At 40.8% G+C, this 60,508-nt stretch overlaps 2 protein-coding genes across 4 annotated transcripts; both read right to left on the minus strand.

The window, feature by feature from the left end:
* Positions 1 to 5,946: 5,946 nt before the first annotated feature.
* Positions 5,947 to 22,322, minus strand: LOC139479946 (leukocyte surface antigen CD53-like). Of its 3 annotated transcripts, none has more exons than XM_071262884.1 (9): positions 22,106 to 22,322; positions 17,192 to 17,263; positions 14,326 to 14,553; positions 13,794 to 13,880; positions 10,582 to 10,701; positions 10,029 to 10,125; positions 7,959 to 8,131; positions 6,919 to 7,005; positions 5,947 to 6,446 (listed from the first exon to the last, which is right to left on the minus strand). In XM_071262884.1, exons 1-9 carry the CDS (start codon positions 22,181 to 22,183, stop codon positions 6,354 to 6,356), a joined length of 1,035 nt encoding a protein of 344 aa, XP_071118985.1. In that variant the 5' UTR covers positions 22,184 to 22,322; the 3' UTR covers positions 5,947 to 6,353. The 3 variants fall into 3 exon arrangements, with proteins under 3 accessions (XP_071118985.1, XP_071118987.1, XP_071118986.1); XM_071262885.1 differs by having other exon boundaries at positions 5,950 to 6,446; positions 7,959 to 8,107; XM_071262886.1 differs by lacking the exon at positions 6,919 to 7,005 and having other exon boundaries at positions 5,948 to 6,446.
* A 13,242-nt stretch (positions 22,323 to 35,564) lies between these two features.
* LOC139479272 (tetraspanin-18-like) lies at positions 35,565 to 54,619 on the minus strand. Its single transcript, XM_071262136.1, has 9 exons — positions 53,984 to 54,619; positions 52,493 to 52,591; positions 47,426 to 47,614; positions 46,446 to 46,520; positions 42,825 to 42,944; positions 42,145 to 42,247; positions 40,158 to 40,309; positions 37,821 to 37,892; positions 35,565 to 36,674 (listed from the first exon to the last, which is right to left on the minus strand). The coding sequence occupies exons 1-9, from the start codon at positions 54,107 to 54,109 to the stop codon at positions 36,594 to 36,596; spliced, it is 1,017 nt and encodes a 338-aa protein (XP_071118237.1). The 5' UTR covers positions 54,110 to 54,619; the 3' UTR covers positions 35,565 to 36,593.
* Between the last annotated feature and the right edge of the window lie 5,889 nt (positions 54,620 to 60,508).

The raw sequence follows: 60,508 nt of genomic DNA on the forward strand, positions 1-60,508 counted from the left end.
TTCTGTATCAGCCCAAAGCTTCTGTATCAGTCCCAGGCGTCTGTATCAGCCCAAGGCTTCTGTATCATTCCCAGACGTCTGTATCAGCCCAAGGCTTCTGTATCAGTCCCAGACTTCTGTATCAGCCCAAGGCTTCTGTATCAGTCCCAGACTTCTGTATCAGCCCAAGGCTTCTGTATGAGTCCCAGGCGTCTGTATCAGCCCAAGGCTTCTGTATAAGTTCCAGATGTCTGTATCAGCCCCGGTTTCTGTATCAGCCCAAAGCTTCTGTATCAGTCCCAGACGTCTATATCAGCCCAAGGCTTCTGTATCAGTCCCAGACTTCTGTATCAGCCCAAGGCTTCTGTATCAGTCCCAGGCGTCTGTATCAGCCCAATGCTTCTGTATCAGTCCCAGACTTCTGTATCAGCCCAAGGCTTCTGTTTCAGTCCCAGACGTCTGTATCAGCCCAAGGCTTCTGTATCAGTCCCAGACTTCTGTATCAGCCCAAAGCTTCTGTATCAGTCCCAGGCGTCTGTATCAGCCCAAGGCTTCTGTATAAGTTCCAGATGTCTGTATCAGCCCCGGTTTCTGTATCAGCCCAAAGCTTCTGTATCAGTCCCAGACGTCTATATCAGCCCAAGGCTTCTGTATCAGTCCCAGACTTCTGTATCAGCCCAAGGCTTCTGTATCAGTCCCAGGCGTCTGTATCAGCCCAAGGCTTCTGTATCAGTCCCAGACTTCTGTATCAGCCCAAGGCTTCTGTATCAGTCCCAGGCTTCTGTATCAGCCCAAGGCTTCTGTATAAGTTCCAGATGTCTGTATCAGCCCAAGGCTTCTGTATCATTCCCAGACTTCTATATCAACCGAAGATATCTATATCATCCCCAGACTTCTGTATCAGTCCCAGACTTCTGTATCAGTCTAAGGCGTCTGCATCAGTCAAAGACTTCTGTATCAGTCAAAGACTTCTGCATCAGCCCAAGGCTTCCGAATCAGTCCAAGTCGACAAAGGTAGTCTGTATTCACAATTTATATATACTTACTGATGGTTATATTATTAGTATAAGAAGTAATATTATTAACACTAGCTGTAGTATCACAGTAAGTTATTGAGCAACTTTCTTTCCTATAGATTTGTGTATATTTCAAATTTCATTGGAGATGTGACGTTAGTCTAGAAACACAATTAGAGCGAATAAGTGTGAAATGAAACTATGCAGAAACATTAATTTGGGACTGGTGTCGGGTACCTTTTAAGCTTAAAGGGAATACATTCATCACACGCTTTCATGGAATGCTATAGTGCCATAAAATCAATGAAATTCAGTGGTCCAAACGAAATGTTTCTGCCCAAACTGAATCAGATATGTACTATGCTATCAAATCCAACACAATCTATTCGAAACTATAAAAAAGGTGTCAATACATTTTTCTCGAATAAAGGAGTTGACATAATAGAAAAAGTGTTTAAATTGTTCAAAGCTATGATAAGGATTGCTGCCAGCTCTAAAGTTGACATGTTTTTGACGAGCTATATCTGCAATGTCAAAATCTATACGTTAATGTTGAAGGACCTTAAGTTCAACTTTTAAATTTGAGGAATTTTGATCAAACAAGCCAAATATGGACATGAAAAAATATATGGCAATATAGAGGCATGTTGAGATGTGAGTGAGTGAGTTTAACGCCGCTTTTAACAGTATTCCAGGTATATCACGGCGTCTCAGCTTAATGTCGGAGGAAAGCCCGAAGCGATGCAGGTCTCAGACGTTTACCACTTTAAACACAAAGGGCACGGATATGGTGCTGACAAACCTAGAAACAATCGGGGCGAACCGGGATTCGAACCCACAATCATAGGTGTATGTCGTGCCCAAGGGACGGGACTGCACAGCGAATCGCGGCGCCTTAGACGACTGAATCATCCGTGCCCCTGTTGAGATGTGTGAAAAAATTATATAATGACAGTAAATGTAATTTGTCCACTGAAACCGTTATGTTTAGTCTTTTTGGCTGAATAAGAAAACAGCTGTATACATCGATCTAAGTGTAAAACAGAAAAGGCGGTCTCACTGGTCTTCTCTGTTCAGGGGCCGCCTCCGTGGTATAGTGGTAGAGCGTCCGCCCGGAGAGCGGAAGGTCCGGGGTTCGATCCCCGGCCGCGTAATACCAAAAGACGTTAAAAGATGGTACTTGTTGCTACCCTGTCTGGCGCTGTAAGGGCTAAAAAAAGGACTGGTCGGCTCGGAGTCAGTATAGTGTGTCTGAGTGGGGTATTCATGTTAAACTGCGGCATGGTATCTCAGTGAGCTAGCATTATAAATTGGCATCAGTCCGAACTAGTACAAGCAGCCACACACACACACACACACACACACACACGTACGTGCACGTCGCTATATAAGTGCAATAATCTTGGACGCGACGTTAAACCCCATTTCACCTCACCTCACCTCTGTTCAGGTGTCTTAATCAGTGTAAGGGAATGGTAATTTGTTGGTTAAGGAACGATATCACATCATCGACATATTTGAAGCTTGAGTAAAGTTCTTGGACGAATAATCTTGTGTTGACTTTGCCAATCAGAGCAGAAATTACGGTAACATTTACACAATGAAACAGATCAGTAAGCAGGGGAGCATAATGGGTTTGTGTGTTTGTTGTTTTACGCCTCACTCATCGATACTTCAGCTATATGACGGCGGTCTATAAATAATCGAGTCTGGACCAGACAATCCAGAGATTGAGATGACCCGTGAAGATCCGGGTAGAATATGTCTTCAGCTACCCATGCTTGCCGTAACAGGCGACAATGCTTGTCGTAAGAGGCGACTAACGGGGGTTGCTGAAGCCATATTCTACCCCGTATCTTAATGTGTCCCATGTGTCAGAAGGCCACTGTCAAAGCATAGGATCTTTGAAACCTTTGTGAAAAGCAGGCCCTTTTACCCAACCTTTGCTGCCCGCTCCAGGTAGAAGTCTCTAAATGAGAGGCTGTGGATGGTGACCTATGAACAGGAGAAAGCACCCACCACGAGTGGGGGATGCTTGGGAAGACTCACATACTGACATGTGGAGGGTTACAAAATCAAGTATTTCTGTGGGTGAAGGAGTTATGGGTGTTGTTTGGGACAAGGTATCACCACAAGCTCCAATTAAACTCCTCAGGGCTGGATGCAGACGCAACCAATTAGTGCAGCCTTGAACTACATCCACTACTGCAAACTCTCTCTAGAGGGAGTTAGGTATGGACAACCAGCCTTGAAAGAACAGAGAGACATGTAGGTTTCTTGGGTTTGTTCAAGCAAGTGTATTCACCAATCAATCATCAACAATCATTAAAAACGTAAACAATTTACATTTTATCATACATAATCAATGTAAACCATGAACATAAACATAACGGTAGTTATATTCTAATACAAACAACATAATGTACAAAAGATTATACTCTCTGGTGAGATTACGTAAGACAATCTATGGTAAGAAGAGGTCATTCTCCAAGGAATGTAATGTCTTACTTGGACAGGTTTGGTATAGATTATAACTGTAGCATATATGAATAAAGATAACAATATTGAGTCATATGATGGTACAAATGCACTCAGTCACATGAGATAAATATTACATAAAAGCACATGCATTTGTAAACTGTAAAATACTAATGCATTACCTTTGTAACTATGAGTATAAATGCACGAGCTAGTAATAGTACTTGTTATAGTTCGACGATCACCTTGTACAACTGGACGAAGACCTAGACTATGCATAAATCTTACATGCTTAAATCGGTCATAAAAGGTACAGAATGGGACGGGAATCATACACTCGACTCTACTTATTCCAGGCATGCTGATGACCACCGTTGTGGTCAAGACGTCGCTTTCTGCCTTAGAAATTTCGGCCTCTGTGGGACTCATGTGAGCGCGTAAGGTACACATATCTAATGTGATTTTTAATTTTAATAATATGTCTTTCTTTTTTACATTGATAACATTCTATTTTCATATTGGTATGATTTGATTGTTTTAAATTAATAAAATCTCTTTGGCTGTTCTGTTTATATACGTTTGAGAAGCCGACCATCCTTCTGAAATAGAGTTAGTTTTGCCTTCGATAGTGCATCTGTTAGCCTTAGGAGATCTACGACAATAGACAAATAGACAATTCACAAGCTTTCTAAAATATCCACTAAGTGCAATTTGTGATAGTCCCATTTAGATATGGGTATTGACATCAATTCCTGTTACATTGTCTGACCGATGGGGCATCTGATTAATTTGGCGTAAACCGTGCTTGTGTATCATTAACAACTGGCTCTGATGATGTAATTTGAAAATATTTGCCTCATGCTTTTAATAGTGACTTTACAAAGTGGGAGGTCAGGACGAATTTCCCAGTCAAAGTTTATTTTAATTACTGCTGAACGAGCAGTCAAACATGCACTGGCTTATAGGAAACATTTATTAGTGCTGATGATGGAATTATGGGACAAGAAAGGCTGGTACCGATATGATGTATGTAACACTTAAATGTATGAAATCTAACTGCTCGTGGTTTGATAAGTAGCTAGAGCTGCTGTTGTATACTGTTGATACTACATAATAGATAAAAAATAATATCAAACAGTTTAGAGTGATGGAGTGAATTTAGTTTTACCAGATTCTGGCAATATTCCAGCAAACATCACGACTGGGCAGACCAGAAGTTGGCCTCAAAACATTGTACAGCATAGCCACATGTGGAATCGAACTCGTGCCTACAGGGTGACCAGCGAACTCATTAACGACTAGGCTACACCCCCGCCTCTAGAAAGGTTAAGTAGGTTGGTCGGTTGGTTTGTTGTTTAACGCCGCACTCAGCAATAGTCCAGCTATATGACGGCTGTCTGTAAATAATCGAGTCTGGACCAGACAATCCAGTGATTAATATCATGAGCATCGATCCACGTAATTGGGATCGATGACATGAATCCACCAAGTCAGCGAGCTTGACCATCCGATCTCGTTAGTCGCCTCTTACGACAAGCATAGTCACCTTTTACGACAAGCATGGGTTGCTGAAGACCTATTCTACCCCGGAATCTTCATGGGTTAGAAATGTTAAGAGATTTACATGCACCGTTATGGTATCATCAACACGCGTCTTCCTGTATTCTTGCAATGACGAAACGAAGAAAATACTAATTAGTTAACTGTAAACATGTTTGTTTGGTCTGATGTTTTACGCTGCACTCAGCAATATTCCAGCTATATGACGGCGGTCTGTAAATAATCGAGTCTGGAGCAACACAATCCAGTGATTGAAATCATGAGCCTCTTACGGCAAGCACAGTCGCCTTTTTACGGCAAGCTTTGGTTGTTCTGAAGACCTGTTCTACCCCGGATCTCTGTAAACATGTAAGTAACCAGCTCTACAGCTGCAGCAAGTCTTTGTATTATCACACATTACACAAAGTATCGCTTAGGTCAAATCTCAGGGCGGTCGGTTAGCCTAGTGGTTAAACCGTTCGCTCGTCACGCCAAAGACTCGGGTACGATTCCCGACATGGGTACAATGTGTGGAGCCCATTTCTGGTGTCCCCCGTCATAATATTGCTGGAATATCAATCAGTTTATTCATCTATAACTGTAAGGCCACAGGCCCATAGTACAGAATACATGACAATGTGGAAGCGGTTAGGAATGTTACAAGGATTCATTTCTTAATAACATGGCATGATATATAAAGAGAGAGAGATTTTGTATAGCCGTTTTGCTCACATGTGAAATTAAAGAGATAAACTTGTATTTATTTGGATGTACATAGTACATCTGTTCAATATATTTTTTCCTTAAATTATCATATTTACTACATACAAGTAGAAAATGAAATTCATCTTCGACAACATTTAAAGAACATTGTTTACATAATCTTAAACATTTGGGTATTTTGTTGTGCCTGCCAAATTTCATTTTCTACTTGTATGTTGTAAATATGATAATTTAAGGAAAAAATATATTGAACAGAAATACTATGTACATCCAAATACGTCATACGTTGTTGCAGAGCACAGTGAGTCGGGAACTAGCTGGAAGCTACGGATAGGACCGTTGCTTTTATCATTTCAAAACGAAATGTAAACTGTCGCCATTAATTTCGCTATACTTATGGTGAGCGTCTGTCACGTTAACTCACAACTTACATATACATAGTCCCGTCCAGAACGGTGGGTGTAGCCCAGTGGTTTAAGCGTTCGCTCGTCACACTGAAGACCCGAGTTCGATTCCCCACATGGGTACAATGTGTGGAGCCCATTTCTGGCGTCCCCCGCCGTGATCTTGCTGGGATATTGCTAAAAGGGGGGTCAAACTATACTCACTAATTCACTCTTATCCAGAAACGTCTTTACACATCACAACACCTGGTGATGACGTACCACCAACCCTTGCACGGAGACAGAAGGCTGTTATGATGCCAAAAACCTGAAAAAAAGGGAAACTATATTAATCAAAATAGTCTGGTTTGGTAAGGTCGTTCTAATTTGTCTCCACTGTGGCTTTGGGCACACACAAAAAGACAGACCATATATCAGTCACAGGTTTTGTCGAAGACAAACTACATCGACCACGTACACAACACAATCTCAGTACTGGTCAGGCTCGCTGACTTGGTTGATGCATGTTATCGGTTCCAATTGTTTGGATCGATGCTGATGATGTCAATCACTGGATTATCTGGTCCAGACTCGATTATTTACAGACCGGTGCAAAACAACAAACAAGCCAACCAATTATTACTATTGTCCAGAGCTAAGCATAGACTTAGCATAGTTAAGCATAGACTTACATTTGTCTTATCGCTGCATGAAATGGGCACGGCTCCAAAGGTATTTTTTGCATTTGAAGGCCCTTATTTCAAAACACATTCAGAAAGACACATTAACATTACACTTACTAAGAATAGCAGAATGATTGCAGATACTATGCCAATAGTGGTGTTGTACGTCTTCAACGTATGCGACACAAGCTTGTCATAACAGCCCTGAAAAAAAAACAAATAAGTGCACATGTAAGAAAAAATAATGTTTCGAGTGCATCATTTTATGCACGGCATTATGATTATGGCAAAAAACTGTCGCTGAACTTTCATCAACAACTTATCACCAAATATATCTGCTTCAGATAATACGGTATCAAGCTTGTTTGTTGTTTAACGCCACAATCCAATGACTGACATCATGAGCATCAATCCACGCAATTGAGAGACGTGTCAGCTTAATGTGGGAGGAAAGCCCGAAGTGATGCAGGTCTTAGACGTTTACCTGTTCGGTGAAACCCACGAGCACGGGTATGGTGCTGACAAACCTAGAAACATAATCGGGGCGAACCGGGATTCGAACCGGGTTTCTGGCGTTCTAAGGGACGCAACTCTGCACAGCGAATCGCGGCGCCTTAGACGACTGGGCCACCCGTGCCCCCAGAACCTACACAGGGGAATAAAACATGTAATGGGAAAACTAAATCAAAATAAACAAGAAAACAGCATTATCACTATCCCTCGCCATGGGGAACTTTAGAATTTTGTTTATCCATATAGCAGTGAAAAGAAACTATTAAAAAAACCTATAAAACTTTAAAAAACGTTGGCTGCTTTATGTCATCAAAAAAAAGAAGATTAAATGACAAATTAATACAAGCAAGCTCCGACGTTGATACAGTTTGGTCCTCAATCTATGAAGGTTCATACTCCAATGAACTCACACAAAGTGAAGGTCAATTCTTAAGTAAAATCTGAATGTACGACACCAATTTTCGAACTCATTTAAGATCGTGACCAGTAACATCAGTGTGTTCAATTTCATTTCGTTAACTTGAATAGCGTTTCTGAAAATTTGTCCACATTGAGAAGCGGATGGACGGACGGACGAACTCTGTTCCTATATCTCCCCCGCCCCCTCTCCCCTCCCACCCAATGTGGGGTCGGCAAGTACTCACATTGGTGTATAAATAAGGGTTGGTCTTATTAAACCTTTCCGTGTGTGGATTGAGATGGTTAGGTGGCCCGGGGAAGTAGGTTTGTCCGGTACAGACGGCCAAGTCTCCTCCATGACAGCAGCTGTCGGGGACCTTCTGCACCGTGTTACCTTTTGATGGAAATCGTGCCTTGTCTGATGACGGCGCATTCGGTTACACATGGATATTGCATTGAAACAACTCAATAAAGACATACAGAAAGAGCAGAAAAGTTCATATAAACAATAGGCAAAGTGATCAGAACTAGCACTGGTGCCGTGTGTTTAACACCCTGGATTTGGAGTGAATGAATCATGTCCACAAGTATTTTTTATTACGATGTATAAACTTGAGGGCAGACTATTGAGCTGGATCGACGATATGTTTTACCATTATTACAATCACATGGCGTGGATTTGAACCAATGTCTCATATGGTGAATCATGTACTGTTATATAATTTTGGGGACAATAGATTTGCACTAAAATAGGATTACAACATTGCAACAAATACACATTCCATCCAAAATGTGAACAAGAAATTCATCAACAAGTGGCAATGAGGCTAAGAGAAACATGAACAAAAATGTCTAAAAGAAAGCAAAAGACTTTCACTGAGTGTGTGTGTCTGTTTGTCTGAGTGGCCATGTATTCGTGTGTGTGACCCTCTCTGTGTATGTGTATGTGTGTCCTTGTCTCTGTTTGTGTTTGTGTGTGTGTGTGTGTGTGTCTGTGAATGTCCCTGTCTGTGTATATCTGTGTGTGTCCCTGTCTATGTGTGTGTCCTGTCTGTGTGTGTACCTGTCTGTATATGTTTTTGTGTGTCCTGTCTGTGTATGTCCGTGTGTGTGCACATGTGTGTATGTGTCACTGTATGTGGGTCACTGTGTGTGTGTATGTTTGTCTGTCTGAGTGGCCATGTATTCGTGTCCTTGTCCCTGTCTGTGTATGTCTATGTGTGTCCTTGTCCCTGTTTGTGTATGTGTATGTGTGTCCTTGTCTCTGTGTGTGTTTGTGTGTGTATATCTGTGAATGTCCCTGTTTGTGTATGTGTATGCGTGTCCTTGTCTCTGTGTGTGTTTGTGTGTGTATATCTGTGAATGTCCCTGTTTGTGTATGTCTATGTGTGTCCTTGTCTCTGTGTGTGTTTGTGTGTGTATATCTGTGAATGTCCCTCTTTGTGTATGTGTATGCGTGTCCTTGTCTCTGTGTGTGTTTGTGTGTGTATATCTGTGAATGTCCCTGTTTGTGTATGTGTATGTGTGTCTTTGTCTCTGTGTGTGTTTGTGTGTGTGTGTCTGTGAATGTCCCTGTCTGTGTATGTCTATGTGTGTCCTTGTCTCTGTGTGTGTTTGTGTGTGTATATCTGTGAATGTCCCTGTTTGTGTATGTGTATGTGTGTCTTTGTCTCTGTGTGTGTTTGTGTGTGTGTGTCTGTGAATGTCCCTGTCTGTGTAAGTCTGTGTGTGTCCCTGTCTGTGTGTGTGTCCTGTATGTGTGTGTCCCTGTCTGTGTATGTCCGTGTGTGTGCACATGTGTGTATGTGCCTTTCTGTGTGTGTCCTGCCTCTGTGTGTATGTATGTGTGTGCATGTGCCTGTGTATCTCTTGTCTGGTGGTAGAGCATCCGCCCGGAGAGCGGAAGGTCCGGGGTTCGATCCCCTGCCGCGTAATACAAAAAGACGTTAAAAGATGGTACTTGTTGTTACCCTGTCTGGCGCTCGGCATTAAGGGGCTAAAACAAGGACTGGTCGGCTCGGAGTCTGTATACTGTGTCTGAGTGGCATATTCATGTTAAACTATGGCATGGTATCTCAGTGAGTTAGCACTATAAATCGGCAACAGTCCGGAGTAGTACAAGCAGCCACACAAACACACACACGTACATGCACGTCGCTATATAAGTGCAATAATCTTGGACGCGACGTTAAACCCCACTTCACCTCACCTTGTCTGTGTGTGTCCCTGTCTGTGTGTCTGAGTGTCCCTGTATGTGTGCATCCCTGTCTGTGTATGTCCGTGTCTGCACTCTTATACATACAAGGAATAGTCACCTTCTTCATACTGTTGCAGGTACCAAAGCGTTCTCGTGGAATAGTACGGCCAGGAGTCTGCTGAAGAGACGTTGCCAGAAATGCCACAGCAGCCCAGCTGAAGACAGAATAAGGCCATACAGGTTCTTGTCAAAGCAGTGAAACCCCGTTATGTCAGGAAACACCGTTACGTCAGGAAATACCTTTATGTCAGGAAACACCGTTATATGTCCTGCAACACCGTTATGTCAGGAAAACCCTATAAGTCTGGTAATCCCTCTTCCCGGAGGACTTCACACTTCCAAAAGGGTTGTTGTTTCTCCCTTGGGAACGCCAGAAATCTATGGTCGTGGGTTCGAATCCCGGTTCGCCCCGATTATGTTTCTAGGTTTGTCAGCACCATACCCGTGCTCGTGGGTTTCACCGAACAGGTAAACGTCTGAGACCTGCATCACTTCGGGCGTTCCTCCAACATCAAGCTGACACGCCGCGATATAACTGGAATACTGTTAAAAGCGGCGTTAAACCCAACTCACTCACTCACTCACTCACACTGTCAGAGTGCGAGCCCTACCTGTCGCTGCATGGAGTCCCACGCCTCTGTGATTAGCTTATTCTCCGGTATGGTCTGTGTGTCCCTTCCATAGAGCTCCGATAACGAATCACGCATAACGCTCTTAATGCGTGAGGCAAGCTAAACGAAATGGGTTGTAGTTAACATTTGAACAATAGTTACATCAATGTAAGATGATACTTCATTCACAGCTTCAGTGATCACTTAAAGGAAGGAAATTAAATGTACACTTTAAAGCTTTCGTAACACCATGCCGCAATATTACTTACTCTCTTATTCAAAATATAAAAATAACAAGTGATGTGGATCGACCCCCACTCCCAACAGCATTTTAAGCTTTAAAGTGGTTTTATCACGACGTGTAAGCTTAAAGTGGTTTTATCATGGCGTGTAAGCTTAAAATGGTTTTATCATGGCGTGTAAGCTTAAAGTGGTTTTATCACGGCGTGTAAGCTTAAAGTGGTTTTATCACGGCGTGTAAACTTAAAGTGGTTTTATCACGGCATGTAACCTTAATGTGGTTTTATCACGGCGTGTAAGCTTAAAGTGGTTTTATCACGGCGTGTAAGCTTAAAGTGGTTTTATCACGGCGTGTAAGCTCAAAGTGGTTTAATCACGGGGTGTAAGCTTAAAGTGGTTTTATCATGGCGTGTAAGCTTAAAGTGGTTTTATCACTGCAGGAAAGCTTAAAGTGGTTTTATCACGGCATGTAAGCTCAAAGTGGTTTTATCACGGTGTGTAAGCTTAAACTGGTTTTATCATGGCGGATCAGCTTAAAGTGGTTTTATCATGGCGTGTCAGCTTAAAGTGGTTTTATCATGGCATGTAAACTGATCGTGGTTTTATCACGGTGTGTAAGCTTAAAGTGGTTTTATCACGGCGTGTAAGCTTAAAATGGTTTTATCATGGCAAGTAAACTTATAGTGGTTTTATCACGGCGTGTAAGCTTAAAGTGGTTTTATTACCGATAATCAAATTATTCTACTGTTATCTGGTCTCCTTACCGATATAAATTTGAGTCTGGCCGTTCTGTTCTGTTTCAACTGAATTATTACATAAAGCGTGTGTTAATATTTGAATTAAAGTACAGTTTGAGCTGCAATTTTGAAAAGAATATTTCCCCCAAAATGATATTTACTTTACTGTACCAAATTAATCATGTCATGAAATGAACAAAAACCCAACTAATTAATGGCCAGTAAATGTTCAATCTACATGTGATCTTTATAAAATTTACAGAAACAGATAACTCTTTAACAGTTTGTATTTAAATATTTCAAATGCATAAATTGATATTGACATTACTATAAACTTAAAGTATAAACAGAATTATTTTTAATTTCCTTGCGTAATGCAATCATAACTCATTTATTCCCTTTGTTTAATTGTGAAACCCATCTGGTTTTATGCCCACAAACATGTTTTGAAACTTTTAAAACAAAAAGATTTCTTTTGTGCAAGCAATTGCCATGTATTATTGATTATTAATCATATCAATTTATATGTAAGAATATTGTTGTGCTTACTGTGTCATTTTGCAATAGTTATATTGTTATGATGTAATATTTTACTATTGTTAACACTCTGGTGAGGTGACGGATATCTGGGGGAGCTTCCTGCTGACAGTAACACACTTGTTACAATGTGCGTCCTGTCAAAGGACGAGGAAGTGAAAAGCCATATTCATTCAATCAACAAATGTGCTTCCTGTCACATTTTACTTAAATAGGACGAGGAAGTGAAAAGCCTTATTCACTCACAAAACAACATGGCCAATATTTATCAGACACTAAAAAAGCACATTGTACCATTTGTCCACATGCAAGAAAATTATTTTCTCCGGGAATTTAATTAGGTGCTTTTGACTGACCAAGACACCCAGTCCATGTTAAGTTTTGAAAACTTATATTGTGTTTGTTTTTCTTTGTTAAATATGAGAAATGCAGATTGTTCCATCAACATAATTTGTACCGATACATATATTTTATCTTGGCTTGATTACCAATTGAAGTTGATTCCCTTTTATCTTTTGTTATTTTATCTGTACTCATATCTGATCAAGACATTTTCAAACTATTCATGATAAATGTATTGGTAGCTTCCTTTTGATATACAATTACCTATCATCATACAGGATTAGGTGAGGGTGTTCAAGAAGTTGGTGGTTGTATCAATTCTTATATTTCTTCAATTTTATGCATTATTTATATTTATAAATTTTTAGTTTCCTTTTAACTTATTTTAAACAGTTCACACATTATTAATTTTGTCGTGCACAGCGCAATTTCAATCAGCAATAATCAGTTAAGTAAGTGATGTTTGAAGAACAAGTAAAGTATCATCTGTCATTGTACACACTGAACAGAGTTATCGCCCCTTCTGAATATTTATTTTGACACACGAATTATTTTGTGAACTATATTCATTTACATCGTAATATGTTAAGATGAAAATCATAGCAGAAAAGGTGTCTTTAGTCAACTGGACTCATGGCAAAACGATAGTGCGTTGTGCAGCAAACACCACTATGAAACGTGAAATAAACATGATCGACGATCTCGAGTTCGCCAAGCCACGCATTGACTGAGCACACTGACTTGTTTCATGTTATGCGGTTCATATACGATACAAAACTTCTGTCATTGAATGTATTGTCACATTGTACCTATATGCCGACGAGGATATGATAAAACAATCTATTTCTGAAATACATATCTCGAAATGAACCTTTCGATTCACTCCCGGGATCCTGACAGCAAAGTGCTAATTCCAGTTTATTACAAGCATATTTTAGTTGGACCTTATGATTATATGTGACATATCTTCTGTATTAGATACAGAGGATACCATTGTTTGCTTGTTTGAAATGTCCATCAGTGAAATGCACAACATGCTGTCTGTTCCATATGAGCTAATGCGACTCAGACTGCATGGAGCATTGCTCTCCAAGCCTCGTTTTCGATCCAAAATGACGAAAGTGTGAAAAATGTCAATAGTCCATGCTTGTCGTAAGAGGCGACGAACGGGATCGGGTGGTCAGGCACGCTGACTTGGTTGATGCATGTCATTGTATCCCAATTGCATATATCGATGCTTATGATGTCAATCACTGGATTGCCTGGCCCAGAATAGTTTATTTACACACCCCGTCATATAGCTGGAATATTGCTGAGTGCGGGTTTAACAACAAACGAACAAATAAACAAACTTACAGAGTCTGAAAGAGAAGTCTTGAAGGAGAACGAAAATCCTGCCATCACGCACAGTATTATTAATACTAGTATTAATATTGAGCCGTACTGAAACACAAGCAGATACACATGGTCACAATAAACACAGCTACTTTACATAGTTGATACAAAATGATTCCCAATAAATGTGAAACCATGTTCATTCAGAGAGTGCCATTTTCCAATCGTTTGGGTTACGGAATTCCCAGACATCTCCGACAATAAGTGTCCGGAATGTGGAATTTCTGGACTGAGAGGGTTTAGCTGTACTTGGTTGTAAATTGTAATAGCAATTAATGTGACATACAGCTTGTGTTTACATCGTGTTAAGTGATATCATGATGTGTCTGACACAAAATTATGTATGTACATTTCATTTCAGAATATGAAAAAGATCACACATTTTGTAATTTTTAAAATCACATTTACGACTAAGCTGATCTTGCTACAAGGAAATACATTGTACACAAACAAACATACTCAAATCTTTAGTTGATAATTATTGTATACTTACATAAGCTAAGATACATTTATTTTCTCGTATCGAACCGTAGAACCCTAAGATAGCAAGGGGGACCACAACCACGCCCACTACGACAAGGAGGTATGTGGATACATGGTGAAGTTGATAATCCAGTTCATTTGCGTCCAAAAACAGCCCAAATTCCCCCTTGATGTTGATGGCATTCGACTCAGTTACCAGAGACAACACACCCCAAACAACTGCTGCACACCCAAGTACCTGGAAACAGAAGCAATCAGAGTCAGCTTGACAGCAGAGTCATAGTTTGGATGTCATATCTGACTATTTGACATATTTTTGGAATGACACAGTATGATGTCAAGAGTGAGTGAGTGAGTCTAAATCACAGTTGGGATGCCATATTTGTTACATTTATCTTGATGGAGTACCACAGAAGGATATTAGAGTGAATGAGTCTGAGTCAGCGTGTTCATGTCATATATATCTGATTATATTTATCTGACATATTTATCTTCAGTATGTTATCAGAGAGAGTGCGTGAAGGAGAGTCATATTCTAGAGGTCATATCTGTCTATTCAACATATGTATCTTCATGGAATGCCACAGTGTGGGAGAGTGAGTGAATGAGAGTCATATTCTAGAGGTCATATCTGACTATTCAACATATGTATCTTCATGGAATGCCACAGTGTGGGAGAGTGGGTGAATGAAAGTCCTATTCTAGAGGTCATATCTGACTAGTCGACATATGTATCTTCATGGAATGCCACAGTGTGGGAGAGTGAGTGAATGAGAGTCCTATTCTAGAGGTCATATCTGACTATTCGACATATGTATCTTCATGGAATGCCACACTGTCGGAGAGTGAGTGAATGAGAGTCATATTCTAGAGGTCATATCTGACTATTCGATATATGTATCTTCATGGAATGCCACAGTGTCGGAGAGTGGGTGAATGAGAGTCCTATTCTAGAGGTCATATCTGACTATTCGATATATGTATCTTCATGGAATGCCACAGTGTGGGAGAGTGTGTGACTCTTGACATATGAAGACTAAGACATGAATATCTGCATTGCTAATATTCGGTTTTAGATAATGACAACAAAAGTAGCTTCATACCCACCTTTTCCAGAATGCCCCCAAAACCTCCCACAGAATCATGACAGCTATGGTGACAGCTATCCTCACCAATGCCTATCTATATTCATTTTGATACCTAACGGGGTCAAATGCAGCACACTTTAGTCCTACGCATCAAACAATCCAAAAATGGAAACTTCCGGTTTAATGACATAAAAAATATGCCCAATCCAAGACAACTTTAAAACAGAAAATTACATGTTTCTAGAAGTTATATGTACTTCGGGTTTAATTACCTTGGCCCTCAATTTCAGCCAATCAAGTGATTGATAATGTGCCTGTTGAAAACAGGGGTATAAGCTCTATGTTCAGGCTTTGCTTTGAGGATGACTTTGACCCTTGGCATACTACATCAATGTGTCAAAAGTATTGCATGATATGATACCCCTAAGATGTCCAAGCTCTAAGATGTCATAAACTCAGAACATGCCCATTTACATGGAGCTACTTAAATATATACTACTCAAAGTATGCTAAGGATCACCACTTTAACAGGTAATACGTCAAATGTGTGCGTATGTTGAAATAGCAAAAGAACAATATTGCGTGAAGACATGTTTAATAAACAAAAGTCTGTCAAACAACATAAAACCAATAATCAGTCAGATAACCCATCTGTCCACAACTGAAACGTCACAAAAATCACCAAAACAATTTCAATTGTCCAAACAAATAACTCCCAGTAGCGCATATGTGATCCAAGTGAAGCTATCACATGCTCCCAAAAAGTGTCTGGATGATTGCCAAGGGAAGATTGTTCCACTCTGCAGTAAGAGCATTATCGAGTTTCTGTAGAGTTGTCGGAAGGACAGGGCGTTGTGAGAGGGCAAACTGCAGCTCGTTCCACATGTGATCGATAGGGTTGAGATCTGGTGACCGGAAAGCCACCCCATGCGGACAATGATCTCCTTCTCTGAGTGGACAACGTGCCATCGTGCCGCGCTGTAAGACAAGGGAATCGGTTCTTTCAGCTCCACTGAACCCCTTCCAAATCCGGACGAAGCGCAATCAGGAAAGCCTGTCTTCGCGCTGTGTGGTTGAACGCTGTCGACCATCCGCATGTCGCTGGGTAGCTGATCGAAGCGTCTGGTGTCGATTCCGTCCGTTGTGTAGACCCAGTTCAAAGCATGCCTATGCATCTGCCTAATTCTTTGGTCGTCAAACGACGTCTTGGACGCTGAGGGGGCATAAGTGCAATCAGCTCTTGCGATCCTCAGTCCAACAATTCTTTCACGATACATGCAAATACAGGATTCAAAGCATCCCGTTCCCATGACCGTATGGCTCTCTTCATCCATCATAGAACTGAGTTCCCAAAGTGGTTACCCAATCATTGTGTTCTGGGATATTTCAATCTTCATTTGTTGGATGATTTTTTTTTATATCATCAAAACTTGATCCTCAGGAAAACTTTGAGTAGTATCATATAATTAATTATGATTTTCGTGTTACCGATTCTGTGGATATTGTACTCGTCGTCTCATGGCTAAGTTACCTCCGTAAGTCTGAGCATCTCCATGGTGTCAGTAAATTCAAGCAAACAATAATTGACTTGCCTTTGCATGTGTTTGTGACAGGTGGCACCGGTAGGGCAGGATATGCTCACCGTTTCACGAACACCCGGTGTCATCACTATGTGATAGTGATTCATTATCACATGCTTATGATACAATCGGAATCGTACTATCGACTCTGCTGTATGCAGAAATTTCTATTAGATGTGGGAAGGGTTTTGTCACTTTTTTTACTTACAAAAAAACAGATATTGTACAGGAACAGAATCCCTCGGAGACAAGGGTTACTTCTGCCCTTGTCGCGTGATGGCTGAAAAGAAAAGCGAAGACTTTAACGAGTATAACATATAATTCAAGCCAAAACTGAAAACACAATATTCATGTTAATGTTAACGCAGCAACGGCTTTATCAAAGCACGTGCCATACCAACTAGTCTCTCCAGGGGTAGCAAAAAAACTCTCCCAACCATTGCCTTGTAAACTGGATTGGTAAATTCAGGTACTGAGTTTAAGGATTATTTCGTAGAAGTATCTTACTTGTGTTTCATATTGTAATTATGTTTTTTTGGTGTCGGGGAGGGGCGGGGATGTGGGGCTTCTAGTACTTTGATCCGGTTTCTAGCATAAGGCAATAAAACTGCCCGGATGTAATCTGGATTGGTAAATTCATCATCAGGTACTGCGTTTAATTTCGTAGGGGTATTTTACTTGTGTTTCAAGTTCCTAGTACTTTGATCCGGTTTCTAGCTGAAGGCAATATAACGGCCTGGATGATTGTGGGGTTTCCGTGCCAGCTGCGGTGAGGGCTTTGGTAAGAAGAGCTGCGGTTTTTGTGGTCACTGCGGTTATGTGAGGACATTTGTGAGCATTATTAATTAGAATTATCACAATGTTTTTGCTTCAATTATATCATTTTGTCATAAAATCGTAAAAATGTAAATTCGCGAGTTGACGCGGAAAAGCACATGGCGATGCGTCACCTAATTTCGTGCTAAGCATGTTTACCAGTTGCAAACTTTCGTAAGCTTTCTTTTGCATTAATTGCAGTAAATTGTTGTACTTTTGTGTCGCTACTGACACAAGATCTTCAGATGAACATGGGAAGTTTGGACTAAACAAATTTCTATATTTTTTGTGCACCTTGAACCTATATCGTCTATATACATCTGTATAAGTATACAACTGTACATCTATATACAGTATACAACTGTACTTTACTGTACTTTTGGTACACAAGGGTAGAGAAAAACTCCAGTGCACTGATGTGTCAGAAGAAGAAGAACGTATTGAGTTCAAGATTAGTTGGCCTGAATTAATCCCACATTGTGTACATGATTTATCAATCCACGTCCAGTTCACAAATACCTTATCACACCATAACAGGAATGACAATTACCATAATTACTCTAGCATGTAAATGTCAGATGCAGTCATAACAGTTTATAACATTATCAGCCAATGTTTTTTAAAGCAACACTCAATATCACAGGAAGATGATGGCAGCTTGGAAATAATCTGGATCAGTCAATCCAGTGATTGATGTTGTGAGCATCAGGGTAAAAGGACATGCAGTCAACCAGCATTAAGTTGCCTCTTGCAACCAGTATAAGTTGTTGGGGCTAATTCAAATCTGGAATCCCCACTGATACACTGAGTGTGTGAATGACTTTGGTTTATGCCGTTTTAACAGGGTGTATCAGTTTGAACTGGGAGAAAGCCCCGTGTGGTGCGAGGCTTAGACGTTTACCACTTCGGTGAAACCCACGAGCACGGACATGGTGCTGACAAACCTAGAAACATAATCGGGGCGAATCAGGAACGAATCCATGATCATGTTTCTGGCCCAAGGGACACAACTCGGCACCGCAAGTTACAGTGCCTTGTGCCACATGGCTGCATTGTGATGTATTGATTGTGAGTGAGTGAGTGAGTGAGTGAGTGAGTGAGTGAGTGAGTGAGTGAGTGAGTGAGTGAGTGAGTGAGTGAGTGAGTGAGTGAGTGAGTGAGTGAGTGAGTGAGTGAGTGAGTGAGTGAGTGAGTGAGTGAGTGAGTGAGTGAGTGAGTGAGTGAGTGAGTGAGTGAGTGAGTGAGTGAGTGAGTGAGTGAGTGAGTGAGTGAGTGAGTGAGTGAGTGAGTGAGTGAGTGAGTGAGTGAGTGAGTGAGTGAGTGAGTGAGTGAGTGAGTGAGTGAGTGAGTGAGTGAGTGAGTGAGTGAGTGAGTGAGTGAGTGAGTGAGTGAGTGAGTGAGTGAGTGAGTGAGTGAGTGAGTGAGTGAGTGAGTGAGTGAGTGAGTGAGTGAGTGAGTGAGTGAGTGAGTGAGTGAGTGAGTGAGTGAGTGAGTGAGTGAGTGAGTGAGTGAGTGAGTGAGTGAGTGAGTGAGTGAGTGAGTGAGTGAGTGAGTGAGTGAGTGAGTGAGTGAGTGAGTGAGTGAGTGAGTGAGTGAGTGAGTGAGAATGGTTTTACGCCGCTTTTAGCAATCTCCAGCAATATCACGGCGGGGGAAACCAGAAAATGGGCTTCACATATTGTACCCATGTCGGGAATCGAACCCGGGTCTTCGGCGTGACGAGCGAACGCTTTAACCACTAGGCTACCCGACCGCCCCGATGTATTGATTGTATCAACTCGAATGGAAAGTGTTTTGTGGAGCGTAGTACGGATAAATAGCTTGTACATATTCAATACACGACATATTTGATAACATTTTCAATAAAGTTTCCTACCCTTAACAAACTTGCAGAAATAGTGCCCCAACACTGTAGCTCACCTGATATGTGGTGAACAGTCTAAAATGTTCATATATCGTTTAACATGTTGCATAAATATTTGTTTGTTTCTTTGTTAAACTCGGCACTCATATTCCAGCTGTATGACGGTGGCCTGTACATACTCGAGTCTCGGCCAGACAATCCAGTGATTGACATCATGAGCATCGTTCTGAGCAATCGGGATAAGTTGACTTGCATCAACCAAGTCAGCGAGCCTGACCACCCGATCCCGTTAGTCAGCGATATACATGTGTAATTAAAAATACGCGAGGCTTAGCACTTATTAAATACAAATATATATTCAGACCATTAGCGTTGTAGTTGTATGTGTTATGCAAATACGCCGATTATCTGTAGCTCTGCATCTCCCCCAAGAACTTTATAGATACAGAGGGGCGGTGGGGTAGCCTAGATCGCTCGTCACGCCGAAACCTCGGGTTCGATTCCCTACATGGGAACAATGTGTGAAGCCCATTTCTGGTGTCCCCCTCCATGATATTGCCTTTACTCAATTCAATTAACTATAAACTAAGCGTCAAACTGTAACTGTAATTGAGATGCATGACAGGGTGGTGTCAGATCATTCTTCACTCAGATAGAAGTTAGTGTATTATGCAAACGAATTTTGTCCAAAACCCTCTGGTCGTGGGTTACTAGATTCACATGACCTGGCACCATTTCACGTATATGCTTTGGGCGAAGTTCGAGTATTTATTATATCTTGTGGCACAAAAATCAAAATATTATGAACTACCTGCCTGGTTGTTGGACAGCTTTTGCTTATTATCCCCTTCTGTATGGTTGTATTGTCGTCATTGTATTCGAGTCTGTCCCAGATAATGGGAGACGGCTCTGTTTGACGTGTTTACATAATGATTTACAGGGCGCTTCAATTGTGCTGTAATGTTATCAAATTGCTATGTAGTGCCACTCAAAATAAATATATTATTATCAAATTATTTCTTATCAATAATCGGGTTGGGGAAGGCGCTTGGATTTAATTGTCTCAGAAAGTTCTTGAAAAAATAATCTTGCTTCAATCTTTTAAAAACATCATCGTTGCCAGGTGAAAAAATATTCAGGCTCATAGTTTTAATTGAAAAAAAGATATCTGGCTTTGTAGCTGTAGCTCTCAGCAAACTTAGATCGATCCCGATGTCGTTTGAAACCACTCGTTCCGTTCCTAATCTACAAGAAACTGAGTGTTGGAATGAGCCGATATGGCCCCAGCTGAAAGCGGCCCCCGACGTAAGAATCTGAATTCACGAGTACATGAAGTTGCCAAGTCCGCGAGCCTGACCACCTATCCTGTTACGGCAAGCGTGGGTCGCTGAAGACCTATTCTACCCCAGATCTTCACGGGTCAGTTAGTTTAAGGGCAGCATAATGTTTTGATGGGTAATGTATTTGGTGTCATACAGTAAAGTGATTCAAGTGTTGTTCGTTCATAATCCATACGTCCAGGACAAATAACTCGTCAAACACACAAAAAGACGTGCGCATGAATACATCGCTATCCTACATATCAATTCATAAAAAAATGGCTGCCGATGGATCACACAGGAACTGTAAAACGCATCTATATTTCCTCTAATACATTCCGAGTCAACGGCTCTCTAGGAATTAATAGACCGCCTAGCGTCGAATAGAGGAAATACGGTATAGTTTGATAGTGGATATTTTTGCCACGGCATGATGCTTAGGGCATTAACACTGACTGCTTCGTTGATGAGATTAAAAGACTTTACTATGAGGAGATAATCCTACTGTGTTTTGAAAATTGATGTAGGCCTAGTCCCACTGTAGAGTAGATGCCTCATTTTAATTGGAACCGAGCGTTTTGTTCTGTCATGACATAGGCCTAATTTCTGGAGATTCGAACACGCGCTCGCAACTTGATGACGTTATTTTTGATAGGGGAGTGTCTAGTGAGTTGTTCCTGATAAATGTAACTGGGCAACGCATATTTACGCGATTGCCGAACGATCGCATCCAAAACCAGGAGTGATATGACAATCGGTACTGGGAGAAATGGTACAGGTAATCGAATATGGGGAAATACCCACCTGTGCAGAAAATGGACTTGTCCGACATTGCCAAGGTTGGATTCTATTGAGGGAGTCATCATTATTCAAGTACCGGTAAATATTTATAAAGCTTGTACATTTTACCATCATCCTAAAGAGGCTGTACATCATGTTGATATCTCATATAAGAAATAGACAACTTGTGGTCGTTGTATATCGTACAATAAAACACTGCAGGGAGTTAAACCGTGAGGGGTGTAGCCCCGAGTGGTTTATTCTCTCTGCAGCGTTTTATTGTACGATAAACAGCTCCCACTCGTCCTTTATACATAAATACTAGTATATATATAATACGAACATTGTTTCTGGAGGCCGAAGATCCTAAGGCAGTCTCTTCACTTTTAGGATCACCATCCCTGCCTGTTTCCACAGTCATTTTCCTCTCGACATGTAAAGTTCTCTCCGAGTACTAGGCCTACAGAGTAGATCCACTACCGTATGAGGAGATATGCCTAGTGTTTATGAGCTGTTTAAACCATACTCGGAACACCTTCAACAGTGTTTCCGAACAAAACTACGCCGTGCGCACTTTAAGACCCGAAGCTGAGCGACGCCAACAGGGCTATTATTCGTAAATAGCGCTCTGAGTCACTGCGTTGTGTTGTTTTGAAATGTCCAGGGTGAGATTGTGTCCGGGTTTGCTCCGAATACATTCCCATCCTATGTTATAATCGTGCCTCTCAATGTGAGTCGCCTGATATAGCGTGCTACAAGTATATCCCGGTAGGCCCGCGAACATTATGACATCTTTACACAGGTTTGCAAAATAAATTCCTTCATGGTGCATGGTTGAAATTTAAACGGAAACTATAATTTCTGTTGAAATATTGCAGACATAACTCATTACCCAATTGCCTCTGTTCATGTGCTAATCACAGGACCAAAGACCGGACTTTTTCACCGTTGAAGTATGCAAGCTGTGACAGGATGTTTCCTGATATAAACAAAATTTGGGCGTTTTTTTCATATAAAGCTGTACACCTTCGAAACACGTGACCATCGTGTATTGCCGTATGCACAAGCACCAGTGTCGTGAATGCAATGACCGGATTTGTCAACTTCTGAAGTTGACACCCTTGTTACAACCCTTTATGTAAAAAAAATTACATTAAGGGTTATGTGTTAACTCTTAATGTAAAAAAAATTACATTAAGAGTAACAACCCACAACCCTTAATTTTTTTTACATTAAGGGTTAATATCTACAGAAGCCTTTTAGGGCCATGTCCAAAAAAAATTCATATCCCTATTAACTGGAAATTTCCACTTAGTATCTGGAAAATTCCACTTAGTATCTGGAAATTTCCACTTAGTATATGGAAATTTCCACTTATTAACTGGAAATTTCCACTTAGTATCTGGAGATTTCCACTTAGTATCTGGAAATTTCCACTTATATGCTTTAAATAGAGTCAACAGCTATATTGGAATACCTATTAACCTCAAACTATGGAGAGGTGAGTTAACATCATTCGAACATACGTATGCTTAGGTTTGAGCAATAAAGACATTCTATATTTTCTGGCTCATGATCACAAGATTTTGATAAGTGAACGCACACTGAAAAGAAAACTTCCAAAAATGAAGCTCTATTGGAGAAAAGGAAAATCAAAGCTGGTTGATGTCGCTCTCTTCATCTTGTGTGATCAAGTCTCTGAGTTTTTCACTTTTATCAACTCGTGGTGATATATTTGATATCAAAAGACACTTGAGTGAAATTTTATTTATCACCCAATATCATTCTACACGAGGAAACATCCAGAAAACACTGCCTGGCTAAGCAGCTCTACTTCCATCAGGCATTGTCATAATGACGTCAAAGCCATTGTTACGTGACGTCATAAAGTATACTGAACAGCATTGAAAACGCACCACCATGAAAATGGATGTATTTTTATCCGGGCTTAAGTCATATGGAAATATATAAGTGAATGAGTAACATACGACGTTCTGGACGAAGCATGAAGAAGAACAGTTCGTCAAAACACATTCCTATTTTTTTTGTGAGCGACATCGCCAAAACGCAACACATTGCGTGCACATCATGGATTACGTGTTTTGTTTCACGGGAAGTATGCAGAATAGGGCTATAGAAGACAGACTTTTAAAAGCCACATCACTTGTTGCTGCAGACGTAAAGGGTACTGACACAAGAAATGCCAAGATTAACAGCAGAGGAACGTGAACGTGAACGAGCCTTGGGCATGCTTCAAGTTGATACGTCAAGTAGAGTCGTTGCACAACGGTTTCAATGCCATCATTCAACAGTCCTCAGGCTAATGAGCAGATACCAGCAGACAAGAACCACCAGAGATCGACCACGTCCGGGTCAACGTCGTTTAACTACACCACGTCAGGATCGCCATATTGTTCGTCGGGGTTTGATCAGCGCTGACACCGTACGTCGACGTCTCCGCTCAGCAGGGCTAGTTGCTCGACGTCCATATGTTGGACCCATACTCACTGATCGACATCGAAATGAACGTCTGCGTTGGGCCAAAAGGCATCGTCAGTGGAGATTGCGGCAGTGGCATGGTGTGCTGTTCTCTGATGAGTCCCGTTTTCATTTACGGAATGCTGACGGTCGACTGCAAGTGTGGCGTCGACGTGGAGAACGTTACCACAATGACTGTGTTGTACAGACAGATCGATGGGGGGAGGGAGTGTCATGGTGTGGGGCGGCATCAGTCAAAACCAATGAACAGAGCTCAATGTTTGTCGTGGAAGAGTTAATGCCCTTTACTACAGGAATAACATATTGGCAAATCACGCCATCCCATTCTTTCATAAGCACCAGGATATGCACACCTTCCAGCACGAAAATGCAAGAGCGCACACAGCACGTGTTTCAACACAGTACCTAGCGAACAGTAATGTGCCTCTGCTTCCATGACTAGCCCTGTCACCCGATCTATCGCCAATTGAACATCTATGGGATTACCGTCGTCTGCAAGTACAGAACCTGAGAGAACTTGAAGATACACTACGTCAAGAGTGGAATGCCCCAGAACACTCGCAGACTTATTCGATCAATGAGAAGACGTTGCATGTGTTGCTGCCAATGGCGGACATACCAGATATTGACTTTTCATTTTAACCCTATGTGTCTTCCTTACACTGATGACGTAAATGTAATTACTCTGTGGTATTCCTGTTTCCTTTGTCGTCTTTCTTAATAATCCGTCTATGTCTGTTCTAATTAAAATCGGTCATTGCTCAAGTTGTTTTCGTAATATTTCAAGATTTATTGCTGGTGCGTTTTCAATGCTGTTCAGTGTATGTATGCATTGTGATACCATTGTCATGTTGCACCACTATCACTGTCACTGATAATAAATTCATGGCCCCTGAAAATTCAAAAAAAGCCAGAAAGTAAACCCAACGCAGAGACGCACTCTAAACAAAACCGGCCCGTCGACTCGGTTACAAAGCCCAATGCACAGCCGCAACGGACTTGCGACAAAACAGAAGTAATGGGCGCCCTTGTAACAACGGACTTAAAAAAAATTATAAACAATGTCAAACTTGCAATCTCACAACTTTTGTAAAGGGTGTGGATGAAATAATGTTCTCAAACTAGCAGTGTTCTCTCATGCTCCCAGTTTCTGTAATACTTAGGGAGGTGGGTCTTTAGCACCATTGTGTCGTGGATAGTGTTGTCTTTCAGTATTTATATTCCACTGCGAGAATATGCATCCAGAGCGACATCTGGATAATGGACTTTGTGTAAAGTTTACACAAAGTCCATCATCCAGATGTCGCTCTTCAGCACAGACGTGAATTCGGACCTGAACTCAAGATAGTTGTCGTACTGCTCGGGTAGTTCCAGCACATAACCACAGGTGTGAACCACAGGACGACGTTCTATTCCCTTCAGTGTGTTGAACCTCACAGCGACGATGGATTTCTGCTTCTCAGAAGCATCGATTGGCTGGAGATCAGAACCGGTACAAAATCTGAGTAGCTTTGCCAACATATCGGAGTCTAGTTCTTTAACAAACTTGATAAGAAACTTTGAAGTAGCCGTTTGACAAGATGACATGGTTTCTGGAAATGTGAAGAGTTTGACCACCTTTCTGACATTTGGGATCTGTCCACATGATCATTCCTCAGAAAGTATTGCATCTGCTCAACAGATGTATTTTCCGTCCCCGCATCAGAGCGCACTCTCTCTGGGCATCCTTGATATGTTGATACAGCATCAATGAAATAACTTGCTACCAGCTTTGGATTGTTATTCGTGTTCCATGCATGTAACCATATGATGTTACGTGAAAATCGATCAATGCATCCATGAATGCAAATTCCGTAGGGCTTCAATTTGTCATGCCCATTGATATGCCACACAGAGTTAGGTCCTGATGAAAGGTACTTTCGGCGCTCCAGTCTTCTTTTACTACAACGTTTCACACCCCGAGGATCAACGATACCAAACAATATTCTTACAGTTTCTTTGTCAACAGTCAAACCATTTTCCCTACACCCTTGATGCATCCATCGATAGCCATGTAGCATACCAGAGGTTTCACATTCAGACAAGATGAAGAGAGCGACATCAACCAGCTTTGATTTTCCTTTTCTCCGATAGAGCTTCATTTTTGGAAGTTTTTTTTTCAGTGTGCGTTCACTTATCAAAATCTTGTGATCATGAGCCAGAAAATATAGAATGTCTTTATTGCTCAAACCTAAGCATACGTATGTTCGAATGATGTTAACACACCTCTCCATAGTTTGAGGTTAATAGGTATTCCAATATAGCTGTTGACTCTATTTAAAGCATTTAAGTGGAAATTTCCAGATTCTAAGTGGAAATTTCCAGATACTAAGTGTAAATTTCCAGTTAGTAAGTGGAAATTTCCATATACTAAGTGGAAATTTCCAGATACTAAGTGGAAATTTCCAGTTAATAGGGATATGATTTTTTTGGGACATGGCCCTAAAAGGCTTCCGTAGATACCTATTGCTATGTTCACGTTTTTTTATTGTTTTTGCTCGGTTTCTTGCAATTATTCGTAATAAGCGACAGAGTGAGAAACTGACTTTGCTCAGATCTGAGAACAAGAGGGGCTATTATAAGAATGGCAGGCTCGTTATTGAGGACATGCCAGCTACTACACTGGAAGGTGATGAGCATCAGTTGTCGGCTCCAGTCGCAGATCACGACTCAAATGGAACATCGTCAACCGTGGATCAGGAGCGGGTGCTGTCAAGGACGAAGGTTATGCAAAAGCATAACAAAATACATTGCAAGGAATATAGAAGATTTAACCATCAAACTGTCCGACATTGGCTTTGTTTCTTTTGTATCTAAACATGACATTGTTGCTTTATTTGAAAAATAGTCAATAGAAAATTACTTTGGTGACATTTTTCCAGAATATAATAAACTTTTATGTTTACCAGCCACAAAAAAGTCCAAGTTCGGGAGGAATACCTTTGATAAAATATTCACTGGTAAGACGTGTTATTGATTTTCGATACAGATAACATGCTATTACTATTCTGTTGGATAAAAGTATGTTTGGTTTCAGTAAAGCTACATTATGTGTGTTTACATATATTCAGCCGGAGAGATCGACCTGGTAATAATAATAAAGATAAAAACAAAATGGGAGAGAGATTTTGTTCTATTTTTATTGAGTACACTGGAAGAGGACACAGCTGTTTCTATCATTGTACTTGGCTTTGTTTGTTTGTTTGTTTGTTTGTTTGCCTGTTGTTTAACGCCGCACTATTCCAGCTACATGGCAGTGGTCTGTAAATGTAGAAAATCCAATAGTCGACATCATGAGCATCGATCCACGCATTTGGGATATGATGACATGAATCAACCAAGTCCCGTTGGTCGCCTCTTACGACAAGCATAGTCGCCTTTTACGACAATAATGGGTTGATGAACACCTATTCTACCCCGGATCTTCACAGGTCCATTGCACATGAACAGTAGAACCGGTGTGACGCGGGACTATGTGGAGAACGATGTTATTCACCATGTTGAAAGTAATAATTACTTAGTAGACGTTTTTACACAATTTGAGATGGAAAGATATTCTTGTGATAAATTACTTTGGAAAAACTCTTTTGGAAATGTGATCAAATCTGAACATACATATTGTGAATGGGAGATTAGGAACTGACTATCAAATCGGTGACTGAACATTTATTGGGCATTTAGTGAGTGCGTGAGTTGGGTTTAACGCCATTTTTAACAGTATTCCAGTTATATCACAGCGTGTCAGCTTAATGTAGGAGGAAAGCCCGAAGTGATGCAGGCCTTAGACGTTTTCCACTTCGTTGAAACACACAAGTACGGGCATGGTGCTGACAAATCTAGAAACATCATCGGGGCGAACCAGGATTCGAACCTACAATCATAGGTTTCTAGCGTGCCCAAGGGACGCAACTCTGCACAGCGAATCGCGGCGCCTCAGACGACTGGGCCACCCGTGCCTCTTATTGGGCATTTAGGGTGTAGTGTGATAGATTATGGTTTGGCATCGAGTGACATGTTCCCCGATGATGATGAATGTCTCTGTAAAAAACATGAACGGTGTCATTATGTAAATGCGTTCAGAAACAACTAAAGATAACGCATACCTTATTAAGTAAAACAAAGTTTGCAATGAATACAGATAACTGTGTGGAATCAAGAATGACCAGTTTGCACAATGTAAAAGGAGTGACCTAGAAAATGCAGCAGCGGTTGACTCTAAACGATTCTGGGACATTATAAAACGTGTGTCTGCACGACCGCAACGACACAACCCTATTGATATACAAGACTGGGGGACAATTTCTTGTCGCTGAATTCTAAACCAATGGGTATTCAGGATAATCTTGGTGAGGACATTGTGACAGATCATGGTTATGTGCCAGAACTGACAATTGACATATTAGAATCCACAATCACCAGATCCGAACTTTTTGAAACCAACATGTACAGTGCCTAGAAACATAATATACTACTCAAAATTTGATAAGGATCGTAGATATTTTTCTTAATAAAAAAACAAAATAACTGCATAACTGGCAATATTGTGTTCAAGTGAAATCAAAAACGTCTCCAACACACGTGCACGTGCATTTCATGCCATGGGAAATGCGTTTCACATCACAGTTCATGCTTTTGCTACCATTGCACGATTTCCAATCAGGCAACGGTGTCTGATTCATTCTGAAACTCTAAACTCAATTGAGTGTTTACACTACGTTTATCTACGCAATGCCCCCTCAACGTGTAAGGCGTCGCCTGACGACAGAACGACTGGGCAGATGTATTGGAATGCTTGATGCTGGCTATTCACAACGTGACGTTGCCAATGCACTAAACGTCAGCCAGAGCGTTGTAAGCAGGGCCTGGTCCCGACAGCAAAATTGTGGTACAGCAGCACACCGACATGGGGGTGGTCGTCAGAGGTCGACAACCCAACGCCAGGATCATTTTGTGGCTCTTCAGGCACGACGTCATCCCTTCTGGACAGCAACCAGCCTACGTAACGACCTCCTGAACGCCTCGGGGGTGAATGTGTCCACTCAGACGATACGGAATCGTCTTCACAATGCAGGTCTCTACTCGAGAAGGGCATGTGTCCGAATCCCCCTGACTGTTCGACACCGGCGGGAGCGATTGGAATGGGCTGAAGATCATGTCACTTGGACACGGAACGATTGGGTTCCAGTTCTGTTCACCGATGAGTCCAGGTATTGTTTGGACTTTACAGACAGGAGGCAGCGGGTGTGGCGACGACAACGTGAACGTTTCCATGATGCCAACATCAGTGAACATGACCGTTATGGTGGTGGTTCCATCATGGTCTGGGGTGGAATCAACAGAGATGGAAGGACAGATCTTCATGTCCTGGAGAGAGGAACAATGACGGGGGTGAGGTACCGGGATGAGATCCTCGATGTGTACGTCAGACCCTACGCTGGTGCTGTTGGCCCTGAGTTCATCCTGATGGATGATAACGCCCGTCCTCATCGCGCCAGGGTGGTTGAGCAGTACCTTGAGCAGGAGACAATTGTCCGCATGGATTGGCCAGCGCGCTCGCCGGACTTGAACCCGATTGAGCATGTCTGGAACATGCTGCAGGTTGCCCTTTCACGCCGTAGAGCACAACCAACGACTTTGGCAGAGCTCGGACATGCCCTCGTGGAAGAGTGGAACAACCTTCCCATTGGGAACATCCGGGTGCTTATTGACAGCATATCTCGACGTTGTCAGGCCGTCATTGATGCAAGGGGAGGTCATACTCGATATTGACACTTCATCGACTAAGTGTAATGATGGACTATCCCTCATAACTGTGTAATTCTTTCTCTTGTTTGCTGTTAACATTTTTTAATGAAATGCCTTTTGGTGTTTGCAGATTTCAAACATTCCATATTGATACAAGTTCATGCCGTTCATGAATTTTCATTCATAACATGATTAAACACGTTTCTGAGTCAGAGTCATGTCTTTTGTTGTTTGTGGTAACTTACACACATATCACCTAGTGATCCTTATCAAATTTTGAGTAGTATATATCAGCTGGCTTGATGACCTCTATGGAAGCCATTGTACAAAAATGGTTTGAGTGCTAAAATGTTACAATCCTTGTACAGTAATGTAAAGGCTTGTGTTCGTTCAAACAACAGAGTATCTGGTATATTTGTTGCTTCATGGGTGTGAGTCAAGGGTGTTACTGTATGCTTTGTATAGGTTATTGAGGTCAAATGCTTAAATAATATTCCAATTGAGGCAAGAAAGGTGTTCGTGGTCCCGTTAATTCGTATACATTCCTTGAAACCATACTCGCCTCACTTCTACTTCGAATGTTTTGATACAAAGATAACACCAATACTTTTATACGGGGCTGACATTTGGGGGTTCAGTGACATGGAACCGAGTCTGGCAGATGTTATATTCAGTCGCTCGCTGTTTCGAAATGTGTCGAATACTGTCTCTTGTCTCTTTAAAATATGCAGGAACCTCGTTTACCCCAAAACATGTTATAATATGTTTGCGGTTGTATATGGAATACTTCAAGGGACATTGTCGCGTTGTCGCGTTGTCGCATTGTCACCCCTGCAAAAACAAGCAAAAAGAGTCACAATTAGCCAAAGTGCGATATTGCGACATTGTCGCATTGTAAGATGTCCGAAAGGCTACAGTGACGTATTGCCTGGTACGAAGGTCTGTGGTGAGCTTATGTCAGCTCCCACAGAAGATCGAATGGTCGGTTCCTAACTGACATGAAATACTCTACAGGCCGTATGCCTAATGTTCTTTTTCGCTATTTTCAATCAACAATAGTCTTACTTCAGGATATGCTAAACTGCTATAGAAAAGGTATAGACTTCATATCCGAAAAATATAAACTGTTAGTGGCTTTATTTGACTCGGCACGGTACTAGGGAAATCTACAGGTTTTTTTTAACCAAACATCATTGCATTGGAATTCCTTTCGTTTGTAATAGCATATGATTCTGGGGTATTCTTAACTGTCATATTCGTAATACTGACAACAATACGTCCATTATTTTATGCCTAAAACTCTGTTAATGGACCATTCTAACAACCGAACAACTTGGCCTGATCTGCTTAGGCTGAGTCCTCCTTTCCGTCGTTACGGTATTAGGATAGTAACGAGGATACCTTGCAGAATATCGAAAAATAACCTTTGTAAAACAGTTTGATAAAAATCGGATAAAGGGGTTAGGGGTCATGAACCCTTTAATGAAACCTGAATATAACAACCAGGTGGTCGTTGTAGAGAGGGAATCTAAAAATGATCATTTGCACATCTAGACAAAGTAACGATCAATTAAATCTGCGAAGTTTCAAGAAAGTTCGATAAGTATTATTTCATAGTGATAACCAATAATGTAGAAAAAATTTTATCTATCACTTCAACCCTTAATGTAACAATTTTTACATTAAGAGTATTCTTTACATTAAGAGTTGTAACAAGGGTGAACCCGCAACCCTTAATGTCAAATATTTTTACATGAAAAGTAATTCATACATTAAGGGTTGTAATAAGAGTTAACACGTAACCCTTAATGTAAATATTTTTACATTAAGAGTAATTTTTACATTGAGGGTTGTAACACACCCTAGTAAATCCTTGGTCATACCTAGTTTTAATGCATTTCCCTCCATTATCCTAGGATCTATAATTTCTGCTAGTTTCAAAATTACAACGGTTTAAAAGATGTGCATTTCCTGGAAAGAGGGAAACATTTGTAAATAGAATGTGTACATGCATATGAAGTATGTATTTGAATAGTTTTTAAAGGCTCAAACTTAACTGAAACAACGTTATTCCCTCTATGTGAGATATAAAGGGTTCACAATGCTATATTTTCATGTGTACTGTGCTGCCATCAGCGCTCTTGTAACTTCATTAACCTCATAGGGGGCACGGGTGACCCAGTCGTCTGAGGCGCCGTGATTCGCTGTGCATTGTTTTCGAATCCCGGTTCGCCCCGATCAAGGTTTGTCAGCACCGTGCTCGTGGGTGTCACCAAAGTGGTAAATGTCTGAGACCTGCATCACTTCGGGCTTTCCTCCCACATTAAGCTGACACGCCGCGATGTAACTGGAATACTGTTAAAAGCGGCGTTAAACCCAACTCACTCACACTCATGAACCTCATGGCGCTCTGGGTCTGGCACAGACAAACACCACGCCGGTTTAATCACTTCCCTCGTGCGATAATAAGTGGGAAGGTGGGAGGGTTTATTAAGATTACAACTCCGGAACATAATACGAAATATCAATTCATGAACATGATGTACATATCCCCCTCCCCCTTGTGCAATGTGCAATGTCAGGAGTAGTGTAAGACAGTAGTATGGTAGCCAAGCCAGCAGGAGTTATCTCCCCTACCGGAAGTTCCGACTTCTTGGAATGCTGGGTAATGCGTGCGCCTCCAAGGTGGCGGTAAGTCTGGTTCCGTGGGGAGAAGCGCACGTAAAATCCTCCACTTCAATAATAGAAGCGCACGTAAAATACTCCACTGAAGCAAGAAAGGCTATCATGGGCATCAGGGTTGGCAAGCATCTTACTCCACACGTGTGCTATCGTTTTATATAAGCATACTGCTGGTATTTTGCAATATATATACCCATGCTTGCCGTAAAAGGCGACTATGCTTGTTGTAAGAGGCAACTAACGGGAGGGGATCCGGTGGTCAGGCTCGCTGACTTGGTTGATGCGTGGATCGATGCTCATGATATTAATCACTGCATTGTGTGGTCCAGACTCGATTATTTACAGACCACCATCATATAGCTGGAATATTGCTGAGTGCAGCGTTAAACAACAAACGAACCAACCAACACAAAAGCAATGGACACAGATGGTGCCACAGTTCTAGTTTTATTTTGGATCTATCCGCAGCCTTCGTCTCTTTTTAAATCATCGTGTATTGGAGTGACCAGAGATATTTTGGCTTTGAAATTGTGTCTGTAAATATTCGAGTCTGGACCAGACAATCCAGTAATTGACATCATGAGCATGCAATTAGAGAGTTATGGACATGGAATCATCAATCTCAGGACTGGCTTCAGTCTCGAGGATTGATCTTCTCTACCAACTACTACAGCTTTCACATTATTTACTTTCACTGTTGCAGGACATCTAACAGAAGAAATGAGCTATTGACAGCTGGACTTAAAACAAGGAAAGACCTGTGTTATAGGTTCCTTGGGTTTATTCAAACAAGTCTATTCTATTCATCTACCAGAAAAGTTTATATGTATGTTAGATCATAAATGGTTTGTTGGGGCATTATGTAAATTCAGAGTGTCATTACACAATTTCAATGTAAATATTAGACGAAGATCTCAAAAAAGGAGGTTGAAATTGGTATCTGTAAAAACTGCCAATAAGGAGAAACTGAGGAGGAATTCCATGTTTTATTTGTATGTGATAAGTATGAACATCCTAGAGAAAGTATATTCCAAAGTTTAACAATATGCATGAAAACAAAACGTTAATGATCAGTCTTATAAAATCCAACAACTCCGCTGTTATATATTCACTGGCCATTTGTTGAAACATATATTCTCGGTCAGATAGTTTTTATACATCATGTATATCACATGACTAAACAAATGTAAATGTCAGTGGGCAACGTGGCCTTAAATACTGGATAAAATATGTATCCATATTCATCTACCAAACATTAATAGACATTTAACAAACACATTATATAGATGCATAACTTCATTCATAATCATGGATGACACTGATGTTCTCATATCATCTTAATCTTAGTCTGAGATGTATGACAAATGATACTCTATGACAATATTGTTTGTTTGTTTGTTTGCTTGTTGTTTAAAACCGCACTCAGCAGTATTCCCACAATATGACAGCGGTCTGTAAATAATCGAGGCTGGACCAGACGATCCAGTGATTGAGATCATGAACATTGATCCACGTAATTGGGATATGATAACATGCATCAACCAAGTCAGCGAGCCAGTGACCACCCGATCCGTTAGTCGCCTCTTACTAGAAGCATAGTCGCCTTTTTCGGCAAGCATGGGTTGGTGAAGACCTATTCTACCCCGGATCTTCACGGGTCCTATGACACTATTGAGTCTGTATGTACAGAGTGTATGGTGATGTGCATGCACACAATGTGTGTGGCTGCTTGTACTGGTCAGGGCTGAGCTGACCAGTCCTTATTGTTTGAGAGTTGATTTAGAAGTTCTGAAGCTCACAAAGAAGGATTTGCTTGTACTTGACTTGATTACTGCACATTCAAGTTTGTCCATTTCACAAAGGTCAACAACCCCTGCTTATTTTACTCACTTGTGACAGTGAAACAATCATAAAGTTTCTTGTGGATACACCTCTGACATCTCTTAATGTCCAAAACAAAAGATTTCACTATTACACAATTTCTTCGATACGAGGCTCAGCAATTACCAAGCAACCCTCGTCTCCATGGGTGAAATGGGTGTTTGACCTGGCATTCAAGATTATTGCACTTACATAGCGACATGCACTTTTGTTTGTGTGGCTGTTGTACTAGTCAAGACTATTGCCGAGGTCTCAGTGCTAGCCCAATCGCATACCATGCTGCAGCTTAACATGAATACCCCACTCAGACACAGTATACAGACTCCAAGCCCACCAGTCCTTGTTCTAGCCTCTTAATGCCGAGCACGAGGCAGGGTAACAACAAGTACCATCTTTTCCCGTCTTTTGGTATGACTCGGTCAGGGATTGAACCCACGACCAACCGCTCTCTGGGCAGATGCTCTATCCACTAGACTGCGGAGTCACAATGCCTGGTAGCAACAACAGACTTTCATATACAAATACAAATGTGTTTCTGACATAACATATTTGGTAAGCTTGCACTATATTCACTAAGACAACCATGACACCTGAACAATATGGAGCAGGCAGCCATTTTTCCTCAATGCAAACTGATCCAGTGAAGACAATACTTTTGGCCTGTCTACAGATGGAAGAGTAAACAGAGTGCTGCATATATTGTAGCTAATCAGAAATGACATGCTGAAACACACATTAAGAAATAGAAAACAAAATCATGTTTGTGGACTATAGTATAGCTGATTCATCACTGCCGCAACATGACTTACTTCAAATTGTCTAATATTAATGAGGTAGCATTGAAACAGTTAAGTAGGACTTGAGTAAATAACAATTTAGTGTGGAGGGAACTCATTACTTCACATCAAGATGCAAGAGATGTTCTAATACCACAACCAGAACTCAATGGAACACTGATCAATAGGCATAATTAGAGATAAAACAAATTGGTATAAAACAGTATAATATATTCATAAATAAGTTTTGAGTATCATGACGGGATGATTGCACATAAACCGTCTAATTTAGGACAAAACAGAAAGCCGTTTCAACTCAACAAATATCAATTGTATAAATAAAATTTTAAAAATTCCTGAATAGCAAAATACACAATTCTAGCGCAACCCCCATGTTCCTACTATTTGAGCGTTTTGTGAGTTAGGCTCTGGAAACATGATGGAAGCAAGAATGATGGAGACCAATTCTATTCCACTGTGAATAATTAAATATGAGTTGAAATGTTTGCATATTATTCCAAGAATGTGAACACTAAAATGTGCTAGAACTGTAATCTTTGAAGGAGGTCCGCTATGTCTCTGCTGCCATGCTTTGTGTCTGTTAGTTCTCCACAGACAGTTCTAACCATTCCACTGACACTTCTACTCTACATTCTCCAGTTCTAAAGTGACCACTTTATGTTTCAGTTCTGCAATAATGTACTTGGAGTTTGTTTCGCAACTTTCCCTGGTGCCGACAGCGCACATGCAACTGATCCTCAATCTCACTATACTTATGGTGAGGTGTTGGCACATTGATCTCACAACTCACATATACATTGTATACATCTTGTGGTGAGGTGAAATTGGGTCGCGTCCAAGATTATTGCACTTATATAGCAACATGCATGCACGTGTGTGTGTGTGGCTGCTTGTACTAATCCGGACTGATGCCGATTTATAGTGCTAGCAGACTGAGATAGCATGCCGCAGTTTAACATGAATACACTGTACCCCACTCAGACACAGTAAACTGACTCCGAGCGCCAGGCAGGGTAACAACAAGTACCATCTTTTAACGTCTTTTGGAATGAAGCGGGTAAGGATCGAACCCCGGGCCTTCCGCTCTCCAGGCGGATGCTCTACCACTAAACCATGGAGGCGGTACTTATGGTGAGCTGTTGGCACATTGAACTCACAAATCACACATACAGTCTTGTCCAGTAGTGCCTACACCGCTATCACCACACCTGGTGATGACATAACACTAACCCTTGCCCAGAAACAGAATGTTAATATGATGCCAAGTACCTGAAAAAAAGGAAAACTACATCAATCGATGGTTCCACGGATTATGCTGATGGTTCCAATGATGGATCAAGGGAAAGCTCTAGATGTCAGTAGTATCAAACAAACTATAACATGACATATATGATTAATGAAATTATTCCAGTTTAGAAACCTGATTTACAACCATAACATGTTATGATACAAACAAAATCCTTCTGCTTGAGTCCAAGCAGTGAATAACAAAGACTGCACAAAAAGTCTATCACTGCAGAACATTGTTGGAACTGGCCAAATATTGACTCAGACACGTCCCTTCATGCCAGGGAGACACCTCTATCTAATAAGTTCTTCTCTTTGAATTCCATATGTGACATCAGACTTTTCAAGACTTTGCTGCATCAAGCTGATGGAAGAGCCAGGTAGTAGCAGCATTAAGATGGGCGCACAAATCTCCCACACCTGTAGATCAAACCTGGTGCTGGTGCAAGGCAACGTAATGGTCCAGTGTATTGAGCTGATGGGAGAGCCAAGTCGTGGCAGCATTACAATGTGGGCGGTAATCTCCCACACTTGAACATCAAACCTGGTACTAGTGCAAGGCAACTTAACAGCCCAGGGCAATTGTGACAAATTCATCCAATAGAACACCTTTAGGACGAATTCAAACACCAAGAAAGAAAGCGTCTTAAGGAAACCACAGACACTTCAACAGTTTGTACTTCAGGCTGAGAGGGCTAACATTCCCCAATGTGTGATCTGTATTCTCATTTTGGCTATGGCCAGGCAGTACTTAAAATAATGGTGCACACATGAGATATTGTGTCATGTTTTTCATATTGGACATGGGTCAACTGTTGTCCTGTTAAGAATCATCACTCATCAAATGTTTAAATGTGCAGTAAATGCATGTTAACACACAAAATCTGGTTAAGAATTTCTATTTTTGATAAGTACAAAAAAATGAACACTTTGGGAAGAACAAACTACATGGTCCACATACACAAATTGATCTTTATTGCAATTTCAATAGTTTAATACACACTCACAGCAGTCATATCACTACAATCACTTACACTAAAACTGGTAGGCTCCAAAGGCATTATTTCAAAGGTTGCATGCAACTTTATCAAAATGCACCTCAGAAATATAAATTAAGATTACACTTACCGCAATGACAAACCCCATGGCAGCAAAAGCAGGAAGTATGAACAAAAATGATGATAACAAGTCATAACAGTCCTGAAATAGCAAACAAGAAGTGTGTTAGTAAATGTAGTACGAAAAAAGGATATACATTCCATGTATGTCATATAACGTTCAGCATGGTGGTCAGCATGATGAGTCATGGACTCATGGAGTGAGTGAGTGGGGAGGTGGGAATTAACATTGATTTTAACATTATTCCAGTTATATCACGGCGTGTCAGCTTAATGTGGGAGGAAAGCCTGGAGAGATGCAGGTCTCAGACGAGCACAAGTATGGTGCTGACAAACCTAGAAACATAATCGAGGTGAACCGGGATTTGAACCCACAATCATAGGTTTCTGGCATACCCAAGGGACGCAACTCTGCACAGCCAATCGCAGCGCCTTCGACTACTGGGCCACCCGTGTCCCCGGACTCCCATTGAACTCAACTACCATACATGTATGTTATTTAAGTGTACAAATAATGCCATCATTATCATGCAGTGGTTAGTGTTATCGATGTGATACACCAATCCAATGAACTTGGTATTACAATCCGATAAATATGCACATTAAGTCAACCATAGCAGAAACTTGCACGAAAGGCTACTGCCTTCCATTTTCAATAAATTCAGACTGAGGCTTGGCACTATATAATAATTGGCGCATTTCACTCAGGTATTTATTCACACATGATTATAAAGTTACTTTAATGAATGAAAATATACATTAACCTTAGATTATTAAAATAATATTTTATGATAAAGAAACTATTCCCATTGTGTGTTTCCATACAAAAGAATCTTCTGAAATGTTGCTTGTGCAGACATCCAACATTTATGCCAATGCTGTGCAAGAGGGGGAAAATCTGGACTTTAATCATGTAAGTTTAATGTTGCCAACAATGGAAGCACAAAATCACCTTTGCCTACCAATAATTGTCACGCAGTAACATACATTTGGATCCGTCCATCTCCTTTAGTTTAAATTACCCTGAATAAAACGTGCAGTACGGACCTTGGGAAACATTTCCTCTGAGTGTCATACCTTCAATACCCTGACAGTGATAAAAATCAGACACAATTGAAATCAAGAACGTCAAATCAAGTACACGTGCTTACAAAGCAATATTTTCTAGGGTCAGCTGAGCTAAGTTAGGTGAACACGGTTTAGAACAGTATTTCAGTGATGTCATGGTTTTCACCATATATACATATACTTGGCTTGTCAAAAAGCACTGCATAGCCTGACAAAGCTGATATTTTCATGAGCGGCACTGCCTTTGTACAGATCACACGATGAGATACTGCAGGTGGCCACGTGTTATTTGACATGAAAACACAAATGTTCTGTTTATTATGTCATAGATTCCTACATCATCTAATACCCGTGAAGATCTGGGGTAGAATAGGTCTTCACCAACCCATGCTTGCCGTAAAAGGCGACTATGCTTGTCCTAAGAGGCGACTTACGGGATCGGTTGGACAGGCTCGCTGACTTGGTTGATGCATGTCATCATATCCCAATTGTGTGGATCGATACTCATGATGTCGATCACTGGATTGTCTGGTTCAGACTAGATCATTTACAGACCGCCATCGAATAGCTGGAATATTGCTGAGTGCGGCGTTTAACAACAAACAAACAAACAAACTTCATGACCTAAGTGGATATAGATGTGGACATACAAGAGCAATTGGTTGTTGCAGTCAGTAATATTCCATCGTTTTCATGGCAGCCTATATATGAGTCTGGAACAGGCAAACCAATGATTGAAGGCAAGAGCACCGATCCACACGATCGTAGTGTGGTGACACACAATCAGCCAGGGCACAGAGCCTGACCACCTGATTGAACTCCAAATCAAGTCGACTCCAAAACATGCGTACAAACATGATCGGAAGATCCCCATTTCCATCTGCTCTTTTGACAAGAATTAGGTAAAGGGGACCAAGGTTGACACAATTTATGGATAACAACTTCTTAAATTACTGTTATCCATAAATTGTGTCTACTTCGTCAACCGTCAACTTCTTAGTAATGTCTATCAAACAATTTACAAGGGACCAAATCTACAAGCCAAGTCACAGGGGCTGACCACCCTATTCAATGAAGTCAACTCCTAAAGCAACCATGAGGTATTTGAAAGTTTGTTAAGTCAGCAAGCATGACCGGCCAATCCCCATTTCCGTCACGACAAGCATACGAAAGGTGAGGGGGACTTACTCCAACCCAGAGTCCCCACAGGGGGATGAACATGGAAAACTGAATCAAATACATATATAGTCACCCCAAAGTAGGATCACCAAGTACTCACATTTGTGTATAAGTAAGGGTTGGCCTGATTAAAATTTCCGATCGATGAATTGAGATAGTTAGGGGGTCCTGGGAAGTAGGCTTGTCCGGTACATACGGCCAAGTCCCCCTCAGGGTCACAGCAGCTGTGAGGAACCTTCTGTTGGCTCTGACCTTCAGATGGAAAGCGTGCCTTGTGTCATGTCAGCACAGTAAGACCACAGCATGGGAAGCAACTAAAGGCAGGCAAAAACAACAACAGCTGTACTGAGGAATAGGTGACAAGAAAACAGCATTATCACTATCCCCTGCCATGGGCACATTAGAACTCAGTCTTGACAAGTATCTCTTAGATAAGCATGCAAACTTTCATTGAAGTAACTTCAGTAATTCCGTAGACATTTTGTCCCCATTTCACACAGTATGCACTAACTTGAAATACACGGAGCAAGGGCAATAACACTGTAAAAAATGAACAAAAGACACCAATTTTCCAACTCACTGGAGATAATGATCAGTAATATCAGTGTTAAATTTCATTTCTCTGACTTAAATAGTTTTGGAGAAAGTTTGTCCACTTTGAGAAGCACACCGGTGGACAGAGGGACAGATGGATGGACAGATTCCGTTCCTATATCCCCACTTCATAGCAGGGGATAAAAATAAACTGAAATAACACAGACAACTAGAAGTGATGCCATGTTTTTGGATTTGTAGGGAGTTAAAAATCATTTTCAATAACATCATGTTGTGTAGGCTTAATCTATGTGATGAATAATTTACACTGATATTATTACAAAATATTCACACTGAAAAACTGAACAACAAACATGCAATCAAAAATGAGAACACAAAATTCATTAACAAATAACACTAGTGAAAAGCGAAATATAATGAATTAAACAAAAATATATATACATATCACCTGCCATCTTACACAGGTGTGACTGTATAGTAGGATAGTTACATATCACCTTCTATCTTACTCAGGTGTGACTGTGGAGTAGGATGGTTTCATATTACGAACCATCTTACACAGGTGTGACTGTAGAGTAGGATAGTTACATATCACAAACCATCTTACACAGGTGCGACTGTAGAGTAGGATGGTTACATATCACCTTCTATCTTACTCAGGTGTGACTGTGGAGTAGGATGGTTTCATATTACGAACCATCTTACACAGGTGTGACTGTAGAGTAGGATAGTTACATATCACAAACCATCTTACACAGGTGTGACTGTACAGTAGGATGGTTACATATCACCTGCCATCTTACACAGGTGTGACTGTAGAGTAGGATAGTTACATATCACAAACCATCTTACACAGGTGTGACTGTGGAGTAGGATGGTTACATATCACCTTCTATCTTACACAGGTGTGACTGTGGAGTAGGATGGTTTCATATCACCTGCCATCTTACACAGGTGTGACTGTGGAGTAGGATGGTTTCATATCACCTGCCATCTTACACAGGTGTGACTGTGGAGTAGGATGGTGTCATATCACCTGCCATCTTACACAGGTGTGACTGTGGAGTAGGATGGTTACATATCACCTGTCATCTTACACAGGTGTGACTGTAGAGTAGGATGGTTACATTTCACCTGCCATCTTACTCAGGTGTGACTGTAGAGTAGGATGGTTACATATCACCTGCCATCTTACACAGGTGCGACTGTAGAGTAGGATGGTTACATTTCACCTGCCATCTTACTCAGGTGTGACTGTAGAGTAGGATGGTTACATATCACAAACCATCTTACACAGGTGCGACTGTAGAGTAGGATAGTTACATATCACAAACCATCTTACACAGGTGTGACTGTAGAGTAGGATGGTTACATATCACCTGCCATCTTACTCAGGTGTGACTGTAGAGTAGGATGGTTACATATCACTTTCTATCTTACACAGGTGTGACTGTGGAGTAGGATGGTTTCATATTACGAACCATCTTACACAGGTGTGACTTTTACTGTTACCATAATAATGGGATACTCACTGTCATTCTGCATTTCCAAATACCACTGCGTATTCATGGTATAGAATTCCCAGGATCTGTTCTGTTTAGAAGAACTGTTGTCAGACATGCCACAGCAATTCAGCTGAAGTGAGGGAAAGACCATCTTAGATAAAGCAAACAGGAAATACTCATATCTCCCGCCAATATCACATGTCTGGTTGTGTGCAAGGTATCAGCCCCAGTGAACTAAGTCAAAGTCATTGCTATGAAAAATTTGAAAAATCACCACTAGACCTATCTATGGCACTAGTAATGTAGTCCTTACCAAACTTGCCAATAGTTAAGGTATCATAAGGACTAGTAGAAATTTGCCTTTTTTAAGGGTTTTGCTATATATATGTTATCATTATAAGGACTAGTGGACTAAATATGTTAGTTTCTACCCCTGTGTACGGTTTTCAAGGTCTGCTCTGGGAAGGAGAACTACTGTCATTTTCAGTCTAAGTCAAAATTGTTGCCATGGAAACTCAACAAAAAAAACAGTCCACGTTTTTGCCACAAAATGCTGAGCGCCAGGCATGGTAACAACAAGTAACATCTTTTAATGTCTTTTGGTATGACTCAGCCGGAGATCGAACCCCGGACCTTCGGCTCTCCAGGTAGACGGTCTACTACTAGACCATGGAGACAGTCTTGTTATTACAGAATGAGAGACCAACCTCTTGCTGAACCAAGTCCCACAAACTAGTGACGACACTGTTATCCGGATTGCTCTCTGTGTCCATGCCATACTGATTCTTTAACCCGTTATGCATAAAGTCCATAAAGTATGGGATTAGCTGAAAGAAAAAGACTTGTAACATTTTACCAGTTGTCAAATCAACGTAAGATGAGTGATACTTCATTCACAGCTAAAGTGATAACTTATGGTAAGGAAACTAAATGTTTACTGAAAACATTTTGAAACATCAATCAGTATTTCAGCACAGTGTGTCACTTTAGTCAGCTAAATGTGGCTGAAAATCCCAAAGTGTGACAGATCATAGATTACCAACTTGAAAAAACCCTCAAGCATGGCTATGGTGCTGACAAACGTAAAATCATCAGCATGAATATGGGAGTTGAGTCAACAATCAGTGAATCCTGGTGTAAGTAAGGGATGGCCTACAATGCATCAGTGAATCCTGGTGTAAGGGATGGGCTACCATGCAACAGTGAATCCTGGAGTAAGTAAGGGATGGGCTACCATGGATCAGTGAATCCTGGAGTAAGTGAGGGGTGGGCTACCATGGATCAGTGAATCCTGGAGTAAGTGAGGGGTGGGCTACTCTGCATCAGTGAATCCTGGTGTAAGGGATGGGCTACAATGCATCAGTGAATCCTGGAGTAAGTGAGGGATGGGCTACTCTGTATCAGTGAATCCTGGAGTAAGTAAGGGATGGGCTACCATGCATCAGTGAATCCTGGATTAAGTGAGGGATGGGCTTCTCTGCATCAGTGAATCCTGGAGTAAGTAAGGGATGGGTTACCATGCAACAGTGAATCCTGGAGTAAGGGATAGGCTACCATGCATCAGTTAATCCTGGAGTAAGGAAGGGATGGGCTACCGTGTATCATTGAATCCTGGAGTAAGTAAGGGATGGGCTACCATGCATCAGTGAATCCTGGAGTAAGGGATAGGCTACCATGCATCAGTGAATCCTGGAGTAAGTAAGGGATGGGTTACCATGCAACAGTGAATCCTGGAGTAAGGGATAGGCTACCATGCATCAGTGAATCCTGGAGTAAGTAAGGGATGGGTTACCATGCATCAGTGAATCCTGGAGTAAGGAAGGGATGGGCTACCGTGTATCATTGAATCCTGGAGTAAGTAAGGGATGGGCTACCATGCAACAGTGAATCCTGGAGTAAGGAAGGGATGGGCTACCATGTATCATTGAATCCTGGAGTAATTAAGGGATGGGCTACCATGCATCAGTTAATCCTGGAGTAAGGAAGGGATGGGCTACCGTGTATCATTGAATCCTGGAGTAAGTAAGGGATGGGCTACCATGCATCAGTGAATCCTGGAGTAAGGGATAGGCTACCATGCATCAGTGAATCCTGGAGTAAGTAAGGGATGGGTTACCATGCAACAGTGAATCCTGGAGTAAGGGATAGGCTACCATGCATCAGTGAATCCTGGAGTAAGTAAGGGATGGGTTACCATGCATCAGTGAATCCTGGAGTAAGGGATAGGCTACCATGCATCAGTGAATCCTGGAGTAAGTAAGGGATGGGTTACCATGCAACAGTGAATCCTGGAGTAAGGGATAGGCTACCATGCATCAGTTAATCCTGGAGTAAGGAAGGGATGGGCTACCATGCATCAGTGAATCTTGGAGTAAGGGATAGGCTACCATGCATCAGTGAATCCTGGAGTAAGTAAGGGATGGGTTACCATGCAACAGTGAATCCTGGAGTAAGGGATAGGCTACCATGCATCAGTTAATCCTGGAGTAAGGAAGGGATGGGCTACCATGTATCATTGAATCCTGGAGCAAGTAAGGGATGGGCTACCATGCATCAGTGAATCTTGGAGTAAGGGATAGGCTACCATGCATCAGTGAATCCTGGAGTAAGTAAGGGATGGGTTACAATGCATCAGTGAATCCTGGAGTAAGGGATAGGCTACCATGCATCAGTGAATCCTGGAGTAAGTAAGGGATGGGTTACCATGCAACAGTGAATCCTGGAGTAAGGGATAGGCTACCATGCATCAGTTAATCCTGGAGTAAGGAAGGGATGGGCTACCATGTATCATTGAATCCTGGAGTAAGTAAGGGATGGGCTACCATGCAACAGTGAATCCTGGAGTAAGGAAGGGATGGGCTACCGTGTATCATTGAATCCTGGAGTAAGTAAGGGATGGGCTACCATGCATCAGTGAATCTTGGAGTAAGGGATAGGCTACCATGCATCAGTGAATCCTGGAGTAAGTAAGGGATGGGTTACAATGCATCAGTGAATCCTGGAGTAAGGGATGGGCTACCATGCATCAGTGAATCCTGGAGTAAGTAAGGGATGGGTTACCATGCAACAGTGAATCCTGGAGTAAGGGATAGGCTACCATGCATCAGTTAATCCTGGAGTAAGGAAGGGATGGGCTACCATGTATCATTGAATCCTGGAGTAAGTAAGGGATGGGCTACCATGCATCAGTGAATCCTGGAGTAAGGGATAGGCTACCATGCATCAGTGAATCCTGGAGTAAGTAAGGGATGGGTTACCATGCAACAGTGAATCCTGGAGTAAATAAGGGATGGGCTACCATGGATCAGTGAATCCTGGAGTAAGTAAGGGATGGGCTACCATGCATCAGTGAATCCTGGAGTAATTAAGGGATGGGCTACCATGGATCAGTGAATCCTGGAGTAAGTAAGGGATGGGCTACCGTGCAACAGTGAATCGTGGAACTTTAAATGTCAGGTTATCCATGTCCACTCAAAACATTGATCAAGTGAGGCTGGAATTATCTACAATTCGAATCTAACTTCCCTTCGTGGGCAAATAATTATTTTTAGAGACATTTTGGCATCAAATTTTAACAGTTCATTCAATGCAATAATGTTAAGCATTCAAGCCTTTTTCTCTATATTGGTCCTGTTATTAGTGAAATACAAGTCACCTCCTCAAAGCCATAACGATAATTATAGTAAAAAATGTACAAGTCTACTTTGGGAACTTTTACAGATATTCACTGCAAACTCGTGACTGAATATCGGCTTCTTGGCAGGTCTAGAAATATCACTGTCTGGGTCTTACAGAACTTTGGTTAAAAAACAGGAAACCCCTCCAGGGAGGGAGAGATAAAGATACACAAATTAGTTGACATTACACTTGTACAAGTGAGTGAATGAGTGAATTGGGTATAACGCCGCTTTTAACAGTATTCCAGTTACATCGCAGGATGCCAGCTTAATGTGGAAGGAAAACCGGAAGTAAGTTAGGTCTCAGACATTTACCACTTCGGTGAAACCCACGAGCACGGGTGTGGTGCTGACAAATCTAGAAATATAATAGGGGCTAACCAGGATTCGAACCCACAATCATAGGTTACTGGCCTGCCAAAGGGACGCAACTCTGCACAGCGAATCGCGGCGCCTTAGACAACTGGGCCACCCATGCCCCAATTTTGTACAAAGGGTTCAATTGTGAACTGCATGTCCCATTCAGCACACATCCCAGCCTGCCCGTCCCACTATCAGCTAAACAAGTAGTGTAAGGTAAAATATAATGTTGATTGGAACACACTGTAGATTCGTCATGACTTACCAACAGAATATTTCATGTGTACCTACCATGTCCCGATAGGTGAACCAAATTCCTGACACCACACAGAGTAATATTGATACTATTAATAATACTGATCCAAACTGAAACACAAGAAGATACAATTTGTTAGAGTGAGTGAGTTGGGTTTAACGCTGCTTTGAACAGTATTCCAGTTATATCATGATGAGTCAGCTTAATGAGGGAATGAGCACGGGTATGGTGCTGACAAACCTAGAAACATCATCGGGGTGAACCATGATTCAAACTCACAATCATAGGTTTCTGGCATGCCAAAGGGACGCAACACTGCACAGCGAATTGCGGCGCCTTACGTAAGTAAGTTTGTGAGACTTAACTCAGATACTCTACATAGTCAAACCAAAACTCATCCACAAAATGATCCCCAATAGGACACTGTGAAGCCATGTTCATTAAGAGAGTGACAATTTCTAATTGTTTAAATAAGAAATTCCTAAATTATGAAAAAATGGGACATTGTAATATACCAATAATTGAATTATAAGCATCTCCAACAATAAGTGTCCGGAATGCACAGTTTCCAGACTATCAGGGTTTCACTGTACTTGGCTGTCATGTGTGACATCTATTTATGTAACCTACATCATGTTCTTAACATCATGCTAAATCATCTCATCCTGTTTCTTACAATTGATCTAAACACATTCCATCTAAGTATTTTACAAGAATGATTACACATTTTGTGATAAAAATCATTTCAAAATTCACATAAAAGACTAACCTTGTTACAAGCAAATACATTGTACCCTGACTGATTTCACCTTGAAGATTTTTTGCTTTGTGTGTTGCTTAATGCTGCACTCAGCAATATTCCAGCTAAATGATGGTGGTTTGTAAATAATCGAGTCTTGACCAGACAATTCAGTGATTGACAGCATGAGCATCGACTCACGCATGGGACATGATGACATGCACCAACCCAGTCACCAAGCCTGACAGTAGTTACATATGATAATTGTATACTTACACCTGATAAGACACTTCTGTTTTGCCGTATCGCCCCGCAGCATCCACAGAACGCCAGGAGGACCACAGCCACACCAGCCATGATAATGAAGTATGCAGCCACTTGTATTGGATTATCCAGGTGAGGATCTGTCTTGGAATCAGTGATCAGAAGCCACACACCCTTTCGTAGGAAAATATATCCAACAGCCTGGGGATACAAGCAAACAGGTCACCCTAAACAGTCACAGACGGTTCTTGCACGCGAGATGGGTGCGCACCACGATACTCAGTAAAGCGCTTGACACTAATTAATTCAATCACTGTGACAAGTCCACTCAAGTGTGACCACAGCGAGTGTGATCAAAGCGTCCAGTAAAGCGTGATAGAACTTATTGTCAATTGTAAATAATACGGTTTTGCGCAATTTCGTCAATGACACTTTAAAGATTACTGATGATGAGACATGTAATCTGCAAGTCATAAGGTTTTTGTAATAATTCTGTCTAACGAAAGTAGGATTACTTGAATGCTCTTTGATCAGACAAACTGTTGACAGCCAAGTCATGGTTTGCATGTCATATTTAAATATATATGACATTGTTGTTCTTGATGGAATTTCACAGTATGATATCTGAGAGTATGTTGCTGCATAATGTGGCAGTTAGATGTCACTGTGGCATGCAGACAATTCACTCAGGACCAGGGACAAACCAATGATTGAATACACTGATCCTCGTAATCGGGGCACAAGCGAAGTCACAGAGCCTGGCCACTATTATCTTAACGTGTCTGTGATTGTTTTAGCGCTGCACTCCAACCAAAAAATTATGGGACCGTAAATAGTCCTGTCTGGATCAAACAATCCAGTGATTGATATAATGAGCAATGAACCACCCTGTTGGGGTGGGACGACACCCACTCAACCAACTTGCCATGCCTGACCACCCGATCCAGGGATTACGAGAAGAAATATTTATTGCATCCTGAGGAACACACGATAATATTCATTGTACCAAACTCTTACTATGGTTAGAAGACTATGTTAGTCAGCATGGTCAGAGGAGACAAAAGGTTTTTGTAAATGGCAGCTTTTCATCTTTGAAATTAACAAGAGCCGGTGTCCCCAAGGGCTTGGTCTTAGGTCCCTTTCTGTTTTTAGTCTACATCAACTTTCTTGCTGATAATCTAGTGAATTTACTCTCGTTGATGACATTTGCCACTCAGCTTCCAAAATAATTTGTTCATTAAGAACCGTTGAATATTTACTTGACAGACCAACCCTGTCCAAAATATATCTTGTTTTAATAAGGCCAATATTAGAATATGCTTCAGAGGTATGGGATAACTGCAGTCAAGAAAATTCCAAAAAACTTAAAATGATTCAACTCGAAGCCGCTCGCATAGTAACAGATCTCCCTAAATTCTCCTCAAGATTGAGTTTATATTTTGAGACAGGATGGAAATCATCTTATAGAAGGAAAAATAAAAAAGTTTGTACAATCTACAATATGAATTTGCCGCATGCACGAACATCTACACACCAACAATCATTTATACCTTCTTCAATCAAATTATGGAATGAGTTACCCCCTGAATACAGAAGTGCAACATCATTATCACATTTTAAACATATGATTAAAACAACCATTGCAGCTCCACCTCCATACTTCTCAATCGGCAACCGAAGAGCTAATATTTTACATACACGCCTAAGGCATTCTTGCAGTTCCCTAAATGCAGACCTCTTTAAAGTAAATTTATCTGACAACATACACTTGAATGTCCCAATTACACTATTCCCAGAAGTATCATGTTCGCTAACATTATAAAAGCTGGAACTAGATGTACAATACAAAATATCCTCTACGGTGATGTATCCCTAGCTGAAAGTCACAATAACCTCATCTTCAACAGCGTTCAAAAATATATACTGTCGACTAATAGATTCGAGTAACTCTTTATCATAAATATAGAATATTGCTCTGCGACCACTTATCATTAATTATGCCATTAGTGTATAAATTGCGTGCATGTATATAATACATGGGTATCTCTGCCTCCTTCCGTAAGCATAATGTCTACGGGTATGTATATCTTTGTGTATGTGTGTAAATATGTGTATGTGTATGTATATATATATTATATGTATGCATGCGTATACAAGGGTACATGTGTATGTATGTAGTGTGTGTATGTGTGCATATATGTACATGTATATAAGTGTATGTATGATTGTGTAATTACATATGTAGTCTTGCATGTATTTTGGATTAATGTGTATATACAAGTGAATTTTGTTTATATAGGCATTTCTTATGTATGTTTATGTTATTCTTGCAAACATTAAGTTTATGTTCTTGTGCAAATATATTTCTCTTTGTTACTATAAATGTAATATGTGCATATAATTAAATTTTCGCTGTGTTCATGGAAATTCCTGCATTATGATTAGCTGAACTGGTCACGTGTTATTGCATTCATTTCCCAATGAATGTAAAAAATTAAGCCACGCCCACCGCTGCGCACTTCTTTTATTACTGCGGAATGTCGGGGAATCCCAATACTAGAGTCGAGGGAATTCCCTTTCTGCTCACGTGTATCGTCATGCACAGGACATTTAGCGACTTTCATGCATATTCATTGTCCGAACTACCCTTTGAAACCGAAGGCCGAGAATGAATGAAACAGCAAACGTGCAGGCTCGCTCGCCTGTTTTTTTTCCCGCTCGCCACGGTTCAACTTTCATGATTCATGTGATTCATGTCACGCCACTGTAGGTATTCCTACACCTGGAATGTTCATCAATGCCGTTATTTTTGTCTGTTTTGATATATGCAACTGTTTTGGGTTAAACTATTGTAGATAAAACATGTTTTACGTTGTCGAATTTAATTATAAGCATTGACTGTGTATTTTTTTCGGTTCATTGAGGTATGAATCGAAAAACCGATGCGCAAACTTTTGTAAGAATCCGCTACGCGGATTCATACAGTTTGCACATCGGTTGTATGTATTTCTGTATATGTATGTATATGTAAATGTATATGTGTATGTACATGTGTATGTATATGTGTATGTTTATGTGTGTATATATATGTATATATCTGTACAAATACATTACGGAAAGGGACACCTAAGTTGGATAACTTTTGACCATATATGTCAATAAAATATAAATATGTTTAAAACAAACTCTTGACAAGAACTACAGAGTTTCTGTAATTAAAGTAATTACTAAATCTTACAGCACAGCATACTACACACATCCATTACTCTACAGCAAACTCTTATTTCCTGTAAGGACCCTTGAAATTTGTAATTAGGGGCCCTCTGGTCCCCTAGTTTTGTGGGTCAAGGTTAAACCATGCTGATCCATTTAGTCACCTCCTAAACATGCTATAACCAGCATAGGTGGCTGGGGACCTTTTCTAACATGGCTGAGTAAGTAAGGTGGTGCCTGACCTATCCTGCTCGTCTCCTCACTTTCTGATGTCGACTATATTGACGGTATGTCAATAATAATAATAATAATAATAATAATGATAATAATAATCATGATAATAGGATTTTTGTAATCATCTGAAGGTATAGATTGGTAGGGTTCAAAATTAACATAAGTTAGTCTGAGACCAGCAAACTACAGGAGGTCTAGTGACAATACCTTGTGGACTACCAGTTTTACCAGTATTTGGATGGCAACTCTATAGCAAATCCTTTTTGCAGACTAATGAAAATATATATTTCAACGACAGTTGTGTACTTAATGTGGAACCATCTTTTGAAGAGGTCGGACAAAACAGACAGTTCACACTCTGATCATGCACCCAGCAACACCAGCATATTGTGTCTAGATACACAGTCTAAACAATTTACCGTATTCGACATAATAAGCGCCCAGGGCGCTCTCAAAATTAGAAATAGGGGGCTCTTATTAGAATATTATTTTGGTGGAAAAAAACAGAGTTGAAAGATAAATTTCGTGGTTTATGCTGACAGAATGAAATGTTTATATGCGAGAGATATGTTTTTCCGGAATTTAATTGCCCATAATTAAGAATGCATATAAGACACGAGTGCGTATTATACGCGAATAAATAATTCTTGTGTACATTGATCAATCGGAAGGGGTGCTAAATGGGATTGTCCACTAGCCAATATATTAGCAAATAATGCCGTGGGCACTTATTAGAGCGGGGCGGTTATTGCGTCGAATACGGTAACTAATGTGATCATTCATCCTGGGATGGGAACAAACGCCATTCTGACAGGACATTCTGATGAACAAACGAACATCCGACATAACATTCCCTTCTCCATCATATCTGTCACAAAGGGAAAACGAGAGAACAAACCTTGGAATGAAAGCAAGGAAATGTTTGATCTGATAGACCCTCTTGGTATTTTCCAACTCAAGCAACTCAGTTAATGGAGATCATCATGATCACAAAGATCATTTCATACAATCATGCTTTATTCATGTCAAATATCCAGGTTGCCTATAGTTTATTTAAGATGTGTCCTGGGCGAAAATCAATCGCAAAGATCATTTAATAAAATCAGGCCTTATTCATGGCAGTGAATCTCCAAGATGCTGTCATAAACATTTGGTATATTGACCATTCGACCAAAGACTCAACTATTTTTCAGCAAGGAAAAAGACAAGAGTTTTCTTTTATGACACGGCTGGGGATTGAAAACCCCAACCATCCGCTCTCAGGGCGGACGCTCTACCACTAGATCACAAAGGCGTTCCTTATTATCAAGGAGTGAGTGAGTTGGGTTTAACGCCGCTTTTAACAGTATTCCAGTTATATCACGGCGTGTCAGCTTATTGTGGGAGGAAAGCCCGAAGTGATGCACGTCTAAGACGTTTACCACTTCGGTGAAACCCACGAGCACGTGTATGGTGCTGACAAACCTAGAAACATAATTTGGGCGAACCAGGATTCGAACCCACAATCATAGGTTTCTGGCGTGCCCAAGGGACGCAACTCTGCACAGCGAATTATTATCAAGGAAACAACCAGTTCTGATTTCAGCAAAAATGGCTTCACTACAACACCCAAATAAGGACATGTTAACTTACCACTAAATAGAGCATGTAAAAGATGAGAGAGAGTCGGAGGCAGTTTGTACAGCATCCATCATACTGATTATCACCTGATGGTGGTCGCCAGCACAATGGCTGAAAGTAAAAGTAACAACATAAACATTTTATGCATCTGACATTTCTATCAATTGAAAAATATACATTTTTGTTCCCAACTGTTCTTGTCATGGAATAATGTAGCTCACCTGGATATGTAGTCAACAGCTAAAAATGTTAGTAAAGACAGCAACTTAACAAAGTGTTATGTGTTCCCAAAGTGGAACAATACATTAACCCAGAAATCTGTACGTAAAAGAACTAGGCATGAAACCAACAAACAACCAACAAGTGGTATACAATCAACAAATGTATTGACGAGTGTGTCGAATGGCATCAGGTTCACTCGTAAGTGTCCGTAGACAAAAGTCACAAAACACCATGCCTATCTGTAGGCCTTGTAATTTTAAGTGTCCGTCACCTGTTCAACCATTTTAGTTCTGTACTGTCTCAGGCATGACTGGGTTTATTTGCACTAAGTCTACAGTGTGGAAGTAGCTCAGTTGGTTAGTTGTTGGGCTAACAATCTGAAGGTCATGAGTTACTAGTTGCTTGTCTTAGTGACATGTGACCTACAACAGCTAGAGTTCATCCTCACAAGAAGATATATTGTCATGCACCTCACTGTCGCAGTTGTAGTAGTATATCAATGTAATTATGTAAAACAATATTTAAAGCGCACAGAAGGGTTGCATTTGACATGTCTGTTCTTATTTCAGAGTAAGTGCGCTTGTTTACAAACAAGAGGAAACTACGGTCACGTGATAAGCCTACACCCGCGGTGGGGTCACTGCATTCGTGACCAACTCGTGTTATTCCGGGACAAGCCGAATAGCGACTCGTGCCCCTCTCGTGATCATTTTTGTGACCGGGTTCCGTCTTAGCGCAAACGGGCATACCTAAAACAATTGTCAACTCGTTTTGTAATGGTTCACATATATTTCCCCATATATCATATATATTTCAGATGCAGTTTTAAAGCACATTGGGACATGCGGAATTATACAGTATGATTGAACACATTTAACTGTGTCTTTAGGATATTTTTAGATGCAAGACATATGTAAAATCAAAAAAAATTTCTGAGGGATTCTTTGACGAAGAACTTGAAATCTTACGCGCATTCTGATTGGTTTGTCGTATTTTCGCACATAACATTCATCGATAGGGGGACGAGTCTTCTTGCAGGTTACGGAAAGGGGCGAATCATGGCGAATGGGGGTCACTGGAGCAGAAACGGAATAAGCCGAGCAGAAACGGAATAAGCCGAGGAGAGCCGACTATAGCTCGTAGATCAGCTGGGTGATCGGCTATTGTTTACAAACACTGTATGGTTCAGAACCGTCCCAAACGGTAGGTTAATGTGTCTGAAAGAAACAAACGTCCGGGCGTTTAATCGAGGAAATGAAGAATACTATATAGAATACATACCTTTCGGACTCGGACCTTTCGGACCACCTTCTTTCTGGAGGGTGGACGCCCTAATAGTGACGCTCCGCTCTTGGGATGACCGTCTGCGTCTGTTTCATTCATTATTTTCATTTCGTTGACTTCCATCTTTTATATTCCAATTCAAAACCTGAGCGATAGCGTTATGACTCGGTTCGAGGATATATGCTTTACAAGAGCAAAGTCACTGAGAAACTGGCCCCGAAAACCTCCTATGCGGAAGTTTATCAAAACATGGGGATGCGAAAGATCAGAGAATGACCTTCAACAGTGAGATTGTGTTGAAACGTGCTCAGTGATGCTTGACAGGACTTACAAAATGTCCTGGGGCATCCCGTCAATATTGTCATTCTTGTAAGGAATACGGATATTAATTTGGCTGTTTCTTTTTGAAAAGCATCTTCAAAGTGGATGACGGCACCTGATACCATTCAAACTCATTCAAACTCGGAACATTCTGAAGAAACCATACCGCGTCCGCCATCTTGGCACTGTATCGTGGCTGAGCGTCCGACGCTAGAGAGTGTCCGGAATACTCTCATGGTGCCAGGCTGTCCGTCAGCGTGTCTGCCGCACTAGCTGTTCTTGTGATTGTCTCTCAAAACGCCTATATGCCAAAACAACCAGCCCCCAATACCCCAACACGTGGTTAAAACAACACATGGAATTTACTTTTTATAATTGTAGAAAAGTCCAATGAAGGTTTAAAACCCACCCATGAGAGTAACCATAAACTGAGAAAAAATACGAGGTTGATAATCTAATATTTGTTGGATGTGGTCAAAGATATGCTAAATGTATGAAACTAACCATTCATTATGCTTAGGAAATCATATCATATTTTTACATTTTTATTTCCAACTACGCACGCAGGCAAACACATAAAAAAGCAGTATTGTTTCAACAGACGAGTGACAACAATCACACGAATCATCAGTTTTCGTTTGATCATTTTAAAATACTTTTTTCGCTATATCAAATGAATTTACAGCCGTTTTCATATTCAGTCAACAAGATCAACCATAATGGTATCAGAGGACATGTATCTTTCTAGGAATACTATTAATTATTATATATTTTTCACATATCTCTACGCGCCATTGTGTTGTGAAAAGTGAAGTTGCATTCTACATTACTCAATCAGTATATATTTTCTAAATGTCCATAACAAAATATTTCTTCAGTGTATGGTTAATATTTCTTTTTCCTTGAGAATACATAGAGGTTATCACGCGAGTGTGTTTGGGGATGCTAAATATCCTGCATTAGGAATAATCATTGTATTTAGCGAGCCTTGGCGAGCTAAATACATAGTGTTTATTCCTAATACAGGATATTTACCATCCCCAAACACACAAGCGTGATAACCTCTTTATCTTATAATGTCATTCTTTAATCCTGTGCTTTAAAATCGCTTTCCCTCTCTCACAAACGTTACCGAAATATTGCGAGTTTTCCTGGAATGGGCGCATTAATATTTATTACGTCACAGGGTAAGTGATGTGTCAGTCGGACAGTGACAGTAGCCAATATAGTTCCAACTGAAATCTGTTTCTTATACAGTGGCGAAGCAACATATACGTAAAACAACAGTTGTTTTTAATTGCCTTTAGCGGCAATTCATCGGTCTGTCCGGTAGAGTAACTGCCCTTTGTCAAAGGGAAGCTACTCTAACCCTAGTCTATGAGACGTCACGGCCACGGTCAGACGTTGTTGACAGTCGGTCTGTCCTGTTATAACGTTAAGAAGTGTAGTCAGATGTACACACAGCGACTAAACGAAACAAGGTAACAATTCGAACATATTTCGGCAAAATCCAACTACTTTAATTTGTGGAGGTTTTAAGCCGCAGAGGTCTACAAGCACAGATATGGCTACTGATCCCGTTTGGCTAGGCCTCGTGCCCTCGCAAAATTGTTTCGAAATTTATATCTCCAAAGTTGCCAAAACTTATAAAATGCCTTAGCTTCGTCTCAGTTGGACACTGATTTTCAGTTTATTGGATTGTTCTTTTCATAATGACAGCAATTATCCCTGTAGTTTATCCAGATTCCCGATGGTTAATTCTGACTCGATCGCCGAATAACGAGGGCGACGCCATGTTTGTATAAAAACTTCGAAAGTAGTCCTACTTGACCTTTGATATTTGCATCTCTATCCGCATATGACCCCAACGGATATCGTTTTTATCCGTTGGCTTTATCCTGCCGAGAAACCTACCCATTATGTGATAAAAATGTTTATCAGGTTTACCTCCAATTTTTTATTTTATCGTTTTACCATAAACTTTATGTCTGCACTCAGCAATATCCCAGCTATATGACATTGGTCTTAAATAATCGAGTCTGTACCAGACACTCCAGTGATTGACATCATGAGCATCAATCCACGCAATTGGCTGGTTGGTTTGTTGTTTAACGCCGCACTCAGCAATATTCCAGCTATATGACGACAGACTGTAAATAATCGAGTCTGGACCAGACAATCCAGTGATTAATATCATGAGCATCGATCCACGCAATTGGGATCGATGACATGCATCAACCTAGTCCGCGAGCCTGACCACCTGATCCCGTTAGTCGCCTCTTACGACAAGTACAGTCGCCTTTTATGGCAAGCATGGGTTGTCCTAGAGCGCTTCCGGTCCTCGCCAACCTACAAGCCATTGGCCAAACAAATCAAAGTACCTAGTAAATTGGTTCCACTGTTTGAACGCGCCGCAAGTTTAGTGCTTTTAGCCAGACAGGAGCACAGTCTATGTCTAGCTGAATTACTTCCCTTTGACCACAAACGTTCAAGCTCCTTCCCAGCGCGTGATACCTTCGTTACGCTCTCGTTAGTAATAGAGAGCTCCGCTAACGGACTATCTCAGTGCGGAGCTTGACAAATGGATTGAATTGTCTACCTTTGACCATGCCAAAAACAATTGTAACCTTGCAGATTGTAGATCTAGGATAGGTCTTTCTAATTTAATATTTGAAGACATTATCTTGATTTTCCCTTGTTCGTAAATTTGATTTTTATTTGATATGTTATCTGTAGTGTCAGCAATGAGTAAAGGCTTTGCTCTTTTCGACTCCTGCCGGTGTAAACTTGTCACCTGGACAGGTGCGCGTGGTTTGATCTCGCGTGTTGTGACGTGGATGGCGTCAAAGCCCTGATCTAATGTTGTGGTCGTATAATGGAGTCAGGTTCAGTTTCTAAACAATAATATTCTCTTTGACTGAACTGACCTGAACTAGAACGTAGATCTAGTACATCACGAATGGGAAGATTCCACGGCGACAGACGAGTAAATGAGACCGTTTATCGCTTGACAAACACTGTTAGAACTTGGAGCAGTTTTCTAGTAATTTTAGCATGTTGACGTGTCCCCATCACATGTTTGCAGGCGTGACATTCCAAAACGATAATGTCACATGTAGACGAGTGAAGGAATGGAATGTTTGGCAACGAGAAAGCTGTCAAAACAGCCTTTTCAAAATTTCAGCCAAGAATATTAGAATCCCGAATGGTTCATAACACACAATAAATGACAAAATGTTTTTTTAATTGAAAATGTGATTTCGTTTGATGTTTTCAATAGTTTTCATTGTAATTAATTTACCCTGCATTATCCAAATTATCAAATATTTCGATAAATGCCATGTAATTTACATACGTATTTAGTAATATTTAATATGTTTTGTATCCTTATTAAAAACAAAATAGAATTTTATATTTTTAAAAATCTTGTCTAAGGGCAAATCTTAAGATGAACGAATTCCTTTGTTTATTAAGATGTTTTTTCACCCACAATTTTAAATGACATACGTTTCCTCTATGATGTAGCCTAGCTAGGCCAAATGGAACAAAACGGAAGCGGGACCATCCCGCCTCCCCAGTCAGTGAAAAACACTATAGTGCATTAATGCGATTATTGTATTTGTGTATAATGCGAATGTAGGGTTGTACGCTATAATAGCAGATCTGTGCGGACTGCTGCATTGCAGTGTGAATAGTGTCTGCCAACTTCCCAGTCTATCAGGTAATCGTGTTTTGTGGCGACAGCTGCAGCGACACATTACTGCACCATAAATCCGCTTATGCTGGATATTAATAATGTCAAAATGTGAATTAAATATATAGATTAACATGATTAGTATCCGGCGTATTATGGTACCAAGTGTTTGTATGCTGCTGCGTTACATCCGATAGAAACTGTTTATTCGTGTGGCTATGTAACATATACATATTTTACAAATATATTTACAAATTCGTAACCTTCGATGTCAGTTTGTTTGTACAGGATATTCTGTGGTTCTGTGGTTTACTGATTATTGTCCAAGATTATTGCCCACAAGGTATTCTGATGGACACTATTAATACGTTACGTACATAATATTAGTGCTGTTACGTACATAATATTAGTGCTGTTACGTACATAATATTAGTGCTGTTACGTACATAATATTAGTGCTGTGTAAACATTTGACATTGATAAATCTTACCTATGTAAACAGGTGGTTACCGTCTCCCCTTCATCGTTTGTTTTTAAAGAGACACTGATATGAAACGACAATGTTCAAAGTCGTATTTGCAAATATACCAGGGCCGCGTCCCACAAGGCGATCTTGGCGCTATGACTTTCGTATGTCAATGTTAAGTTATGGTTGTTACGATCATCACAGCATTAATATCGCTGTGTTGAGCAGGACCCGCTATATGACAGCGGCGGGTAAGTAATCGAGCCTGGAGCCTGAATTCCGCAACATTTTCAGCAACGTCCCACGCAAGCTGGGTACGGTGCCATCGAGATTGGCCACCACCATTTATTCATGCATTGTTTGCTGGGAACCTATTCTAATCAGGAATACACAGGCAGACAGACAGAATATTATATTTTCGAATCACCCAAGGTACAGATAAAAACAACATATACAACAATATATAACTGAGCCATCCCTTACACACCGAAAAATGATTGACTGGGGACTAGAAATTGTACCCTAAAACTGAGTGAGTGAGTGAGATTGGTTCAGTGTGACTTGCAACAGTATTTCAGTAACATCACAGCCGGTCAGCTTTATGTACAGGAGGAAAGCCAAACGTCATGCAGATATTAGATTTTTAGTACATAGGTGAAATCCATAGGCGAACACCACAGTGCTGACAAACCTAAAAACAATGGATTGGAACCCACGATCAACAATGTTTGGCACCCTAAGGAACACAACACAGCGAATTGCAGCGCCCTAGACCGGGTCACCCGTGGCATCTAAACACAAGAACAGAGAAGAGAAGTGATTTTTTTCTGGAACACAAATGGTTGCCTTGTACGTTTTTCCCCAGAGCGAACAATGTGTTTCTGATCAGTCCATACTTTCGTTTATTTCTTCACTAATTGATGGTTACAATCTTACCTCTTGTGCTAACTGGGAAACTCACTCAAAGCCCACGTGAATGTGAATATCTACCAAGGTTATTTATATGAACATAATATGAATTTGGCTGATTGCTTACATGTTCCAGACTAATTAGACTGCCATCTGTTCCCAACTTTATAGGTGTAACATCGGTAAATTGTTACACCTATCAGTAAAATGTTGTTTAGACACTACAATCAGCAATATTCCAGCTCCAGTCTAAACCAGGGAAACCAGTTACTGAAAGTACCGCATTTCCTCTATTAGATGCTGGACCTCCAATACCAGTCACACTGTCAAAATAATAGAAGCAGGGTTTGATGAAATGAATTAATGCCGTAGATATCAGTTTCCTATTGTATATTGCAATAAGTTGGTTATTAATAATGACAGTTTTCTGCAAATATACCCTTTGTATGATTGTAACATTTTGGGATTCTGTAAGGTGAGTTGCCACTGTGCCAGCATTAAACACAATTGACACTGGGTCAATGGCATGCTCGAAATTAAGAGATGATAAAGGAAATATGTTATGGGCAACCCTCACCATTGGTTAAGAGAGCCAGCCGAGCAACACAGTTTATTCACCCAATCCCAATTTTTTGTTGGCACTGATGTCACTTTGGACGTGACCCTGTCTTCACAAAACAGTAAAACTTTGTTAATCTAGATTTAGCATTCCCACTGAAATCTCATGGAATAACAAATTTACAAATGAAAAAGTAATGGACAGGAAGTATGGTTAGTTTCTGTTAGAGAGCGGAAGGTCAAACCAAAACATGTTGAAAGTTGGTACTTGTTGTTACCCTGTCTGGTGCTCGTTAAGGGTGGTACTTGTTGTTACCCTGTCTGGCGCTCATTAAGGGTGGTACTTGTTACCCTGTCTGTCGCTCGTTACGGTGATAAAACAAGGACTGGCCGGTGCCGAGTCAGTTTAATGTGTCTGAGTGGGGTATCCATGTTAAACTGCAGCATTAGTCGGGACTAGAACAAGCATGTAAGCATGCACACGTTGCAATGTCAGCATAATAATCCTGAATGCGACGATAACCCCATTAAATCTCACCTCATTTTCTATTCTATTTATCTAAGCATTCCTGGT

The sequence above is a fragment of the Haliotis cracherodii genome, unplaced genomic scaffold (assembly GCF_022045235.1).
Source record: "Haliotis cracherodii isolate W230 unplaced genomic scaffold, xgHalCrac1.p SCAF_4, whole genome shotgun sequence".
Taxonomy (NCBI): Eukaryota; Metazoa; Mollusca; class Gastropoda; order Lepetellida; family Haliotidae; genus Haliotis; species Haliotis cracherodii.

Bases quoted from the DNA above. Each gene is read 5' to 3' on its own strand.
- LOC139479946 (XM_071262884.1), bottom strand. From the start codon at position 22,183: ATGACTGTGGAAACAGGCAGGGATGGTGATCCTAAAAGTGAAGAGACT. The intron at 17,264-22,105 runs GTTCGTATTATA...TTTTCTTTTCAG, and splicing joins CTTCGGCCTCCAGAAACAAT to CCATCACGCGACAAGGGCAG. The intron at 10,126-10,581 runs GTAGGGCTCGCA...TTCTGTCTTCAG, and splicing joins GGGACTCCATGCAGCGACAG to CTGGGCTGCTGTGGCATTTC.
- LOC139479272 (XM_071262136.1), bottom strand. From the start codon at position 54,109: ATGGAAGTCAACGAAATGAAAATAATGAATGAAACAGACGCAGACGGT. The intron at 42,248-42,824 runs GTTGGTCTCTCA...CCCTCACTTCAG, and splicing joins GGGACTTGGTTCAGCAAGAG to CTGAATTGCTGTGGCATGTC. The intron at 36,675-37,820 runs GTAAGTGTAATC...CCTTTTTTTCAG, and splicing joins CCATGGGGTTTGTCATTGCG to GTACTTGGCATCATATTAAC.